The sequence below is a fragment of the Atractosteus spatula genome, chromosome 10 (genome assembly GCF_055471065.1).
Source record: "Atractosteus spatula isolate fAtrSpa1 chromosome 10, fAtrSpa1.hap1, whole genome shotgun sequence".
NCBI classification, from domain to species: domain Eukaryota; kingdom Metazoa; phylum Chordata; class Actinopteri; order Semionotiformes; family Lepisosteidae; genus Atractosteus; species Atractosteus spatula.
This window is the reverse complement of record NC_142715.1, coordinates 14466411-14538499: the sequence shown is the minus strand read 5'-3', so window position 1 is coordinate 14538499 and position 72089 is coordinate 14466411. Positions and strand designations below refer to the sequence as shown.

Sequence of the window (72089 nt, the reverse complement as noted above, 5' to 3'; positions counted from 1 at the left end):
ACTAACCTTTGCTTCTTTCGAGGACGAATGGATTATTGAGCTGCGAACATCGGTTCAAATCAAATCTCTCCAACTGCAGTTGCTTCTTTGAGAGTTTCTCCAAATCTTTCAACTGAACGTCAATATCGAGGGATATTGACGGTAAAATCTTACGGATTTTGGTTTTCTTTTGATCGAAATTGTATTAAAATTCGAGCCTCTTTCACAGTTGTATAATACTTTCCCCTGCATCCTCAGATAAAAATTCTAAATACCACAAAGTTACAATATATGGAATAGCATTAATTTTTAACTGTTTTTTAAAATTTGCATTTATTTAGAGCTACATTTAGTGCCAGGTAAAGATAACATTGTTTATATTGATGGGATATAAATGTACGATGAATTTATGAGCTAAAAGGTGTACGCAGGTGCCTTTTGCGTACTTTAATCAAAGACAATAAATAACTTTCACTCAGACGTTGATCAGAAGCTCAATAAATGACGAAGCAGAGGCTCCTGTTCCGAATTCCCCTCACGTCTGATGGTCGTGTTCTGATCAAGATCAATCTAAATTGGTACAAGGGATTTGAACAAATCTGGTCTTTAAGTTCAGGGACTGCTCTGTCTGCTTTGTAATTCAAAAATAGATACAAATGTCAAGTTTTTTATAGATAAAGTGTTGTCTGTTTTCAAAAGTTAGGTACTTAATTGACTTTATGATTTGGTTTTGATTTTGAATCGTTATATTATTAAGTTTGTGCTTTCTCTGTTTTTATCGTATTGTGAAGTTATTTTTTAAACAAACGCTTACAAAGGCAAACAGGGCACACAGTACAAGCTACTGTGCACTTTTGGGAGTATACCAGGTTCGATATAAAATCGCAAAAATGTAAAAGGAGAAAATACCCCAGACTGCGTGTAAAGCCCTCCTTGAGGTATGCTTTCAAAATAGCTGCACCAGGCACTTGGACACAAATAAACACAGGGATTTAAAATTCAGGAATATGAATGGTCAATTGCTTACAGTTGGTTTTTTTACGTTTCGTATTTAGCGATTTGTGTATAAATCTTTTAACAATTCATTAAAATGCTAACAATATGTAAAATAAAAACAACAGCACCGTTAAATGCCGGGGAGATGGGCAGTTTTTTTTTTTACAATCAGATTCCAATCTCTAATGCTGTGTGTGAGAGCTGTGTGTGAGAGCTTACTGTACATAACGTTCCTTTTCTCACATTTTCTGACAACTATTTTTTCTGACCAAAGGGGCACCCTGTCAAGATGTGAGTCGCTCTTGAATCAGAGCTGGGTGACACGGGCTTCTTTTCTGATATAGTTGTACGAGAAGCAGGAGGAATCGCTTCACTCGTATGAAGCATGAGCTGAATCAGGAGTGAGACATTTCGTGTGTTTGTGCATATGTCAACGCCTGACCTACATCGTAAAACTAAAACTAAATTAAAAACTAACATTAAGTTGTCAGAGACATTCATTTATATACAAACATTACTTGTTTCTTTGCAGATATGCATGCTGAAGTAGCTACCCACCTGAATATATTAAACGTTTCATCTATACAATCAACATAGTGTTCTCCTGAATAACTACTCGAAAGAAGCCGCAGCTCAGGTGTTAGAGAGATTTGAAATCAGATCGATGGATTTAGAGTCCAGACTGCTAACCGACAGCTGACACAGGTCTTTTACAGAACTGTTTTGATTTTTTCTACTTTGTCCCCGTGACGTCATTGTCCTGCTCGCAGCCGAGCCCGACACACGGTACCATCTGGTTTCTGTCGCTGGGCGCTCACCCTGCGGTCCATGTGGGTCCTCATGCCCCAGTATAATGACGGGGACACTAAACTGTAAACAGGTGCCGTCCGTCGGCTGAGAAGTAAAACTGAGGTCCTGACTCTCTCTGGCCTTTAAAAATCCCAGGTCGTCTCTTGAAAGAGTAGGGGTGTAACCCCGGCATCCTGGCCCAATTTTCCATTGGCCCTTACCAGTCATGGCCTCCTAATAATCCCCATCTATGAACTGGCTTCATTACTCTGCTCTCCTCCCCACTGATTGTTGATGTGTGGTGAGCATTTTGGCACAGTATGGCTGCCGTTGCATCATCCAGGTGGGGCTGCACATTGGTGGCGGTAGTGGGATTCCCCATTACCTGTAAAGCGCTTTGAGTGGAGTGTCCAGAAAAGCGCTATATAAGTGTAAGTGATAATAATAATTATTATTATTATGTAAATTGCAATAAAAATAGAATATTTGATTCAAAATCGATTAATGTAAAAACTGATAAAGCTAATGCTTTTTTCAGGGCTATATCTACTTTTTTTAAAAAAGAGAAGTCTGTCGCGATTGTGAAATTTGGAGAAGATGCACCAGCGGGTGCCTTCACATCTCCAGCTTCAGTCTCGCCTCTAGCTGCGAGAAGGTTAAAAGCACACAAGTGATCTGTAGACGATGTTTGGGGAAGAGATAATTCTGTTTTCAGCACAGAGAGTGAGAATGAGCTCAGTCCGGCTCCAAGCAGAATCCATTCTGGTTTGGTTACTGTTAGACTGTGCGTCTGAGGCTCTTTGGATCGCAATGTGAAAAAAAACAATTCCTCACATCGAGAGGAAGGGAAGATATCATGTTTAAAAAATCAGAACCGAAGACTTGGATCCGGGGCCTCATACTTATCAAATTATTAAAATAATAGTTATTAAAATATCAGATTGTGTTTCTGCAACATTTCGTGCACAGTACGCCATTTTATCTAAAAATAAAACAACAGCCACAACAAGGGCTTTACACGCAGTCTGGGGTATTTTCCCCTTTTATATTTTTGCCACTTTATAAAGAACCTGTTATACTCCCAAAAGTGCACAGTAGATTGTACTTAATAAAAATGTACAATTCACCGCTGGTATAAACAGATGTGTGCCGTGTCTGCCTTTGTAAGCATTTGTTTAAAAAATAAGTTCACAATACGATAAAAACACAGAAAGCACAAAGTTAATAATACAACGATACAAAATCAATACCAAATCATAAAGCCAATTAAGTAGCTATCCTTTGAAAACAGAGAACACCTTTATATCTACAAAAAACTTGACATTTGCATTACAAAATGTGTTTTTGAATTACAAAGCAGACAGAGTACTCCCTTAATTCATAGATCAGATCTTGGCCAAAACAAGACAATCAGACGGGAGCTGAATTCGGAACAGGAGCCTCTGCTTCGTCGTTTATTGAGCTTTTGATCAACGACTGAATTACACAGATTCACTATTTTAACTCTTTGATTAAAATACACAAAAGGAACTTTCCTTCAAGCCAGAGTCAAACCAACAACCTAAGGATTCCCAAGTGTTTCCACTAGAGTTCCCCACTCTACCAACTGAGCTATCAGGAGTTGCTCTCTGGCACATACTGCCCAATGTAGTGAAATGTTCCGGATGAGTAAAATCCCAGATCGGCATTGTTTCCAACTCGTTTCCTTAGTATTTTTTACCTTGAATTTAAGCCACAAACCAGGATTCTACTGTATAAACTTCTGGGGATATTAAAACATGTTTGATGGGGCATCAATCATTCCAGGCGGAAATGTACTCCTTTTTTTTTCTTGGGGGAAATGAGGAACAAAACTAAATGCCATTCTGTGTTTCTTAGAAGCATTATCACAGCTAATGCATGTAATGCCTTTAGTATGTGAAGGTGAGAGTTCAGTTATGCCAGGGAGTAAAGAGAACAGAAATTTAGAAAATTCATATTTAAATAGATTGCAAATCTTCAAAGTGTTCTGTCACTGCAAAATTATTACAGGGGTCTACCAGCTGCGATACGTGCTTGTTTTGGGACTATTTCCAATAAGTATCGCATTCGCAGTAATTGTGTGTCCTTACTGGTATCTTTTAAACTGTGAGGGACATTCGGTTATATAGTCATTATCCGATTTTAACGTGTCGTGCATTTTAATTTACTGAACATATAAATTGAAACGTTCTGAGTCAGAGCCCCTGCACTTCGTGCTAATTAGAACCACAACAATGCTCCCGTGTCCTGAGCACCACACTGAGCACACGTTCAGCTGGGCTCTGACTTTGTTCAGCACGACTTCTTGTTGCAGTTGAGCTCAGAGCTAGAGCTGATCTCCATATTCTACCGCACTAAGTACTTCGAAAGTTAGTCCACAGTACACACTTTTAAGTGGAGTCAGGTTTTTAAAAAATTAAACCAGCGCCCTGTCACAGAAAAGTACCCCGGTTTCCCGCGAAACAAGCGTAGGTACTCAGCACTATACTAACGAGGAGCGCTTATTCACAGCTGAGCGTGAGCTCTGTTTACTGTCAGCAGACATTTCCTCATTTCCAATGACGTTTTCGCCTGCTCTCAGCTTTTTAAAGACGGTCATAAACGCTCATGAAGTAATTCATGTCAGTTTGAAGTCTGTTTCTGTTGTCTCGGCTCTTGACGAAGAAAAGCCGTACCTGGGAGACTCCCTCTCTGAAGAAGTTTGCCGTCACCCTGCAAGGGAGAAGAGCCATCAATCACTGAGACAATTAACATTAAACACGTGAAATGCGAGATGTTTTGATTTTTTCCCACTTAAGGCTTCTATCGTTTCTACTCGAACGAGAAAAGCTTTTCATCAGAAGTGGGATTTGAACAAACGTCTCCAAGAGAAACTGCTAACTGAACACAACGCCTTTGACAACGAGCCTTCCTGCCTGTGGTTATTGTATTGAATTATATGTTTTATTTATTTCAAAGAGGAAACTTGTACGAGCAAATGTAAAGTTTAGAGAAACTTTAAATAAAAAAATAAAAACGATCAGAAACCAAAAGTGCTTATTTTGCGGATCAGTACTGTATATTCCGATACCGGTGGTTCTGCAGAAGAAATAAGCCGAACTCCAAACACTGTTGCCATTACGGCTACTCTGGCTGCAGCTGCTTTAAGATCTACTCAGCGGGCACAGAAAGTTGAAGGAGGTCAGACTGGTTTGCGCTGTCTAAATAACAGTGTGCGAATTTAAACCTATTTAAATAAGATTATTTACAATGTAATACATGCTCCAAAAGCGTTAATACTGCACTGGCTGCTATTTGAAACGCCTTCATAAATGACGCGTAATAGAGATTGATGCAGTTGGCTTTTATGCTTCACAATACATTGGAATCAGGAAAGTATACTGTATTGTAATCAGGAAAATAAATCAATTATTTATATCCAATACAACGTCTGTTCTTAAAAATGATAGCTGTTTTACACTGACGTCGCTCTTTATGAGATAATCCAGATTGTGAAGACGACTGCACCCTAGCAGATCAAAATATTACACGAAGGCTGTAAAGCACGCTCTGAATTGATCCGAATATTTAATTTCCGCGATCCCTTTAGGCTACAACAGGCAACTTGGCGCTTCTCCAGCAAACCATTTCTCAGTTTTGTGAATTACTTGTGCTTCCAGCACACTAACACCTGCAGCTTGTCAGGATGGCCGAGTGGTCTAATTCGCCAGATTTAAGGGCTCGTGTTTTTCCATTGCTTGGGTGTTTTGGTCTCTGAATAGAGGCGTGGGTTCAAATCCCACTCTGACAGCTACTGTCTTTTCCCTGCCTTGCGTTTTTCCTGTCTTCTTGTGCTCGCTGACAACGACAGGAAGAGGAAAACGGAGAAACCGGCTTGGGGGCACATGATGGGCAGGGAAATACTTCTTGAACACTTATGTGATCAGCAGAAAGTCAAATAGGCTTCGATGTCTGCCTTAAGAACTGTTTGGGCTGCCTGTAATCGAGGAAAGATTAACTGCAAAGTATGCATTCAAATGTGAAAGACCGAAATAGAAAACCAGAGAAAGACTTATTAAAAGAAACATTGTTTTCCTTGCGGTTTCTCCTGTATTTCACTGGCTGGAGACGCTGTGTCCGGGCTCAGCGGTTATATAAGAAAAGACACAGGCGCGGTTCAGGGTTCTGCGCTCCCCGTGCGGAATGCGCGTCTCTTCTCTCCTTTAATACCTTCATACACTCCTCTCAAACCATAGCAAATTCCCGGAATATTTCGGTTTTACCTATTTCACAGGTAGTGGGTCTTTCTTTCCGAGATCACAGGTAGAAACAATAAACACGCTGAAAACAGGAAGGTATTCCTGATCGTAGGCGAAGATGTGCAAAAATAAATTTCCTAAAATCCAATACGGTCTAGTCCCGTTCAGGTACTATTCTGATGTAGATGAATATTTTTGGCACAGCTGTTACAACAAACAGGCAAATAAACTTTTTTTATTATTTCATTCGAGCTGTAGTTTTGAAAATGTTTTTTTTTTCCATTCACTAAATAATACAAAACACAAACCCACCATAAACGTCTGACCATTGATATTCCTGAATTATAAGCTCGTACACACGTACCGCGAAATTCGTGCAAGAGTCACAGCTGGGAGGCAGTTCAACGAATATGATGCCTTTCAGGGGCCGAGTATTAGACACGCCTTATCGTGTAGAGATTATTCTTCCTCTACCGCAGTCTTTGCCTCGGACCACCCCTCTTGGCACATTAGCACTTTTAATTTTCGATTTTCTATATAGAACACCAAATATCTTGAGGAAGTCTGTCAAGCAAAGACTGCTGGATAATTGATGTGCAAACGTTGGTTCAAAATCAACATCCTCTGCTATTGCCGTTGATTCTTTGAGAGTTTCTTCAAGTTCTTCATCTGACCTTCAGTATCGAGGGATATTGAGCATAATACCGTACTATTTGTAGCTTTCTTTTGATCGCCCGTTTTATTAAAATGCCAGCCTCTTTTACAGTTATTTAGATGTTTGGCAAGGTGTAATAGCCCCCCTCGCATCCTCAGCTAAAATATTTTAAAAGTACAACAAAATTACATTATATTGAACAGCGTTTATGTTAACATTTATATTCAAATTAAAGTAAATATACGAAAATATTAAAATACAACTTCGGCGATCTGTCGTTTTTGCTTGTCAAGTTCTCAAACAATTTTGCTATGTATTTTAAATTACTTTAGCTGAAGATGCAACGGGAGCATTCCCGCCACCCACTGGAACCTATAATTCCATGGGTGAATACTAACTGCTTGGAAGTTGCCAATGTCCGTAATTATTGGAAATTCCCGGTAATGTTGTTCTACATGTTGTTTTACATGTTCTGTAAAACAAGACAGGAAAAAAAGGTACCGCTGCAATTCGGATCCAGCATCTCCTCTTTATGAAACAGGTGTTTTAACCAGCTTTACCACAGCGCCGGCAGAACACTATTCTTATACAGGTGGGTACCCACCCTCAAACCTTTGTTCTCCCGCTACTTTACCTTTGCCTACTGCCCTGTCTCTCTCACACCTGAAGAAGGCTCCACGGCCGAAACGTTGTTGTCTCTTTCTTCTTTTTTTCAGCATGGAATAAACCTATTACCTATTCTTATACAGCCGCTTGGACACACCGCTCTGAGACATCTGAGGCCGATGTGCGCTGAGCCTGGTCGCCGACCAAAATCATGCCCAAGTGTAGATGGCTTTCGTGACGAGGTGGCCGAGTGGTTAAGGCGATGGATTGCTAATCCCTTGTGCTCTGCACGCGTGTCCCATCCTTGTCGGTTTATGTCTTCGACTTGTGATCCGTTTCTAAGTCGGACTTGCTTTCTTTAGCTACTGTAGTAGAGCAGTAATATTTCTAGCGTTGGCTGAACATGGCTTACAGCAGTAGCTGACAGATATAGTCTCTTAATAGGTTAAATTTATGCTTTGTACTGCTTTCACCTGATATTAATAGTAGTCCTGATGAACGATTTAGGGACATGGCGCATCTTGAAAATGTTCTTGTTAATTTCAGTTTGGAAAAAATGCACTCACCAGAAGCAGAAACTGGTCGTATCTGCAAAATGCGCAATGCAATAGCAATGTCTTGCTATGAGTCCTTACCTGTTACAGGAGGCGTTGTAGGACTTTTTAGCTCAGAAAAAGCTATCAATTCATCTTACATTTCTACTCCATCAATATTAGCAATGTTATCTTTACTAAGCTCTAAATATAGCTCTAATTAAATGCAAATTTTAAAATACATTTTAAAATAAATGCTATTCCATATATTGTAACTTTGTGGTATTTAGAATTTTTATCTGAGGATGCAAGGGAAAGTATTATACAAATGTGAAAGAGGCTTGTATTTTAATACAATTTTCGATCAAAAGAAAACCAAAATCCGTATGATATTACCGTCAATATCCCTTGATATCAACGTTCAGTTGAAAGATTTGAAGAAACTCTCAAACAAGCAACTGCAGTAGCAGAGAGTTTTGATTTGAACCGATGCTTGCAGCTCAATACTCCATTCGTCCTTTAAAGAAGCAAAGACAGGGATCTTTTGAGTGTCTCCATGATCCTCTTCTCAATCCAAAAGAAAGGTTTTATATGATCCTGATACCACTAGAAAAAGGGTCAATTTCCGCCTGCACTGATGTCCCTTCAAACGTTTTACGTTAAGAACTCTGGACGTTTATACAGTGGAAGCCTGGTCCATTTCTTCTTCTGAACGAGACTATGGGAGTGAGTATTTTGATGTCGAACTGGGATTTAAATAAAGAGGAACACTAAACTACATTGGGCTACACGTGTGACAAAGCGTTTACTTTTCGACCTCTCGATAGCTCAGTTACTAGATCTTAAGACTGTAAACAAAAACAGCGGGTATTTCTTATGTCCCTGGTTTGAATCCAGCTCGAAGGATGGTGTTTTCTTGTTCCTTAATCAAAAAGGGAAAATTGCGAATTTGTCTTTCACTTTGACGTTCACCCGAAAGCTCAGTATACAAAGAAGTAGAGGCTCCTGTTCTGAATAATCCTCACGTCTGACTGTTTTGCTTAGACCTTTAAAATGTACACTGTGGACTGTTTGCTCTTCCTAACACAATTAAAAAGCCGCCGACAAACTTACCGATCGGGAGTTTAGTTCAGTGATAGCGCGCACTTAAGACGCTCCGTTTTCTATCGCCGGCATCTCTGTATTCTTTTTAAACGCGATATCTTTTATTCTTCGTGTGTGAATTTCAGGGAGACTCATAAACTCTTTGTCTGTTTTAAAGATATATTATTTTAAACCAGACATAATGAAAGACGTAGTAACTAGACACGTACAAAACACATGAATAGTAGCGGCTCTGAACTGAATGTGGTGCTGTATGGGAACGCGATGCAAACGCCAATGGCACAATGGATAACGTGTCTGATTACGGATCAGAAGACTTTAGGTTTCTACTCCTTCCTGGTTCGTGAAGAAGCTTTTAAACCACGCTACTCAACACTGACATCGTAGTGTGTGCGGTCCTACACAACCTTACTATCGACTGGATGAGTCTTCTGTTCAATCTCCGATTCTTTCCGCACATTCCTGCTATTTCACCACCGTTATTGTAGGATAACAGCCACAGACACGAGAAGATATACTATTCCGAACAAATGTCTTAAAAAATCACGTTAAAAAGGGTGACAATAAGTTTTTGTTTCTTTAACGTAACCTTACTTTTGCCTGTAAAGTTCACATTATTTTCTGTAGCCGCAAATCCCCAATATTTCTGCTGTCTCCCGAGAAACACAAGCGTGGAGTCAAATCATATTAAATAACACAACACATCTATTAATTTAACACCCAGATGTGACAGAACACATGTAAGACTTACACACAGCTTTTAATATGCTATAGTGAATTTGCAAGTGTCCTGGGGAGGGAAGAGAACTGATATTAAGGAAATACATATTTAAAGGGGATGTAAGTCTTAAATGTGTTTTGTCACATCTGGGTGTTAACTGAATAATTTTTTAGCATTATTTATTGTGTTTTGACTCTATACTTGTGTTTCTCAGGAGACAGCAGAAATATTGATGTTTACATTTATTTTCACATTCCCGGTGATATTGACTTAGGTACTCAACTATTTACTCGTAGTTTGACTCGTGTCAAAAGTTGAAAATCTCTGCAAACATCAAGATGGCTAAGGACGTGGAAAGAAACTCAATCACATTTAGAGAAGGTAATGTTTAGATCGGATTAATTCGAAGTGTGTCTCTGCGTGCGTTTGATCTACCAACGTTGTGTTTAACTGAAGGACACCCTGAGTGTGGCATAGAAACTAACACATGTCGTATTTTTTCTACATTCACAGATTTTTGGCTAAAGTAAAAACAAATCGTTGTCATTTTCTTGCCAGCTGGCAGTAATTCTTTTGCATTGATAAGAAAGATGAGCACTTTATCTTCCGCAATGTGTGGATTTCTTGAAAAATAAGCTGTGCCAAAAATGAAATGAACACTTCTTTTAAACATAATGCAGAAGCATGTTGTCTATACCAATAAACGGTGCGAGAAGACAGGAAGAAAAGCACCGCTGGGATTTGAACCCAGGATTTCCTGTTTATTAGACAGGAGCTTTAATCAACTAAGCCACAACGACGGCGAAGCAATATCCTTTTACAGCCAATTGCACACACCGCTCTGTCACATCTTCGTTCGGTGTGCGGTGAGCCTGCTCGCTGAGCATGTTGAGAAAGGATGTGCAATGGCTTTTATCCGGCAATTTCATTACCAAGGAGCTCAATATGCTTTTGATGATCTACAGGGTGTCCAGTGCAACACAGGCGATGGACTGCTAGGATTTGGAGCCAGGATTTCCCGTTAACTAGACAGGTACTTTAACCAACTAAGCCACGGCGCCGGCAGAATTCTCCTCTTTTACTGCCACTTGGACACACCGCTCTGAGACACCTGCGTTCAGTAAGCGCTGAGTCGGCTGGCTGAGCACGTTCCCTCCTTTACATTCAATAGGAGCCCCGACACGAAGAGAAATGGCTTTTATTGTGCACTTTTCATGTCCAATGCGCTTGACATCTCCCAAGGGCGACAGAGTTCATTTACGACACTTTTCCTTTCTTTCTTTCTTCTTTCTGTACTCTTTGATGAAACAAAACGAGAAATCATGTAAGGGAAAATGTCTTTTTTCATGGAGAAAACATGCACCAGGAAATGTTGTGTTTAGAAGAAGTGAGTTAACATGAAAAGTGACCTAATTTACCGGAGCAAATGCTCACCTAGCAAGATCTGCTTTACTACTAGAGAGAAGTAGAGTGAAAGACGTGATCATTTCACGCCGTTGTGGAACAAAACGCTTTTTTCTTTGAATTCTAAATCAATTAGAAATTCAGAGCGACACATAAAGGCTTTGTCTGCTTAAAAGTGATGATTTTTAAAAACTGATAAAAATGTAGAAAACACGTTTCTCACGTAGAAATTTAAGATGGGGGTGGGGTATTACTAGTAGCGGCGCTGAACTCACCATGGTGCAATTCAGTTACGTGGCGGGCTAGTGGTTTAATGGATAACGTGTCTGATTTCGGTTTATAAGATTGTCGATTTGACTTCTACCGGGGTTGTGTGATTTAAATCAGGCTCCTCAGAAATAGATGTCCGTTATGTAAATGAACCGCACCTGAAAGCAAACGTTGGGTCTGGGTTCCTTTCTTTCCTGCATGAAATAGCAATCGTTACAAAAAAAACACCAACTAATGTCCAATAGTCCAATAGTTAGTTATTTAAGTAAACATGAATATACTGTAAGGTCTTGGTACACGGGAGTGGATTTCAACCACAATTAAAAAAGGGCAAATTATAATTACAGGCTTCAAACACTTTTTCATACAAAAGTGACCAAACACTCCCTAACTTTCAGGTTTGCTTGAACCTGTAACAAAAAAGCGGTCTGAAACTTCCATTCTCTGATGTCACTTTCTCTAAAGTCAGACGTGATGTTTCGCGGACGTGCAGTGTGCCTTTTCTCTTGTCGTGTTCAAGATGAAACGCTGCATAAGCTCCTGACTGCGTGTTCTGTACTGTTCTGTTATTTCGTTCAGATTACCTATGTGGTGTACAGATAAAACTGAACAGCGTGGTGTAATTCCCGGGTTTGGCACCAGCAACACCTGCAAACCCATCAGCTGACCTCGACGTGATTTGAACACGCAACCTTCTGATCTGGAGTCAGACGCGCTACCGTTGCGCCACGAGATCACTCGCTACACGTGCTTTTAATTCCCCCAAAGAGAAAAATCAGCGTCCCTGAAAATTTTTTTTTTCATTCTCTCCTGTGAGGAACACCGCAACGAGGGTCTCTTCTTCCCAGACCACAGATTATTCTTCCTGCTCGGCTCTCACACAGGGAGCAGACAAACCGTCTCCACTAATGTGTTTACTACATCTATAGATCTGACCCCCTACAGCCCCGATATTGCTGGACAGGATATTTACCACCAGCCTCGTGAACTTCTCATCTTGACCTCTCCCAGGAGGAGCACAATTAACACAGAATCCCCTCTCCATTTAGCATTTATCAAATTGCGTGGATGCAGACATCACTCAGAATCACCTGTATGATTCTCCCAAATTCAGACTGGCTGTGCTTTCAAAAATGTATAGGTGACTAGCTTCCTAACAGTTTTAACAACATTTGAAAAAGGCTGTTGATGCATTGGGCTTGAACTGACCCCGGGTCAACTGCTTGGAAGACAGCTATGCCCGACACTACACCATCAACGCGCACACCACAGAGCCCCTCAGAACATCATACGATAATGCCACTGATATCGGAAGCTTTCTCCAGCATTTGTGATGATTCCACATATTGCGAAGGAATCATGATATTGTTCAATACTGTCGCTAGACGTTCGAATGGGTTTCAGGGCCAGGTGGACTGTTTCCTAGAGAGTCACGAACCGCAGTGGTATTGTATTGCAGTGAGACAACACAATGCCTGCTAGACTATTCATGCTAAATGCCACAGATTGTGTTTGTCCAGTCGTGTCAGTCATCCTGAAGCTACGGAAAGTCAGACGGAAATGTGCTGTAATACTTTCAGGAAGTTAGGATTTGTTTGTGCAAAATCCGAGAACATTGCTCTGTTATCTTATATCTTTGCGCTGTCATCGTCATCAAGGCTCTGTCATCTACTGCTGAAAATGAGCAGTGATTTCTCAGAATGCCCTATGTATCCAAAGGATGTGAACTATGTAATAGTTAAACCTATGTAAACCTAAAGCTATAAGGGGAAGACAAACGTGAAGCGTTACAGCAATGGCATATCATGAGATGATTAATCGCAATTTCCGTAGGAGCCCCATGGTTGCCTGGCAACCGTCAGCTTTGCACAGTGGCAGTATCGTCGCCTATGAGGTTTAGCAGAGGTGCAGTTATTGCGCCTCCGACTTGAAATACACGCGATTTGAAATACAATCAGTGGGAGCAATTTTTGACAGTCTCGTGAGAGGCTGAGCAAGGTGTTTAAAGACAAATTTTGTCATCGTATCATCAAGCACAAAGAAGCGTGTTTTTGTCTTCTCAACAGAAATGTTCTTTAGCTCTTTCAGCGTTATGCAGGGAACAACGTCCGTCGAGATCACCTTTGAGTCAGTGCAAATGTTTGTGAGCCGTCAATTAAATTTTATATTGGTTGTACTGGCGTGCTGCTTGTCTGTGAAACATTAATCTTCTGCTTCTTCATGCCGAGTCATCTGCAAGGGTCGAGTTTATTCAATGTTTGCGCACAGCGCTCCATCAGGAATATTTTGTCCTAGTTCAATAAGGACTTACTGCACGCATTCACAAACCTCACAAACCGATAAAACTGGTTCGCTGGTTAAAATATTTTATTAAATGTGAAAAAAGGTCTGATTGTGAAAAGCTCAAAATGTTAGTGAAAAAATCAGTAACATTAGGAAAAATGAACTGTGGGAGCCCCATGACTCCCCATGTCATGCTGTATTTCTCGCTCATTCTACTGGGAGTGGTGCTGTCACTTCTGGATAAAGACTCTCAGTGGTCATTCCAGACAGGTCAGGTATGACTGTGCTTTGCCACAAGAACCTCGGAGATTGTAAGCTGGGTAGTTTCAGATCAGTATTTTATTAAAGGTTCAAGCAAACCCGAATACCTTTGCAAGAGACATTTCAGAATCCTAGTCAAATCCAGTACGATTGCTGGATCCCTCGAATTCGGCTGAACTATACCACAGATCTGCAGTCCACCATTAGAATACTGTAGGTGTGTTGTATAAGCCATACCGCCCAAAATAGTTCTAAAACAGGAGATGCATCCTCGTTTAGGAATGTGGTATAAAGTGAAATGGTCTGGGAAGAGTCCTACGTTTGAACAGTTCAAAATAGACGTAAAGGGGTATTTACGGACTCTTTCGAAATGTAAGAACAAGCTGTGCGGACCTTATCTTTATTTACCTTGTGTAATCGTTTTTCATGAAGTGTAATTGTATTTTAGCATGTGCCCCTGCTGATGTTATTGATAGATTATATGTGCTCTTGTTTGTATTGTATGTATTTTTGTTGTTCAAATAAAAAGTAAAAAACACATCTTTCCGGATGTGGCTGCTGTAAAAATCAAATGACATCGAGGGTGCTGTAGGCAGAGGTCTGAAGCCTGCTCCACAGAAGATCTTTATCCAGAGGTGTTAAAGAAGTCGAGATCTCGCCATGAGAGGGGAAGCATCTCAGAAAAAAGCAGGTGTAGTCATTTCCACGGTCATAACGCCACTAAGTCGGGTGACAAGAGCAAAAGCCACCCGGCTTTCTCCGAGCAAGTAATGAGGCAAAGAGGCCTAGTATGGCAGGTAGCATGGCTGAGTGGTCTAAGGCACTGGGTCAAGGCGTAAGTCTGTTTGGAGGCGTGGGTTCAAATCCCACTGCTGCTAGCTGCTTTCGTTGGGACTCCTCTTCATCTGACTTCAAATGAAAGAGAAGGAATTGCTTTTTGACAATCTTAGGGCAATGGATGTTAAGTTTCTGCAGCTGAAAACACAGGCAAAACTGCTCCATGTGAGGCTTGAACTCACAAGCTCGGCATTACTCTGCCGTGTACTGCTGTATAAGTACCGCGCTTACTGGAAGGTTGCAGAAACTTTGAGAGAACTGTGCTGGAAACGTAAATTACAGATTTCATTATCTGCACATTTAATAACTAGGAGAGATAACTCCTTCGGGTTCTAAAGCTCATAAGTGCACTTTAAGAAGTCTTTGCTTTTGTGAGATGGATCTCCGAGGTGCACCTATTTTCTTATTACTAATGATACCTCTACATTGTGAATTATTTGAAGGAACGTGGCGTTAGTTGAAATAAGCACTGAATGGGTTAAAACCTGCACTCTTTGAATTGCTAAAGCAATACCTTGAGGAGAATAATTCAACATACTTGCACAGGTCACTCGGCCACGGACAAGAACGATCAGCTACCACCACTATTATTATTGTTATTATTATTCAACCAGTTGGGGAACAATACAGTCGAACAATCCCACTGTTCTTATTGCAAGAAAAATAACATGAGACCACTGTAAGAGGAAGAGTGTTGTAATTGTTTGAATAATTGATGTCTATTTTTCACTCTTATGGGCAACCCTGTGAGTAGTATAAAGCGACACCTTTCGTCAAACTTTTGACAGGTACCACGCCCCATTTTCCAGCCAATGGGAGTCAGCGGTGGTTGGCTGTCCCGCCCCCTCAGGAGCCAATGGTGTGTCGTTAAGGATCGGAACTCCCGCCTTCCCCCCCCCGGCCGGTCGGTCGGTCGGTCCGGAGCCTCAGGGTCCCAAAGCCCCAAGGCGGCGCATCCCTCGCTTTAGGTGTGTGAAAGTGTGTATTGGAAGGGGACCATGTCTGCAGCGGGGTTGAGTGCGCTCTATTATAACCCTAGGAAATCAGGTAGTTACAGCGGCGCGGGGAGTCTGGTGCGGGCCGCGAGATCCTGGGGTGTGAGCGGCGCCAGCTGGGCCGGGTGGCCGAGTGGTTGTCTGGCCAGGCTGCTTATACGCTGCACAAGCCGTGTCTCAAAAGCAGCAGGGTTTTAAGCACACACACACACTGACTGCGTAAAGTCTCACGGAAAGAACTCGCAGGACAAACACCATGTGAAATGTGAACCGCTTTATTTCAACAGTGGGTTTTCAAACACAGAAACAGCGCAGCATCACTTTTTACACAAGTTACAGACTCCAGTTTGCAAGTATGTGAAATGTGAACCGCTTTATTCAACAGGGGGTTTTCAAACACAGAAACAGCGCAGCAGCACTTTTTACACAAGTTACAGACTCCAGTTTGCAAGTATGTGAAATGTGAACCGCTTTATTGCAACAGTGGGTGTTTCAAACACTGAAACAACGCAGCACACACGCGTTACTGGCTCCTGTTTGCAATCAATAATTAAATGTTGGTGCGGAAAATTAGTTCGGGACGCGTAACCACCACCCCAACATTGCTGAGAAACTTTGAGGCATCTGAAAAAGCATTCATAACCCCCTTCCGCTCCTCATGTCTAAAGCCATGTGAACCACACTGGGCGATCCGATCTAGCAGAGCAAAAAAAATTGCCTGCGTAATCAGCGGGATGGTGTTACCACAGGTTCTGTACAAAACACGCTGTATTTTGGAATACACACTGTAGAACCCCCCAGGCTTCTGTTTCTGATCTGAAAACATCAGATCTGCAATAATTTCACTCAAGTTCTTGACATACACATCTACCTCTTTAACAAATTTAAGGACATTAGCATTCGACTCTTTGTTTTGCATATCAAGCTTTGTAGAGAGAAGTGTGTAAAGCACTCTTAGTAAGAATTCAGACGTATACATTCGAAATTCTTCATTCTTCGGACGATGGCACACCCGGGTCTGTAAAACAGAGTGAAATCTGTATTCACACTTTACATAGATCTTTTTTTCTTTTGCAACGCATCGAAAGTCACGTCTACTAATTTTTCATCCAGCTGTTCAAGTGTGGCGTGTACATGCTCGTATGGGGAGCGGTCCTCAATTATATTTTTTAGCAACTGTTTTATGCACCGCTCAGTGTCATTTGTAATGGTGTACGAACCCAGACACCGGGCGGTGTACAGAACAGCCGATAAAATTCGGGCTAAACTGAGAGACTTATAAATTTCTAAAGCGGCAAACGTCACGTCTTCAGACCCATCTGTGTAGCCGCCAGACAGGCATGTGTGACCCCGCTGTATTCACATATCAGTTTATACGTTTTAAAGTATTAACACACAACGCAAACACAAATGTTGTGTTTCACCAGAAAAGAAATTTTAAACATGTGGGGTTGGTCTTAAAGTTTTTAAAATAATGTAATAAGACACAGTTTATTTTTAATAACACATTCGCGACAGCTTTTTCGAAAGTTTGAGATAAATTTCCACACAGCGCAAGCATAAAAGTCTTTAAGGTATTAACAGGCAACAAATGATGGGGTGTTGTTCTTCATACTTTAACGGATTGGTCCTAAAGTTCTAAAATTGTTTCCCAGTAGAGATAATTTGTGATGTTATTGGACACGGGCGGTGTGTGGGGGTTAGTTAAAGGCTCTGGAATGCAGAGTGGGGGGGAAACCCCCAGGGAAAGTTTACAAACATTTTAAATTCATGTAAAGTTTTCTAATTTACAAGCACCACATGTATTTCACTCAAAAATGTTCTTAACATCGCATCGCGAAAAACTAAAACCTCAAAACGTCAAGCTTGGTTTGTGAACACGTCCCTATAAAGAACAGATACATTTTCTTATAGCGTTAATAAAAAACATTTTGCTTGATAATATTCTTAGCGGTCTGTTGGTGAATCAAACACAGACACCGCGGCACATTTTCACCACGTTTTAACAGCTATGAAATTTACACACCGTTGTATGTCTTAAAATAATATAGATTTTAACATTATAACGGTCTATATTCACTTATCAGTTTATAAGTTTTAAACTTTAAAAGTATTAACACACAACGCAAACACAAATGATGTGTTTGCCCAGAAAAGAAATTTTAAACACACGGGGTTGGTCTTAAAGCTTTTTAAAATAATGTAATAAGACACAGTTTATTTTTAATAACACATTCGCGACAGCTTTTTCGAAAGTTTGAGATAAATTTCCACACAGCGCAAGCGTAAAAGCCTTTAAGGTATTAACAGGCAACAAATGATGGGGTGTTGTTCTTCATACTTTAACGGATTGGTCTTAAAGTTTTAAAATCACAAAGTAGAGATAATTTGAGATGTTTTGGGGTGTGGCGTTTAGTTAAAGGCTCTGGAATGCAGAGTGGGGGAGGGGGGCTAAAATTGACCCCAGGGAAAGTTTACAAACATTTTAAATGCATGTAAAGTTTTCTAATTTACAAGCACCACATGTATTTCACGCAAAAATGTTCTTAACATCGCAGTGCGAAAAAATAAAACTTCAAAACGTCAAGCTTGATTTGTGAACACGTCCCTATAAAGAACAGATACATTTTCTTATAGCGTTAATAAAAAACATTTTGCTTGATAATATTCTTAGCGGTCTGTTGGTGAATCAAACAAAGACACCGCGGCACATTTTCGCCACATGAAATTTAGACACCATTGTATGCCTTAAAATAATATAGATTTTAACATTATAACGGTCTAAAACGTTTTCTAAAATGATTCTTAAAATAATTTATACAGACCAGTACGTGCACCCCCAATGATACCTAAGATTAATGGTTTTATGGGGGGCCATGTGTGTTTCTTAGAAGAGAATGTTTATCGGTTTGGGTATAAGTACCAGCGGTTTAACAGGCGAAGTTTTGGCTGGATTCCAATTCTTACAGTCTCACGTTATCGCCTAACTCGTCAGAATGGATCACGCCGATCAATTACAACAGTCTGAAGATAGTCTATTTACAGATTAAAACACTGTTCGACTTGATAGACGAAGACAAGGACTCCACGAATTTCAGTGGTATGTATATCTGGCTTATTGTGAGACAATTACAACGTCACGGTGCATGTCTCATGTTAGCTATAGTTACAAAACGTTGTATAATATTTGTATACTAGGCAATATTGAATTATTATAATGGAATTACCAGGGAGTTGTTCCGTAATGTGGTCGTGACTGTGTGTATCCATTCATTTCCATAAGCCCCGAAAACCACAGCTGTAAATAGACCAGTTATGGCGCAACCCAACACTGGTGAGTAATTACGACAATGTTTTGAATAACGCTTTACGACCATGTGACTCTTAAAGACACAGGGGTATATACTCCACACCAAAACTCGTATGTGTCTATTCCGCAGACGCGGGCGAAGGGACAAGTCGCTACACATTTAAAAAACCTTGTTTGGGGTTTACAATACCACCGCAAAAACTTGTGGAGACACATGCAGATGTTCACGTCATACCAGAGGGTGCGGGGCATATTATCAGATCGCCTGAGAGAAGAGGTCGGTATTATATAAAACAATCTTTTACCATGGCCTTTTAAACGTGTCTATAATAAAAATCCCACCGTTTTTCTATTTTTTGGTAATTTGCGGTGTTGAGTTCTTTCACTAATGGTATTTTCCCACTCCGTGCAGACCCCGGACCTTCAAAAAATAAACTGCGACGAGCCAACACATTAACTGGGTCAACGAGCTCAAAACGTCTGAAATCAACAAGCAAAGGTTAATATAATTTAAGCATGGTCAAGATGTGTTATGATCCACTTACAGTAAACGTTACTTCTTTTGTTAGGATGTTAATTCGCTGAAAGATCCTACTTCGCGTAGTTTTCTGTTTGGGAGTGTTAAAAAACCTTATTTTAAAACTGCTTAGCTTTTAAAGTTAAAAGCGACTGGTCTGTGCCAGGGTCTATAGGCTGTTAACCACGCCGCTTGACCCAGGAGCGCCACCACAGCCGTAAAGGAAACCGGTGTAACAACATGTCCAGGTAACTTGTTCCATTCACCCGCAGCCCTTTGTGTAAGGATGCGCCACATGTGTGGCGTTTTTATCATAGTTATCGTAGTTTTCTGATTTTGACCGTTTAGATTGCATTGATTGGTGTGTTGAAAAGTCTTTTATTTTTATCACAGTGTAGTTTTCTGATTTTGAGATGTGGAGCATTGGCGTGGTAATAAAAAGTCTTTTATTTTTTCACACAGCAGCTGTATCGACGCGCGGCGAAACAAGTGTGGCGGAAACGTCGGACCCTAAGGTGGTGACTGCATCGGAGACGGCTGTTAAGACGCTGACCAAAGCCAGACGTGTCAAGCCTGCGGAGAGAAATCATAACGCGCCTAAAGACTTGGTGTTGGGTGATGTGCTAGATTCAGTGCGCTGTATTACACAGTCACTATCAACGGCGATCACTAATAAGGTGTCCAAAAAACGAGCTTTAGAGCGTTTAAGAGCGGTTTTAGCCGGTGTACAGACCTTGTTTCCAAAACAGATCCAGGTTTTCACCGCTAACCTCTTAGATATAATTTCTACAGAAGATGCCGCTCTAAACTCAGGATTTCAGACCATGATGATGATATTTCATGCTTCATTGGTGCAAATCCCCGGTGATTAATGACTAAGCATGCGGTCTAAAAAGTGTTTAAAAGACCGACCGCTTGCCACCATCAAGCGTTTGTACATAAATAAAAGAATTAAACTGGCAAAAGCATGTTTGTTGCGTCGTCAAAGAGAGAGGCATTCAGAGAGAGGCATCAGATTTCCCAAGGGTCGCCCGAACCACGCAATGAAAATGCAGTGGTAGAAAATAACTTAATGCCCGAGGGTGTTGTAGCAGAACAGGATGGCAGTAACCGAGAACCGGTTGTACTGAACGATCTGAATCAGGTTGGTGGCGGTGCAGGGGCGAATAGAGACCCCTTAGTTTTCCTGGAGCGTATACGTAGTTATAACAGGTCTTATAATAATTTTAGAGCAACAGAGCACCATGAAGAATTTCGTTTTGTTAATCTCGACAGAATAACCTCGTATGTACAGGCTATAGACGCTGTGCATGGTGCAGTCCAGAGAATATTGGATGAACTTTCTCCAAACATCGGGGCGAATGATTTTCTACAGCTGCGTTTGACTGCGGGTGGTTTTAACAAACCCTTGTTCTCATGCAGGAGACACCCTGGAGAATTAAATGCTGCCGATTTTTTGAGCCACACAGAGGTTCTCACCGATGACAGCCTCCGATTAGTGGTGACGATAGTTAGGATTATGCCCGCCGAAGATTTAAATCCGTTCTGTACAGCCGGGTAATTGCTCAGAAAAAAGCGCACCTTATCGACTTACATTACACGGGCGGTAATCTGTATTTCGCCGGGAGTGTGTACGGTTTGTTGAATGAAGGTTGTACCGATGGGGAAATGTTACAGGGCGCTAAACGAATGCACTAAGAGTTGGGTTTTCCAGAGAATCGGAAAATGAGTTTGTCAGACATTACCGCTTTTGAAAAACATTTCAGGGTGGTCATTAAAATTTTGTACCACGACCAGGGTGATTGGAAATATTTTACAACGGGGCCCACACCACCAAATTCTAAAATACTTTTTGTTCTACTGCATGAAGAGCATTTTTATGGGGTTTTAAATATTAAAGCTTTTGTGGGGGCGGCGTATTTTTGCACTAACTGCCATGCGGCGTATAGCCACAAGAACGCACACACCTGTGTTAAAGCTTGTAAAACCTGTTTAGATCCCCAGTGTTGCGAAATTGATGCTGAAATTCAGAATTGCCCGGCCTGTAAGGTCTTTTGTCGTAGCTCTCAGCGTTTGGCGAGACACCTGCGGAATGCGGCGACGGGTGTTAGTAAGTGTGAGCGCAGGGTCTTTTGTGAGAAATGTGGGGTTTATAACCTCGCAAGTCACAAATGTAAAGAGAAACTGTGCTCGCATTGTAACAACGTGATCGACACCCCTGACACACATTTGTGCTACATACCGCCTTTGGACAACCCCAAAATTTCAAACAAGTACATTTTTTTCGACTTTGAATGCATGCAAGAAACGGGGACACACATACCAAATTACGTCCACGCCCTTCATATTGACAATAAACGAAGCTGGGAATTTTATGGTGAAACTTGTCAAAGGATTTTGTGTGTAAATTTAACGATAGACGTTTCAAAAACCATACGTTCATATCGCACAATGGCAAGGGATATGACAATAACCTAGTGATCAGACAGTTGTTAGCTGAAAAGATGGACGTTGAACTAATTAATCAGGGTGGTAAGATAATGTGTATGACCGTAAAAGCTCTGAACATCAGATTTATCGATTCTTTAAACTTTCTACTTATGAAATTAAGCAAACTGCCGGCCGCCATGGGGTTCCCCGGGGGTAAGGGTCATTTTCCACACTTGATGAACACTTCAGAAAACCAAAATTAAGTCGGCCCGATGCCGCCGCCAGAACTTTACGGCGTTAACTACATGCTGCCGAGCGAGAAAGCCTAGTTTTTGGTTTGGTATGAAGAATGCAAGGGAAGTGTGTTTAACTTACAGAGAGAGTTGAAACGTTACTGCCAGTTGGATGTGGCAATTCTAAGAGAAGGCTGTGTCAGGTTTCGGGACGAGGTCAAGAATATGACCAGACAGACACGTGTGACTGAGTCAGGGGCCGCCTGCGTTGTGTGCATCGACCCCTTTCAGTTTGTGACCATCGCTAGTGTCTGCATGGCCATGTTCAGACTTACGTTTTTACAGGAAGAGACGATAGCGTTGCTACCCCATGACAATTACCACCGCCAGCAAAAACGATTTTCTACACCCAGCATTCAGTGGCTTATGTACATCGAACACACAGAGCCCGTTAAAATCCAACACGCGTTAACCACGGCAGGTGAGTTCAAGGTTGGTCCATATTTTCTGGATGGTTATGCTGTAATTGACGGAGTGCAGACAGCCTTTGAGTTCAATGGTTGCTTTTTTCACGGTTGTAGCGTTTGTTATTGTGAAAACGATTTTAATCCGCTGACAAACACTACTTTTGGTTGGTTGTACAGAAAGACGATGGTGAAAATTAATTTTCTCAAAATGAGAGGTTTTAACGTGCGTGTTTTGTGGGAGTACGAGTTCAGAGACATGCTAGTTGAAAATGGTGACTTGGGTAAATTTTTAACAGCTGCGCAGTTACCAGAGCCTCTACAACCGCGCGATTCGCATTTTGGGGTGAGAACAAATGCTATTTGTTTGCATTACACAGTGCAGCCCGGTGAAAAAATTCATTACTATGATTTCACCAGTCTGTATCCGTTTGTGAACTAAAAACTAAACCCACTGGGGCACCCCCGAATAATTTATTACAACTTTGGAGATTTAAGGCAACCTCTATACGCTGAGTTGCTTGTGAAATTTCCATACATTCAGTTTATAGAAGGGCTACCGACGTTTTCCGACGACCAGCTACTGCCACCGGATAGAGTAAATTTGATTATAGTTGATGATTTGATGGAGTCTGCGTGTGAAAATAATGAGATAGAAAAAACTTTTACCAAATACATACAACACCGAAACCTCAGCATCATGTATATCGTCCAAAATGTGTTTTGTCAAGGCCGGAAAAGTAGAACCATCGCGTTTGTTACGTCCCAGTGTGTGTTCTGTGTGTGTTTTTTCTATGTTCCATACTGCGGACCCTTGATTGTTCTCCCTTCCCCATTGGCCCACCATTACACCACACTCTCAGTATGACATCATCATCAATCAGCCTCTCAGCCAATCAGAGTGCATCGTATTCAGTATATAACCTGGAGGTTTTCAGCAAGGAGAGGCCTTTCGTTTGACTTCGGTCCCGTTTGGTTATCGCTTCGCTTCTGGTTATTGCTTCGGCTTCGTTTGTTGGTTTGTTTTGCTTTGTGTGTGTGTATTTTCATATAGCTTCGGCTTTGTTGTTTTGTTGTTTTTTTTGTTTGTTTCTTTGTATTTTCGTTTGTTTGTGTGTTCATCCTTGTTTTGTCATAACCTTGCCCCGGTGTTACATGTTCAACTTTTGTGTTCTTTTGTACCCTGCTCCTGTTTATTACTCTTGTTTTCCCTTATTTGTCTTCCTGGTTCACTTGTGTTTTTCTGTGAACTTTTGTATATAAGGTTAGTTTAGGTTGTTGGGTACACTTTACTTTTGTATTAGTACACTAGACTAGTACGGGTGAGTGCCATTTGTCTTGTATGGTTTTGGTTAGTCAGTGCAGGTTAGCTAGGGTGTTGAAGACGCCGAAGACCGTGTGTTTCGGGTTTTCTTTTGTAGTCAGATTAGCTTTCCCTCACTGTCCTAGCCAGCTCCATTTTGTTTGTTATTTTCTTTCCTTTGGCACCACTCTAGTTCCTTACCCTTCTTATCACGCTTCCTAGTCCCTCACCAAAACCCCCCTGCTTCCAAAAGAATTATCCTAAATGTTACACCCCTTTTCCCCTAGACACTTGGGGTCGTAACAGCGTTAAATACAAAGTACATGGTGCTGTTTAAAAACCCTAAAGATAAACTACAGATTACAACCCTGTCCCGGCAGATGTACTCCGGTAAAGAGTTCGATGACGCTACTAAAAAATCTTTCGGTTACTTGTTGGTGGATTTAAATGCCGACACCCCAGATGACTATCGCTTGTGAACAGGTCTTTTCCCCCCAGATGTACCCACGGCTTATGTATTTAAAGAATCTTAAAGTCGGTGATCTCGCAACCATAGACTCAGTAGAAAAAACACGTTCGGGCCGTCGTCATGTCTTCACGCGTTCGGAGAAACCTGACACTTACATTTTCTGGTAAAAGCCAGCCCCAGTCAGCTGAAAGCTATTCTCTGTGGGGCTTCAGATGATCTTGTACAGGCAATAGCTAAGCCTGTTAAGCAGTTTGGGACCCTGAAGAGAACGCATAAGCTTTTAAAGACTTTTAGTCAAAAGGGTCTTTCTCTTAAAAGAAAGAGACTCTTGGTGAACCAGTCCGGCAGTTTTATCGGGACACTGTTGAGTATTGCAGTACCATTGATTACGGAGCTTCTACAACACCGATAATGGACCACACTGAAAAAAAAAGTACCTTGTACCTCAGAAACAGCTCGATCGAGACCGGTCCGGCAACGAAAGCAACGTGAGAAGAATAACAACCCGCAGGTTGGATGACGAAATGAGAGACAGTTTTCAGAACTCGCATCTGCCTGAATATGAAAAAGTGAAATTGTATAGTCAGGTGTTACAACGGTATTTGACATTAGTACGCCAGGAGGTTTCTGAAGAGGGGACTTTAACTGTTGTACTACCCGAAAATGCACCCGCCGATCTATTACACGCGTTACCACAACAGCCGTCATCGACCGACACTGACTTTGGGTATATTTTAGGCAGCGCGTCTCAGTGGTTCCAGAGAAATGCCGAGATATTGTTAAAGACTATGGCACGCAATAAACCATTAATAGCCTGGAATTAAAAAGGAAAATTTGTGTACAAGGGGGCACCCGTTGAGGGCTCTCACATGATTGATCTTGTCAGAGCTCTCACACAACAGCAATCAGTTGTGGCCGGTAAGAAGCTAAAAGGTTGGGATGTGTTCACAGGGGTTGGGATATGTTCACAATCAATGTACCAGGCACCTTGCTAGCCAACGCTGGTAACCGAGAGCTACTTGAAAAACTCAAGTCTGCCCCACTGTGGTGTGCAGCGTCTGTCAAAACTTTAAAACCCCATGTCCCGCCCCCTTTTCAACCAATGGTGTGTTGTTCTAGGGCGGATGTCCCACCTTCCCCCACCGAGCAGTAGTGTGATAGAGAGGTTTAACAGAACTATTAAAACAAAAATGTGGAGGTACCTGACACACAAAAACACTTTGATATATTGCCGATCTGTCTGATCTTATTTACTTTTATTATCATAGTTACCACACGACTATTAAACGAACCCCGGCTTCTGTTACGACTGACAACTCCCTCGAGATGTGGAGAACTGTCTATGGCGAACACTTTAAGCGAAAACCGTCAAAGTTTTCATTTAATGTAGGTGATCATGTGCGGGTGTCCAAAATAAAAGGGAGTGTTTGAGAAGGGGTATGAACAGACCTTCACAGATGAAATTTTCATTGTCAAAGAGCGGACCCCGGCTCTGAAACCCTATTACAAACTGCAGGACTACGCAGGCGATGACATTAAGGGCTCCTTCTATGCAGGAGAGCTACAGAAGATAAACACCACTGCTGAGAGCGTCTATCGCATCCAAAAGATTAAAGCAGCCAGGGGGCGTGGTAAAAACAAACAGATTTTGGTAAAGTGGCGCAGATAGAGCGATAAATTCAATAGTTGGGTAAAGGCATCCGAGGTCAGAGAAATATAGAGGTGCTGAAAAATGAACCCCAATGTCTTCTATGTTACGCTGGCCAGTAATTCATCCTCAAAGATGTTTCCAAAGAACACCAGCGCATGCTTCACAGAGCATCTGGCAAAGGCGATTGACCTGGACAGGAGCTGGGAAGTGGGTCTGGTCGAGCTGCACTATCCGCATACGCTAAACACATTTGATCAAGATGAAGATTTTCTGTTCATCAGTGATGAGACTATATGGACATGTACCTTACCTAGAGGGTACTACTGCAACATCGATCAGCTCATGCATGAAATGAAACATGCTGTGGAAAAATCCAAGTTTTAATAGTTCTGTTAAACCTCTCTATCACTCTAACCTTCACATTGCTGGCCATAATGAAGTGTTCAATATTCTCACATTTGAGAAAATTTTGGAAGGTCCTGTTAAGAAATTATTTTCCCTCGTCCGTTTGTAGCTTTTTAGGAGTAGGACCCTCTTGAAATATATTTCAGAAAGCGCTTGTCACACCCCCTCCAGACTTTTCAGTGGCACGGCCCAGGCATATTTAGACAACATGTCTATACATGATAAGATGTAACAGAAACCATCGTTGAACTCACTGTAGTCTCTCATGTTCACCAAGTCAGCCTGCCACTGCCGGTCCATTTCAGGTACCAGCGTTCTGTTTCTCTTAAAGCTCACACGTGCCGGCTTGTGCAGCATATAAGCCAGCTGGCCGGACAACCAGTCTGACACCCGGCCGCGGCTGGCGCTCACACCCCAGGAAGTCGCGGCCCTCACCAGACTCCCCACGCTGCCGTAACTCCCCACTTCCTTAGGGTTATAATAGAGCGCGCTCAACCCCGCAGCAGACATGATTGCCTTCCAACTCTCGTCGCTAATACGTGCTTTCAAACACTTATTTATAAATCGAGGGGAATGCGGTGGGGGGTATTTGGACCTTGAGGCTCAGGACTGCTCAGTGGGGGAAGGCGGGATATCCCCTCCACAATGACACACCATTGGCTCGGGTGGAGGGCGGGACAGCCGACCATAACAACACACCATTGGTTGAAAAGGGGGCTGGACATCCGCCCACCACGGCCTCCCATTGGCTGAAAAAGGGGGCATGGTACCTGTCAAAAAGTTTGACGAAAGGTGTCGCTTTATACTACTTACAGGTCTTACTTAATATTATTTTGATTAAAAATAGTATTTTTATAAGCAATAAATGGCACATCAAATAGTTTGAAGGTGAAGATCACGTAAAATCAACTACAAATGTGGGAACTTAAAATTTATAAGATTATAAATTGCATGTAGCACATTAGCAACACTACAGTAATGCTAATATAACAATAGTGTAAGAAAATCCTGATCCAATTCCTTTCAAATGTTAAAACAAAATGTGAATGACTTCAGAGTTTCAGAAGTGGGTATTGGGTCTCCTGATCAGAGATGAACTGAGGTGTGTGGGAAGGTGTACAGAACCGTTGGACTCCCAGTTCCAAGAGGCTGAGCACAATTGATGAGTTCTGTACACACGAGCGAGTCCTTGCTGCTGGTATATTACTGTATATTCTCTCTGAGGTGTAGAAAATATTCACTAGTATTCTAGGTTACAGATGGGTCAAAATTTGACAGCCTACATCTGATTAATAGGATCCATCTCTGGCATACTTTCTTATTTTTAGTTTATAATGTATAATATTACTTATCTTTTAATGCCAAAATAAAGTGTTTTACATAATGTTCTATGTTCTAAAACGTTACTATAATTTAACTTTGAAATATGGTCACTTTGTATTCTAAGACTGAGCAAATACTGCAGAAAAGTGCAGTTAATATGTAAAAATGTGTTCTTTCCATTGAGTAGTCATGGGTAATGTGTATGTCTGATTAGTTGATTAATGAAGATCCAGTAGTAAAAAAGCTTCTAATATTATTTCAAATATATTATTTCCAAATAAACCAACTTTGGAGAGTAGGTGGCAGTGATGTCAGAGGGAGTGTGTTCACAGTGTTGTCAAGGTATTGCTTATTGATTTTTAAGATGTTTTTACATTACATTTTTACTTTGATCAAGTTAAAATATCCACAAAATTTAGTTTATAGATACCTATGTGCTAACCACTGAATTTGCAAGGTGTAAAGCTGCAAAACTGTCTTTTAAAATATAAGGATTACAGTAGTACATTTGATCCTAAATATATGAGTAAAAAAGCATTGACTGGAACTCACTTGAAAAACATCTAAGTTAGAATTTGGTTTTCAGACTTATGACAAATGAACTGATGATGGAATTCAACTTCGCTGGCATAAACTGGAAAGATCAATGACAAAAGAGGGGCCTGGGAGAGACAAATCTTTTTAGAGCAATTAAAGGTACTCTTATTCTATGTTGTACTTTCAAACTTTGGGTACTCTTTAATTAGGACAGACTATTGGTCCATTATTATGATGCAAGCTAAACTTAATACATTGATTAAGCTTTGAGCTTAGTAAACCTTAATGGTTCTTTCTTGAGATTATATTCAAAAAGAGACTAATCATCATTTATTTGAGTACTAATATTATAAAATTTTCTCCTAGCTGCAGTGCTGAAGTCCCACCCAACAACAACAGAAAAAGAAATAAAGGAGCACACAATGCTTTGTTTGAAGATTGAGTTCGCAAGGCAGGGGGCCTGGAAGTCTGGACACTGAAAATGATAAGTTGCTGGTACTAACTTTTAGGACAATTAGAGAGGGCTTTGCAAATGGTGAACAGTAAAAATTGGTCTTAACTTCACATTATAATCATATTTTCTTGGAAATATAGAAGTTATACGTTTCAAAATTTACATTTGAATTGAAATGTGTTTTTGACTTAAATATTAGCATGTTCAGGTAATTAGTTTGTGTTTCTCTTTACTATATATAGCCATGTTACAAGAATTTGTAGCTAAAGTTTACTAGTTGTGTCTTTTTATAATTAGCCTTTGTTGATTACAATATTGTATATCATGTATAATTTGAACTACATGTTTTTCAGGTGTGTTTGATTATTCTGAAAAATAACAAATTCCTAAACTAAATCATTGGCTTGATTTACTAGCTTTTATGGCTATAAAATCTCTTTGATGTATAATAGACCTCTAAAGTTATCTGTATAATAGAACTCCAACCATTTATATATAATGAACATATAATCATATATGTATAATTGACGTATAACAATATACGTATATTAGAATTTCATTCTAGACAAATTACGGACCACATTTATACGTCTCAGGTATGCATTTAATAGACTTATATTCTACATCTTTTGCCCTCTGGGCCAATTGCTGTTCATGAGCTCCTAGCTCCACTTGTTCCCAGTGGAACCAGCCTGGAGCAGCAGAACAGAGGTTTTGTTTCATTATATTGTCTGCCATTGTAAAACAAGTTATCCCTTAGGGATAAAAACTCTCCCTCGAGTCATGTGTATCTCCTGTATTTGCCCCATATTCCCAGGGCAAAGCAGCTGAGTGATCAAAAGCTGAACTCCAAGATACTGAATTTCACATTGGGGTACAACAGAGCCTGCTATGAAATTGGGCAGGGGAGGGCCAGTTGTGCTCCTGAACTAGTCCCTCCTCTCTTAGTTGTTCCTGTATTTGCATCACAGTCTATAAACTCCAGCAGTGCCCTATTGTTTTTATTTATTTTGTTTAAAAAACAGCTCTGGTGAGTTATGTATTTAACAATAACATTTCACAAATCTATCCAAAACAATTCTGGTACAATTATTTTTTTACTCGAAGGTCTTTAGCTTAGTGGGCAAAACCTGGGTTCGAGCCTATACAGTGAGGCACGAACTAGGGTGGGAGTGGCGGGGGTACAAGCCCTAGAACCCAAATCCCTTACAATAAGAAAAGGACAGACAGTTAAATGGGGATAATTTTGAAGTTGCAAATATGAGATACCATAGCGCGGTTTTTTTCACTCCCTGGCGAGACGGGCTTCCATAGTTATGTGTATTCTTGATATATCAGAAGGGGGCACTCTTCTCTTTATCGCACGTAGTCCCGAATACCGCGTATGGAGTTTGCGTGAGTGAGGTCAGTAACGAGCTTGATCAGACCCAATCTACTGCTTTCATCCAAAACAGCCCTTCATTTGGGCTTTAACCACTTAACAACATTGTCTAAATATGTCAATGTCCGCCTGCAATTTCCTCCCCCTTAAACATTTGTTATATCTCTGCAGCAGAACATAGCAGGAGCCTGGTTCAGGTCTTAAATTGAAGCCAACCCCCTTGGCTTTGAGTGTGAAAAGTCAAATTTCTTAATGTGTCCACTCAGCCGACAAACATATGAAAAAAAAAACAGCTGGTGAACATGTTTTTTTGGTCTTCAGAGGTCAGATTTTTCAACTATATGCATGTCAAGGGCCTGGGAATGATTTGAAAACCTTGTTCTAGGTAACTACTAGCTTGGATAAAAATCTGGGACAAATTGATCAATTAGAAAAAATTCTACATCATGTTTTGTGAAGACTGGACCTGGAATGACATTAATAAATTAATAAAAAATCATGAAAATATTGAAAATAAGAATAAAAACCATTGCAATTGCTATAAAAACCTTTAGACACTGCTAGAGAGCCTTTATCTGCTGTTATGCAATGAAAACAAAACCTCAGAGTTGCCTTCTGGTGTGGAAAAAAAGGAGCACTGATAAGAAACTGATAAAAAAAACTGATTGATTACCCCTTCTGAGTCAATGATTGACAGCTAAAAATGCAGCTTGAAGCTTCTAGAGGATGTCTCACCCACTAAGGGCTCTGAAGGGCTGAAAATACAATGAATGACAGCGCTTTTTACCAATCAAATCGCCTTATTTCTAGTGGTCGTTCTTCAAACATTTACTACGTAATCAATAACGTTCACTAGTCTCTAGCTCTTGAGATAAACTAGTCTGGGTTATTTTGGATATATATCATGCTCCAGAATAAGGTAAAAACATGGGATATATATATATGCTGGTTTTTGCTTTTGCGGTTTTGTTGGTAAAAATGTATGATATTGACATGCTGGGCTGGCCAGGTGGCTGGGTGTTTTTATTGGGATTCTGCTAGTTCATTAATTTATTGGTTTATTGCATAATAGTGTCATGTCTGTGGAAACAAACTTTATGGTTTTGTTGGAGAATACGTGCATGTGAGAAAATTTGTGGAGCGGTTTCAAACAAACGTTGTTTATCTCGCGTTTATCTAAAAAATAAAAAGTGTCATCTGGGGAGACAGGAGTACCCCCTCGGTGACCTCGATACAGACTATCTCCACCTGTTACCCCTCACACTCAATGTTTCAGAAAAAGGGTTTTAATTTAAGCTTTGCCCAGCAGTGTTTGAGCAGAGAAAAGAAATAGAAGCGCTATTCGCGCCGCCTAGCACAGTAACCACTAACTCAAATAATCCAATAGTCTAATAATAATAATAATAATAATAATAATAATAATAATAATAGCGAAAGAACCCCGGCTTCTGCTAAAAAAAAAATATTGACATAGTGCGTCTCCAACACTGGCTGGAGACTCTGTGTGTCCGGGCTCAGCGGTTATATAGAACAGGACTCGGCGAGCTGCAGGTGAAACTCATTGCTCTGCGCTCCCCGTGCGGAATGCGCGTCTCCTCCCTCCAGACTCGTCACACCGCCTTCATACTCTACAGTGGGGGGAAAAAAACAACAAACTCCCCTTTACTGTCTTCATACATCTCTCTTAAATCCCAGAAACACAGAAACTCTGGGGCGTTTCTGTGAGTCAGTACTGGGTTTCTCTGTTCGAGGTTACAAGCAGAAACAATAAAAGCGCTGAAAGCAGGAAGTTATTTCTGCTCGTAGGCATAAACGTGTAAAAATACATTTTCTGATTCCTAAAACCTAATAAAATCCACGTACAGTAAGTCTCCCTTTTGTTCCCAACGCACATAACTGAATATAAACCAGTCAAGTTCAGGTACTTTTCTGCTGAATATGAATACACTAGTTCTGGCGCAGCTGTTACAACAAAGATACTTACGAACTATTTTTTTCATACGAGCTATTGCCGTTTTTAAATTTAATATTTTTTCAATTCGCTAAATCACACGAAACACCAACAACACTCATCGTAAGCTTCTGACCAATCACATTCCTGAATTTTAAAAGTATTTAGTATTTATTTTTAACTTGTTTTATTTAAAAAAAAAATTATACACCTGTTTTACATATTCTTGCCATTTTTGGCATATTGTAAGTGGATTGTAACTTCAATTTGATAATTCCTGATCTTTATAACTGTGTATCATTTCTTTTTACCTTGTTTTAATATGTTTTAATTATTTTTGCATTTTATGGAACTTTTTTAATATATTGTGAGCATTTTAGCAAAATTTTTAAATAGGACTATCAATGCTCCTGACTTTTAAACCTGTATTTATTCTGACATTATTCTCTCCAACTGCAGATGAGGAGGGATGCATTTGATTTTTAAATTGGTTGATTTTGGGGGAAAATGTACATTAATTTCTTTGTACGTATCAACAGTGGGAAACTTGGCATTTTGGGATGAATTGCAATCTTTACTGGAAGGCCTTCAGACTGATATAGAAATGACGGGAGATTTAAATGACACGTTTGATAAATCAGACAGGCACAGTACAACATCTAAAATGGCAGAACCCTCTAAAGTACTGAAATATTTTAGGCACATTCATAATCTACAAGATGTTTGGTGTTTACTGTGTCCTGCTACCCTTTCGTATTTTTTAGTGTGCATGAATGTGTCCCACTTCTTTTACTAGTTTTTAAGGAAGATTCTGAAATATCTGATTACGAGATCAAGCCAGAAAAAAAATGATGACAATTAGTAGGAAGAAAGATACAATGTATTGACAGTGTAATATGCTTTAAAGGATTAAAAGGAAAATAAATACTTTATCTATGCAAACTAATTTAACTGAACTCCTCTAAACACTATACAGTAGCCTGAAGAATTACCAAAGCACAATGTATCACTTTGGGTGACACTAAGGGAAGAGGAACACAACACTCACAATTTGCTTTAAAAGAAAACCAAAATTTGTATGATATCATCCCTCAATATCGACGTTCAGTTGAAGGATTTGAAGAAGCAACAGCGATAGGTGAGTACATTGATTTTGGACCCATGCTTGCATCTGAATAATCTTTCCTCCTGGAAAGAATTAAAAACAGGTCTGTTTTGAGTCTCATGATGATACTATTCTGGATCTGAAAAAAACACGCAAATTTGTTTCCCATGTATTTTTCAATTTTATCAGATTTTATCAGGTGAATGCAGTCGATACGTTCAAGTTTTTATATGATGACAGGACCTACACTTAGGGCTCAGTACCGATAACACTGCTGCTATTGATGGAGTAGAAATAAGTGATGTATTGGCAGCTTTATCTGAGGCGAGAAGTCCTAGAACACCTACAAAAATGTTAGGATTCAGAGGAAGAAATATTTTTCTACCTCACCCAATCCTATTGCATTAACGAGGCTGAAGTTGGCTGCTTATTCGCCAGCTTCTTATTCGCGTTTTTTGTTCCACCTTAAATACTGCTGCTGTGATGTTATGCCGCCTTTCGCCTGTAGATGGCTCTCTATAGTCATTTTTAAATATACTAATCCGAGTGGATTACTGCACATATCCTCAGTAAAGGGGAATATGTAAGTAATGATTATCCAAATTGCATTTTTGTATGAAACACATTTCAGAAAATCGAAAACCAATTTTCAAAACTCACAATAACACAAACTGGCATGTTAGACAACAAGTAAATAAGACAAAGGCAAAACGTGAATTCTCAAAGTCTCAAAATCTTGCATTATACAAGAAACGTTATTATAGCAGTTTACAATGGGACATTTAGAACATGGCATATGAGAATATATGGTTAACGGAGGATGAGCAAAGGGTGATGACACTTTCTGCTTATTGCTATGACCCTCCCTCCTGATTATAAAATCGTCTCACAATTCTGCCACTGAGGTGTGAGACACAATGTAACAGACTCTCAAAATCCTGAACTTCAGGAAATGTTGCTGTACCATTTTTAAAATATGACCCTCTGAATATGGCATGAGAGAATTCATTGGGAAAAGCTAATTGCTCTTTCTGTTGTATTGCGATGGCCCCAGTTTAGAAAAAAAAATCTCAGAATTCTGACAAAAGGTCTGAGACACAATGTAACAAATTATGAAAATCATGAAGTATAAGAAAATTTACTGTACCATTTTTTAAAATATGACCCTCTGAACATGGCATGTGAGGATTTATAGTCAACAAAATAGCACCCCTTCTGCTGATTTACTTTTTCCCTCCTTCCTCGTTACCAAAACATCTTAGTATTCCGACACTAAGGTAAGAGAGACAAAATCACTCATCACGAACATTTGTAATTATGACACTTCACTGTTGCATTTCTGCGTTGTGACATTCTGAACATGGCATGTTAAAGTATATAGAAAACCTAGATCAGAACAGGCTAAATGCAATTCAAAGTGATTTATATTTTTTTAATTCTTTCTAAATGATAAAATATATTTTTCAGTGATTATGACACTTCGGTATTACATAAAATATGCTTCAATGCCAAAATAAATAATAATGGAAAAAATACCCACAGTGGACATTCATAGTTGTGATTATAGGAATGTTATATATCAGGTGGGTAGCTGTGTCAGCATGCGTAGGCTACAAAGGAAAAAGTAAAGGATTATTCCATGCTGAAAAGAGAAGAAAGGAAACATAACATGTTGGCCGTGGAGCCTTCTTCAGGTGTGAGAAAGACAGGGCAGTAAGCAAAGATAATTTTCTTTATCTTTACTTACTGCAGTTTATCTTTGATGACAACATCAAAGACGTTAGGAAGTTTTACTGCTAACAGCTCCACATCAACTTCCTTTTATAACTAACCTCATCAGATCCCTCAACTCCTAACTCTTCCAATTTCTCACTTCAGAGAAGGATAAAAACTCAATCATCCTCTACAGAGAAAAACCATCAACACCCCTACCACCTCCACCAATCCTAACCTTGTTGTTACTATACCCTCTGACCTTTCCCTTTCACCCCTTTGCATCCTCAGCTAACATATTTTAAAATTACAATAGACTGTATAGTATTTATGTTTAAAATTAAGGTAAATATGTCAAAATATCAAAATCCAACTGCACAGTGCTATCGTAACAATGCTTGTCAAGTTCTCAAACAAACCTGCATTGTATTTTTAAAATATTTCAGCAGAGGATTCAACTGGAGTATAAATGACGATTCGACGATAATTTTTCTTGGGTGAATATGGTTTTCTGGGGAGTTGCGATGTTGGGCATTATTGGACATTTCCCGGTTACCCTGACACGTGTTAAACACTCGCAGTTCCTGCAAATATTAAAATGGTTATGGTTTCGCTGAGAAATCCAATCGACTGAAGACAACGTTTACATCGCAAAAGAACCCCGTCCCTGGGTGGACTCGAACCACCAACCTTTCGGTTAACAGCCGAACGCGCTAACCGATTGCGCCACAGAGACTGACTGACAGGTTCTTCTCTCGAATCACACGTTTTCGGTTAAAAAAAATCTCTTACCGTTTATTTTGCCAGCCGGTAATATTTCTTCTGCACTGATAACCAAGAATTGAATTTCATTTTTCGCAAGCTGTGTGAATTTCATCAAAAACAAGTTTTCCAGAAAGGAGATGAACACATGCATTTAACGAAATCAAGCCCTTTGTGAGTGCCCAAAATGGTACGTTCTGTACTACAAGATAGGAAGAAAGACACGGCTGGGATTTGAATCTCGGTTCTTTTGTTTAACAGAGAAGCGCTTTAACCAACTAAGCTACGGTGACAGGACAGCTATCACCTTTTACAGCCACTTGGACACACCGCTCTGAGACATCTGCATTCAGTAAGCGCTGAACCTGCGCTCAGAGCAAATTGCCTCTTTTACATAGCAGCCCCGACACTGAGAAACGAAGAGAACTGGCTTTTGTCTGGCATTTTTCATGTCCAATGCGTTTGACATCTCCCAAGGGCAACAGAGTTCTTTTGCGACACTATTTCTTCTTTTTTATTTCTGTACGCTTTGATAAAAAACGAGAAATCGTGCAAGGGAAAAATGTCTTTTTTTCATAGAGAAAACGTGCACCAGGAAATGTTGTGTTGAGAAGAAGTGATTTAACATGATACGTGACCTAATTAATCGGAGCAATTGCTCACCCACCGAGGTTGGAGAGTCTGTTGGATGTGATAATTATACGGTGCTGTGGAAGAAAACAGTCTTTCTTTGAATTCTCAATCAATCGGAATTTCAATGCGAAATATAAACCCCTTGTCTGATTTAAAGAGGTTATATTTTAAAACTCATAAAAAATCAGAAAACACATGTTTCTCACTTTGAAATTTTAGACGGAGCGGTGCGTTACTAGTAGCGGCGCTGAGCACACTATGGGGGAATTCAGGTCATGTAAAATGCCAGCGGTTTAATAAACAACGCGTCTGATTTCGGATCATAAGATTGTAGGTTCGACTTCTACCTGGCTCGTGTAAATTTTATTCAAACTCCTCAGTAATACATGTATATTATGTGATGAACCGCACCTGAAAGCAAACGTTGGGTCTGTTTCCTTTGTTTTCCAGCATGAAGTAGCAAATCGTTACGAAAAGCACCTGCTAATGTCCAATAGCGGGTTTTTTTTCCAAATTACATTTTCAGGCTTCAGACACTTTTTAATAAAACAAAAGTGTCCGGAAACTCATTAACTTTCAGGTTTGCTTGAACCTGTACTAAAAAAAGTTATCTGAAACTTCCGGGATTCCGTTTTCTGATGTAGCTGTCTCTAAAGTTGGACGTGATGTTAAGCAGATGTGAACTGTGCCTTTTCTCTTAAAAAAAAAAACAAAGTTCTTTTTTTCCCCTCCACTCCAATGCTGGAGACTGTAAGCCTGTGTGAGCTCCACACTGCGTGTCCTGTACTGCTCTATTTTGTTTAGATTATCTATGTGGTGTACAGATAGAACTCAACTGCATGGTGTGAATTCCGTGTTCAGGACCAGCAGAACCTGAAAAATTAACAGCTGACCTCGACGTGATTTGAACACGCAGCCCTCTGATCTGGAGTCAGACGCGCTACCGTTGCGCCACGAGGTCACAACAATCAGTGCCTTTGAATTCCCCAAAGGACACAAATCAGCTTCACAAAAAAAAAAATCTCCTGTGAAGAGCGCCGCTCTTCCGAAGAGAGTCTCTTCATCCCAGACCACATTTTATTCTTCCTGCGCAGCTCTTGTGCAGATGTTGTTCTCAATTACAGATCCAGGAACACTGATTTTTTTTCCTATTTTTTTTAAATTAAGTACCCCATGGTGCAACGGTAGCACGTCTGTCTCTAAATCCCCAAGTTCATTTTCAAAGTATATCGGAGTCAACTGATACTGATCAGGTTCTGCTGCTACTGAACCTGCAGTCTTCACCTTAAAGTTCAATTCCCCAAGCCTTTTGACATTATATGTCCATCCCTTCTCGTCAAAACTTGTATTTTCACAGGGTACCCTTCAGAAATCGCAGTATAGAATGAAAAAACTCCAGTAGATCTCGGCCGCTGTTGGTGATTTTCCTTTAAAAATAAATGAATCTCTGGAAATTTTACGGAGTCCCACAGGCCTTTTTTAGTGAGGGACAGCAGCGGCCACATCAGGAACTGCGTCCCCTTGTCCAATCCGGTAGGTGCCAGCCCCAGCAGAATGTACTGGCAACTGAGCACCGCACCCGTCCCCAGGAGTTGCATGGTGTTGTCCATTCTGCCTCACACCGCCTTGGCGAAGGGGCAGCTCCAGAACACGTGCTTCTGAGTCTCCTCGATGAAACACGTGTCCCGGGGGCAATGCGGGTTCCTGGTAAGCGAGTGTCTGTAGAGGACCTCTCTGGTGGCCAGTCTCTTGTGTACGGCCATCCAGTTGAGGTCCTTCAGTTGATTGTCCAGTTCTTTAGGCATATATATTGCATATATAGCTCACTGTGTATATAATGAAGAAGCAGAGGTTAGTTTCTCATCTGCGCGTTACAGAGCCTTACGCAACTTGTACTGTACCAACAGCTAGGGTTTGATCCCTGCACGTGCTATTAGTTGAAAGGCCATTGTAAATGACGTGTAAGAGATTTATAGATACTGTATATACTTTATTGATCCCGTGAGGGAAATTAATAAAGCTTATCCAGCTGGCTTTTATGTTTCACACTAAATTGCGATCTTGAAACCAAAATAATTAGAAATATGGAACACAACCGTTGTTCCCCAAGAAGGAAAGCTGTTTAACACTGACGTCACTCCTTTTTATTTAACCCAGATTGTGAAGACAACTCCGCCCTATCAAAGGAAAATGTTGCACAAAAGTTGGAAAGCACACTCTGAATCCATCTGTACTGTATATTTGATTTCTGCGATCCGTTCAAGGCTGCTTGGTGCTTCACAAGCAAGTCATTTCAGGGAAGAAACTGAGTTTAGAGAACTACTGGTGCATTTTCACTCATTGAATTTGATCTTTGTACTCTCTTTTCATTCTCAGCTATAATATTTCAAAATTACAGTTCAGATTTGTTGGAAAACTTCACAGGCATTATTAAGTTAGGACTGTACAATTGTATTTTAATATCTTGGTATATTTACCTTCATTTTAATATGGATGTAACCATAAATGTTGTACTTTTGCCGTACATTTTAACTGAGGACGCACGGCGACTATTATACCTTGTGATACATGCAAGACATCTGTAAACGAAGATGTAATTACAGTCAAATTGGCAATTAACAGAAAACCACAATTTGTATAATATTATTTCTCTATGTCGATGATCAGTTGAAGGATTTGAAGAAACTATATATTATTCCTCGATATCGATGATCAGTTGAAGGATTTGAAGAAACAGCAGCCATAGCAGGTGATTTTGGTTTTGAACCCATCTTTACACCTCAATAATCCATTTGTCCTCGAAAAAAGAAAAGACAGGCATGTTTTGAATCTCATAATGATCATATTCTCGATCCAAAGAAACATATAAATTTGATTCCTTCCGTAGTATTTTGGATTTTCTTACGAAGATCTCACAAAGTATTGCCAGGATCTATATTTAGCGTTCGGTAGCGAAAACACTGCTGATATTGATTGAGTAGAAATCTATGATGTATTGACAACTTTATCTGAAGCGAGAAGTCCTAGAACGCTGCCTATGAAGTGTTAGGATTCATACCAAGATATACTTTTTGTTTTCAACCCAAAATGCTGCTATTGCATTACACATTATATGAACATTACCAGTTTTGGTAGCTTCTCTGCACCATTTTTCAAAACTGAAACTAATTACAAAATTACTTAAGATCAACCATGACAAAAAATTATAAATCAGGACTAATATTAATATCAACTGATGTTACTACAGAAAAAAAGATTTAACTGAAATATTAATAAAACTATGCAAGCCTAAAAAGTAGAACAATTCAATTTATATAACTTTTTTTTTAGAAATGGGCTCACACACCGGAAGACACTAACATTTCTCTTTGTTAGAGTATGTGGATAACAGTTTAACCCAAAATGTTTGGAGTCCAGAGGGAGGACTTGCTCGCTGAATGATCTCTCAAGAAATCCCTGGTGAGATTCAACAGGTGTTTTCTTCAACAGCCACTAAAAGTCTGATGACCTTCTCTGGATTTCCTGAATATGACGTAAAATTAGTTCAAATCATTTGGTAGTTAACAGAACGAAATGCTTTGGAGGTACATTTAAAACAGCAGAGCAACACTGTAGCACTTTGTGTGTGACTGAATTTAATTGTGTAAACCTGGCTCTCTATGAACACGGGCAAAGAGTTCTCACTCAATAGAAGTTTGCGATGTGAGCACAACAATATAAGATATCTCAAGATGCCAGGGATTTCATACATGAAAAGCATGCACTCTACCACTGAGCTACACAAGACGGAATGTGATATTAGAATTTCAGAGTTCTTGACGGATTCAGGCTCCTTCTCAGAGGTCCTTGCTCGCCAAATAACTTTGCATCTGAGGAAGAGTACCACGGAAAAAAAACAACTCAACAAGAGAGCACGTTGGTTGCTCTTGCTCTTAATGCAAGGAGCTGTTTTTTTTTTCCTCGCAATAATCATTATTAACCAGAAACAGCAGCACAGGTAGGTCGCATTTGTGATTATGTCACTTCTCTGCTTCAGCAAGGTCAATGAAAGACTCTGAAAGTAGTAAAGCAAAACTGAACTCAAAATCATATTAGGAATTCTGAGCGATATCTCCATACAGGTAATCCAATAAGAACGTTGAAATATTTGAATATCATCTCTCTGTATATTGCGCTGCTTTTTACCCAGAGTAAAACTATTGGATTGAAGGAATGCTAACCGCTGGGTTAAAATGTATAGTTGTTATTTTGAGAAATCTGTAAACTCGTGATCTTATATGTTTTAAAAGACAGCACAGGAAAAAACGACAGTGCTGATTATTTTCCGGAGACGGAGCACTGATGACCTATCCGAGCTAATTGATAAAGCCCACCCAGTGGATACTCTAGCAGAACGTCAAAGAACATTCACCTTTGTATCCAAAGAAACCACAGGAACAACATCAGGAAGCACAATCAATTCCCCTTTTAAATCTTTCCTGTAAGGTATGCTATGTGAATTCATGAAGTTAATCCTCTGATCTCTTTTGATCACGAACAAAGTATTTCTGATGGAGCGCTATGTTCAAAGATTTAATAAGCTTTACCCCTGCCAACGATTCGGCGTGAAGAATTAAAAGTTTCACAGACAAAAGCAGCTCACCACCACAGCCAATATTAAATGTACTTGCCGGAACACTATCATGTGCACTGCCTCAAAAGTGATCTCGGCAGATGTTGTTCCCTACATAAAGCTGAACGTGCCAAAGAGAATTTCTGTTGAGAAAACAAAATATTTTTTCTGCCTTGATGTTAAGCTGACAGCCTGTCTTTTAGAAAGTCTATCTCTAAACACTTCCCGCAGCCTAACAAAAAGCGCTTTTACTGATCGTATTGCAGGTCTTAAAATACTAACATTTGGCAGCAGTGGGACTTGAACCCACACCCCCAGAGAAACTGGAGCCTAAATCCAGCACCTTAGACTGCTCGGCCACACTACCTTCCTCCATACCCCTCTTCCTCACATTGCTGGCTTGGACTGGGGGGCTTCAGCTCTTGTCGTCGGATCTAATGATATCATGACATGTGGAAGTGACTGCACCTTCATCTTCCGAGATGCTTTCAATAGCACAAACGCTACTTTCACCGGCACAAACATAGCAATAATGAAGATGGTGGGATTCATCCTTTGTGCTATTTGTAGGGGTGCAACTCTATGGCGATCTACTGACTTGAAGAGCAAAAATCAAAATCCTCTGCTACTACTGTTGCTTTTTTCATAGTTTCTTCAAATCCTTCATTTGAACGTCGATTTTGAAGGATATTGATGATAATACCACATAAATTGTGGTTTTCTTGTGATCGCCAATCTTATTCAAATACCAGCCTTTTTTACAGTTCCTTGCGTGTTTCACAAGGTATAATAGCCCCCCTCGCATCCACAGCTAACATATTTTAAAATGACAATAGATTATACAGCATGCATGTTAACATTTATATTAAAAATATATAAATAAAATAAGGTAAAGATACCAAATAACATACAGTGCTAACCCAATAATTCTTGTCAGGTTCTCCAACAAATCTGCGTTGTTATTTTAACATGTTTCAGCTGAGGGTGCAACAGGAGTATAAATGAATTTTCTCGCCAGCCATTCAAAGACCAAATTCCATGAGTGAACATTATTTTCTCAGACGTTGCCGGCATTGGACTTTGCCGGTGGTATTGAATTATGTCCACAACTGTTGTAGTAGTTCCTTCTTGAAGTTCAACACGTGCAAAGCACTCTTAATATCATAGGTGTTAATGTTCGCTGAGTCTATTCGAGTCATGGTGTGTATCCTTGCCTATCATTGGGAGACGGGTAGCTTTTTTACACTCAGATTCCAATCTTCAATGCTTTGTGTGAGAGCTTACATAACTTTCATTTTCTCACATTTTCTGACGACTGTTCCAAAGGGGCACCCTGTCAATTCCGAATACTTTTCAAAAATCTGCCTGCATGTTTGATTATTGTCATTTCATTTAGAAAAAGTTCAATATTGATCATAACTAAAGAAAATAATGATCACGAACAAAAAAGGGATAAAGATGCGAGTCGATCTTGAATCACAGCTGGGTGACACGGGCTTCTGTTCTGATATGGTTGTATGAGAAACAGGAGGAATCGCCAATCTCCTATAGAACATGAGTTGAATCAGGAGTGAGACATTTTGTATACTCGTGCATATGTCAACGCCTGACCTACATCATAAAACTAACATTAAGTTGTCAGAGACATTCATTTATATACAAACGAGACAGACCAAGTAATAATTTTACATTAGTTCAGGTGGGTAAACCTGAACTAACTAACTAATAAACCTATTAATAATTCTACATTAACGTGTCCTACAATGATCAGACTAATTGAAATAGTCTGATTCAGAGCCTGTGCAGTTCGTGCTAATTACAACAAGGACAGTTCTGATAATTTTCTGACGCGAGGCCTGACGCGTTATTCATTACGCCACTATTGTAGTGCTAAAAAAACACGTTTTCTACATTTATGTCTGTTTAAAAATCACTCTCTAAAAAAGACAAAGGGTTTGTGTGTCGCGCTAAAATTCCGCTTCATTTCGAATGCAAATAAAAACCGTTTTGTTCCAAGAAATCATAAATTTGTCACATCCTTCATACTATACTTCTCTCTTGTATTAGTAAAGCATTTTGGTTTAAACTGAACAATATATGAAAGGTTTCATCTATACACTTACACATAATAAGTATACGAATAAATACTCGGAAGAAGCCGCAGCTCAGGTATTAGAGAGATTTAAAATCGGATCGGAGGATTTAGAGTCCAGACTGCAAACCAACAGCTGACACAGGTCTTTTATAGAACCGTTTTGATTTCCTCTACTTTGTCCCCGTGACGTCATTGTCCTGCTCGCAGCCGAGCCCGAAACACGTCTGGTTTCTGTCGCTGGGCGCACACCCTGCGGTCCATGCGGGTCCTAATACCCCAGTACAATGACGGGGACACTAAACTGTAAACAGGTGCCGTCCTTCGGCTGAGACGTAAAATCGAGGTCCTGACTCTCTGTGATCATTCAGGAGAATGGTGGTGGTGGAGGGGAGTCCCCATTACCTGTAAAGCGCATTGAGTGGAATATCCAGAACAGCGCTATATAAGTGAAAGCAATAATGATTATTATTATAATGTAAAATGCAATAAAAAATAAAAAAAATCAAACTTTGATTCAAAATAGATTAATGTAAAGACTGAAAAAGCTAATGCTTTTTTCAGGGCTATATCTACTTTTTTTTAAAAGCGAAGTCTGTCGCGATTGTGAAAGTTAGAGAATGTGTACCAGCGGGTGCTTTCATATCGCGAGCGTCAGTCTCGCCCGTAGCTGCGAGAAGGTTAAAAGCGCACAAGTGATCTGTCTTTCGTCAAAGTAATTGCCGGAGCAGTAAGACGCAGAGTACCATCCAGCAGCTGTAGATGATGTTCGGGGAAGAGCTAATTCTGTTTATAGCACAGGGAGTGAGAATGAGCTCAGTCCGGCTCCCAGCACAATCCATCCTGGTTTGGTTACAGTGCGTCTGAGGCTCTTTGGATCGTAACGTAAAAAAAAACAATTGCTCACATCGTGTGACTTCCACGCCAGGAAGGAAAGGTATCACTTAAAAAAATCAGAACTGAAGATTTGGATCCTGGGCCTCAATTTTCTAAAACAGTCACAACGAGGGCTTTACACGCAGTGTGGGGTATTTTCCCCTTTTATATTTTTGCCACTTTATATCGAACCTGTTATACTCCCAGAAGTGCACAGTAGCTTGTACTTAATAAAAATGTACAATTCACCACTGGTATAAACAGATGTGTGCCGTGTTTGCCTTTGTAAGCATTTGTTTAAAAAATAAGTTCACAATACGATAAAAACACAGAAAGCACAAACTTTATAATACAACGATACAAAATCAATACCAAATCATTATGCCAATTAAGTACCTATCCTTTGAAAACAGAGAACACCTTTATATCTACAAAAAAACTTGACATTTGTATGTATTTTTGACTTACAAAGCAGACAGTGTAGTCCCTTAATTCAAAGATCAGATCTTGGCCAAAACAAGACAATCAGACGTGGGCTGAATTCGGAACAGGAACCTCTACTTCGTCGTTTATTGAGCTTTTGATCAATGTCTGATTGAAACAGATTCGCTTTTTTAACTCTTTGATTAAAGTACACAGAAAGTACCTTCCTTCGAGCCGGAATCGAACCAGCACCCTAAGGATTCCCCGTTGATTTCTCTACAGTCCTCCGCTCTACCAACTGAGCTATCGAAGGAATGTCAAACATTGCTTTCTGGCACATACTGCCCAATGTTGTGAAATGTTCCGGGTGATTTAAATCCCACTTCGACATCAAGTTTCCAACTTGTTTCCTTAGTATTGTTTACCTTGAATTTAAGCCACGAACCAGGATTCTACTGTATAAACTTCCAGGGATATTACAAAATGTTTGATGGGGCATCAATCATTCCAGGCGGAAATTGACTCCTTTTTTTTTTCTCGAGGGATCATATTAAACATTTCATTAGTATCGAGAGGAGGATCACCATGAGACACAAAACAGTTTCTTTCTGTCTTTATTAGAAAGTACCGTTTGTGCTACATTAATAATATTTTCGTGGAAATAAAGAAGTTGTAAATTTTAAAATTTATATTTGAATCGAAATGTGGTTTTGAGTTAAATATTAGCGTGTTCATGTAATTAGTTCGTGTTTGTCATTACTATATATATTGCCATGTTACTAGAATTTGTAACTGAAGTTTACTAGTTGTGTTTTTTATGATGATTAGACATTTGTTGATTACAATATTGTATATAATCTATAATTTAAACTACATATTTTTCAGGTGTGAATAATTGTATATTTTAAGAATACATTTCTAAAACAAATCATTGGCTTTATTTACTAGTTTCTACACCTATAAAAATCTTTCTTTGATGTATAATAGACCTTTAACTATATATGTATAATAGTCCTCTAAATTCAGCCGTATAATAGAACTCCAACCATTTATGTATAATAAACATATAATCATAGATGTCTAATTGACGTATAACGATATACGTATATTAGAATTTCATTCTAGACCAGTTACGGAGCACATTTACACGTCTAAGGTATGCGTTTGATAGTCGTATATTCTACATCTTTTGCCCACTGGGATGTCCCGATTTTAATTGAACAAAGCTAGATACACATTTTCTAAAGCAGCCTTCATTACAAGACAGTTTATTTCTCGAAAGCGTGTTATGTAAAAAAATTTGTTATGTAAAAAAGAGCAAAACGAAAATATATGGATGACAATCTTTCAAAGCTAAAGATTTTACTTTTGAAAAATTGACATCTTATGTATGCAGATGCATTTGCTGGTTTTAGAATTTTGCTGTGCTTCCTGGTTCATTTTCAGTGTTATAAACTGGGTGTGGAGGTAGCGATCACTTTGTAAAGCAGTTGATAGGCTGGAGCTGTTCAGACTACTCTTGTTATTTCTTGCTTCCATAATTTTTCTTTCACGCTAGGACGCGAGTGTGTACATGTGTTTGATTTTCGTTTCACTGATTCTCATTGAAGATTTGGGAATTAACGACGAAAGAATCAGTTGCGTCGGAAAGCAGAAGGTTTGGTTCTCAACGATATTGAAGACACGCCCATGTAGAGCAGCGTGTGATGATTTGTACTATAAAAGACCAAGTGCTTAAAGTGAAGTCTGCGATTACCGTTCAGACTTTTCATCTCGGGCGCACGTTTAGAAAGCAAAGATAGAGCAGTTTTGTTCAATCACTCTACAACCACTGTCAGCAGAGTGGCGCAGCAGAAGCGTGCTGGGCCCATAACCCAGAGATCGATGGATCGAAACCATCCTCTGCTATGTACATTTAATGCACAATTGATAAGCACACCATCAGTTTAATGAAGTGCATTAAAACCGATTTTTTCTCTCGTGTGTATGCAAGCTTCACACTTACGGTGCTCTTTCATCTTTACCAATAGCAGATGCCCAAATGTATCTTTGGTTGTTCTGCGATCCTTCATAGTTTCCTCAATTCCTTCAAATGAACATCCATATCAAAGCAATTATGTACATATATATATTACAATTAAGGTACATATTAAAAATATCAACGCACATTTGTATAATGCTCATTTAATAATGATTGTCAAGGATTGTCAAGTTCTCCAACAAATCTGTGTTCTAATTTTAAAATCTTTTTGCTAAGGATACAACGGGTGTATAAATGAATTCTCCCAACAGCCAGTTAAAGAAAAATTCCACACGTGAAGATGGTTTTCTTGGACATTGACTTAGGTACTTAATTGTTTACTTGTTGTAGTTCCACACGAGTAAAACATGAAGATTTCCTGCAACATTCAAGAGGGTTTGCGAAGAAATCCCTTCAATTTTTAGCGGAGATGATGTTTACATCATCACAATCTGAAGCGCGTCCCTGAGTGCGTTTGACCCACCAGCACTTTGTTTAACAGCTGCACAGGGACACATTCACGTTGCTTTTCACAACTCACATGTTTGTAGTTAAAGAAAATAAAATCCTGTCATTTTCCTGCCAACTGGCAGTATTCTGCAGTCACCAAGAGTAACCAAGAACTTCATTTAATCTTTCGCAGGCTGTAATCTACAGAAAAGGGAGTGAATACATGCATTAAGCTAAATCAAGCCGACGGAGATGCACTGCTGTCGTTTTTCTCCACTTTTCGTTAAAAGGAGAAAAAATCACTGGCATTTTTTTGCAGCATTTCTTCTGTCCTGATAAGCAAGATTTGTATTTTATCTTTTAGAAGTTGTATGAATTTCTTGAAGTTTCCAGAAAGGAAATGAACACTTGCTTCAAAGTAAATCAAGACGTCTCTCTTGCTGTGTGTGCTCTTATCTGTCCATCTCTCTCTCCTCTTCTCTCATTCTGGCAGTCTGTGCAGAGTATCTGAAGGGGATGTAACACCACTTGGCAAAGAAGAAAATTTCTCAGAGGCAGAATTAAAAATCATTATTCTCTTCTCAGTCAGATTCACAGCTCAGACAGAAGCTCAACTCCGTACTGTTCTCTGTCCTCATAATCCAGAACCAGAACATATTCAGACAATCAGTGCTGCTACATGAACAATATCAGACAGAACAACCTGGACTCAAGTCACATCTCCATCTTTTCTCCTTTCTCCCAGCCCTCTTAGAGACTGTGAGGAGCTCCTTGTTCTCCTCTCTGTGAACTGGGCTCAGGGGTCACTGATCTGGCAGCTGTGGGCTCTGTTCCAGGGAAGAAGCAAGAAGCTTCTATTAACTCTTTCCAGGACTTCCAGCCCTTCAGTATTACTTTCTTTACTGTATATCAGCTTCCAAACATGTTTTTTAAGTGTTTTATAACACAAGTGAGTGTGGAATCATCTTAGTATTTATGTAATAAACACAAGTATTGACACTCTGATCAGTATATTGATTATTAGTAGCCGATGGTCTGATGGTCGTGACTACAACAGTGACCAGTTGACCAGTCTGTAGCTCTGAGCAGTGCTCTGGTGATTCTACACCAGCCCTGGATTCAGCTGCTCTCACAAGTGTCTCACAGACAGCCTTATAAATGTACAATTAGATGAAGTCTTGTAACAGTTATACAGTTAATTTAAATCATCAGACTACCTATAGAGCTGAGAGCTGGGTGGAAATAAAACCAGGACACACATTTTAACCTCCAGGAACATGAGTCTGATCCTCCTGGCTTCTATACTCTGATGATTCGTGTAAAATCATTAAAAGCGCTTATTTCAGGGACTCGTGCTCGTTCTCTACTGCTCCACATGGGTACGCTTTGTAACACATTAATCTGTGAAGTAAACTATTTTTTTTTTCTGTTTAATGAATTTCAGTCCTCGGTTTGTCGCTCTCCTCCTCCAACTGTTATAAATCGCCTCTCTTCACAGCCCGGTTTGTTTTTTTTGGAGATGTTATATTTGTATGAAAAGCCCTCCGGGCTCCGGACAGGAGTCTCCTCCAGCAGAGACGCGCTCTTTTTTATTTATTTTTTTATTAAACGTATAGAATTTACAAATATAACTACAACCAGAGGATCAGAAACAGGTACAAGAGAAAAAAACACAACAGAAAAAAAACATTTAACCACCAGAGGTAATGAAGTAAATTATGTGATCAAATTTTATTTTTACATATGTTTTCCTGGCTTTATTATTTCTCAATTATTTATAGAATTTAGTGTTTCAACATGCATGCGTTTCCTGTATAAAATAAAAATCAGCACTCACTTTTTTACAAAACAAAAAAAACACTTTTCTTTTTGCAACATTTCGAGTACCTCTGGCATTCATGAAAAAGACACACAAATGCAGCAGAGACGCGCTCTGTTCTGTCAGAATAAGCGCTGTGGCATCACAGACACCAGCCAGAGTGCCGGGATCAGAGAGAGAGAGCGCGGGAGGCGCACGGAGTGCACGGAGAAGAGTTATTGATCACTTATCTATCGACAACCAATTATTTCAACTGAAGAACCATAGAAAAATCGATTAACTTCACCAATTGGTGAGTACTGATTCTTTTCTTGATCCTGTTTAAATATCTAGAAAACAGTTAATAAATAATAATAATAATAATAATAATAATAATTGCTTACACTTATATAGCGCTTTTCTGGACACTCAACGCAAAGCGCTTTACAGGTAATGGGGACTCCCCTCCACCACCAACAATGTGCAGCATCCACCTGGATGATCCGACGGCAGCCATAGTGCACCAGAACACTCACCACACATCAGCTATCAGTGGGGAGGAGAGCAGAGTAATGTAGCCAGTTCATAGAAAGGGGATTATTAGGAGGCCATGATTGGTAAGGGCCAAAGGGAAATTTGGCCAGGACGATAATGACTGTATCGACCAATTACTATAGTGCGTTTAGGGTTAATAATAATAATAATTGCTTACACTTATATAGCGCTTTTCTGGATACTCCATTCAAAGGGCTTTACAGTAATGGGGACTCCCCTCCACCACCAGCAATGTGCAGCATCCACCTGGATGATGCGACGGCAGCCATAGTGCGCTAGAGCGCTCACCACACATTAGCTATCAGTGGGGAGGAGAGCTGAGTAATGAAGCCAATTCATAGATAGATAGGGTTAATAATGTTCAATCCGAAATTACACAATGATTATTCATATTATTATTTAGGTAACTGTATCCTAGAGCTAGAAAATGATATTTCAAGTTCATAAATGTATGTAAGTAACAGTTTAAATGCATTTTTCCAGTGTTTATAAATCATAAGAATGGTAACCGCGGCAACAGGCGCCCCGTCACTGCACGCGTTTAAGTGTCTTGCATTTGTCACAGAGAGCGGTGTGACGTCACGGGCAGCAACTAATACTAATATCAGTGTCTTTATGTTAATATTAGTGAGAGTACAACTGGTAGTTTTAATGCTAGTGTTCATTTGAGTATTAATGACAGTGGCACTACTGATTGTTTTAGTTTTAATGTTCATATTCATGTTAATATTAATTATAATTATAGTGTTACTGTTAGAGTATTAACACTAGTAGTAATGTTAGTTTTAGTAACAGCATTACTGTTATTATTAGTAGTTTGTGTCAGTGTTAGTGATAGTGTTACTGTTGTAGTATTAGTAGTATTTATATTTGTGTTAGTTATTGTGTATCTGTGGATAAGTGTGTTTGTGGTATCTGTGCGTGTGTGGGTGCATGTCTGGAAGTGTGTGGTGTCTGTGCGTGTGTGGGCTGTTAGTGTGTGAGCGTGTGGGGTCTCTGAGTGTTTGGTGTCCATAAGTGTGTGTCTGTGAGTATGCGTAGTATCTGTTTCTGTGAATGCATGCCTGTGAATGTGTGTGTATGGTGTGTGTCTGTGAGTGTGTGGTGTCTGTCAGTGTGTAGTTTTATATTCGTAAGTGTATGTGTTGGTATGTCTGTCAGTGTGTGTAGTGTCTGCGTCTATGTGAGTATTAATGATGATAGCATGTGTGAGTGTATATACAGTGCCTTGCGAAAGTATTCGGCCCCCTTGAACTTTTCAACCTTTTGCCACATTTCAGGCTTCAAACATAAAGATATAAATTTTTTATTTTATGTGAAGAATCACCAACAAGTGGGACACAATTGTGAAGTGGAACGAAATCTATTGGATTTTTGAAACTTTTTTAACTAATAAAAAAATGAAAAGTGGGGCGTGCAAAATTATTCGGCCCCCTTGCGTTAATACTTTGTAGAGCCACCTTTTGCTGCGATTACAGCTGCAAGTCGCTTGGGGTATGTCTCTATCAGTTTTGCACATCGAGAGACTGAAATTCTTGCCCATTCTTCCTTGCAAAACAGCTCGAGCTCAGTGAGGTTGGATGGAGAGCGTTTGTGAACAGCAGTTTTCAGCTCTTTCCACAGATTCTCGATTGGATTCAGATCTGGACTTTGACTTGGCCATTCAAACACCTGGATACGTTTATTTGTGAACCATTCCTTTGTAGATTTTGCTGTATGTTTGGGATCATTGTCTTGTTGGAAGATAAATCTCCGTCCCAGTTTCAGGTCTTTTGCAGACTCCAACAGGTTTTCATCCAGAATGGTCTTGTATTTGGCTGCATCCATCTTCCCCTCAATTTTAACCATCTTCCCTGTCCCTGCTGAAGAAAAGCAGGCCCAAACCATGATGCTGCCACCACCATGTTTGACAGTGGGGATGGTGTGTTGAGGGTGATGAGCTGTGTTGCTTTTACGCCAAACATATCGTTTTGCATTGTGGCCAAAAAGTTCGATTTTGGTTTCATCTGACCAGAGCACCTTCTTCCACATGTTTGGGGTGTCTCCCAGGTGGCTTGTGGCAAACTTTAGACGAGACTTTTTATGGATATCTTTGAGAAATGGCTTTCTTCTTGCCACTCTTCCATAAAGGCCAGATTTGTGCAGTGTAAGACTGATTGTTGTCCTATGGACAGACTCTCCCACCTCAGCTGTAGTTCTCTGCAGTTCATCCAGAGTGATCATGGGCCTCTTGGCTGCATCTCTGATCAGTCTTCTCCTTGTCTGAGCTGAAAGTTTAGAGGGACGGCCAGGTCTTGGTAGATTTGCAGTGGTCTGATACTCCTTCCATTTCAAGATGATCGCTTGCACAGTGCTCCTTGGGATGTTTGAAGCTTGGGAAATCTTTTTGTATCCAAATCCGGCTTTAAACTTCTCCACAACAGTATTACGGACCTGCCTGGTGTGTTCCTTGGTCTTCATGATGCTCTCTGCGCTTTCAACAGAACCTTGAGACTATCACAGAGCAGGTGCATTTATACAGAGACTTGATTACACACAGGTGGATTCTATTTATCACCATCAGTCATTTAGGACAACATTGGATCATTCAGAGATCCTCGCTGAACTTCTGGAGTGAGTTTGCTGCACTGAAAGTAAAGGGGCTGAATAATTTTGCACGCCCCACTTTTCATTTTTTTATTAGTTAAAAAAGTTTCAAAAATCCAATAGATTTCGTTCCACTTCACAATTGTGTCCCACTTGTTGGTGATTCTTCACATAAAATAAAAAATTTATATCTTTATGTTTGAAGCCTGAAATGTGGCAAAAGGTTGAAAAGTTCAAGGGGGCCGAATACTTTCGCAAGGCACTGTATGTGAGTGTGTAAGTGTCTGATTGTGTGTATAAATGTGTGATGTGTCTGTGAGTGTAAATGTGTGTGAGAGTGTAGGTGTACAGTATATCTATCAGTGTGTGTGAATGTGTGTGTAGGTGGGCTTGGGTTCCACTGATGTGTCTGACAGAAGTGACCCATCAACAGGTGTTGAGTTCCAGAGCCGCTTGCAAATAAAAACACTTTCTAGAGTCCAGACCAACGTCCAGAGAGCTGTGAGTTCTCTGTTTTTATCAGTATTAGTAATAATGACAGAAGTAATTCCCACGCAAATGATTATTAACCAAGACAGACATCAGAAAATATCACCTTTGCAATGATGTCACTCCTCTTCTTCATAAATTTTCTTTAATGACAGGACATTTCTGTGTCTGAGTGTCTGCTGCAAATAGTGCGACAAGCCATTTCTCTCCAATATTTTCTGGTGCGGTTATTTATCGCATACAAAATATTATTCTCATTAAGAATATTTTACCTGCAAAGTCACAGTGAAACTGCTACGGCGAATGAACTTTTTATGAGTGGAAAACATTCAGAAGACTTAATGGCTCCAGGGGAGGCTTGAACTTATAACCTCAGCATGACTCCACTGTGCACAGCTGTATAAATAACATAGACTGACTGATTGTACCACTAGACCTGTGTAAGGCAGGCTTTTACACAGATTGTAAAACTGGCACAAATGCAGGGTGAAACATGGGGTTTTGGATGTGGATACATCTCCACATGGGGGAAAGGGATAGTAAAATATCAAGGAAAATATAAGAGAAGAAAATGAAATATATGTGCTCACTGCAAAGTAGGGAGAGGTGGTTAGACAAGCAAAACAGCTTTGCAAATAATGTGAAGCAACATTGTTTTGTGTCTATCTGCTCACGAATTTTGCTTCATGTGCCTTACGCTGTGCAATTTGTATGGTTGTTGAATGAGATTGGTTTCTTCAAAAGCTCGGTCAATTGCCAGTGGAGAGCTTGCCACGCACACCTTCATGAAGACTCTCTTTAAGATGATTACACCATTAATTGTCAAAGCGCCTCCTTTGCATAGAATAGTAGCACCAACATTAAGAGAAAGGATGAGAAGTGGCTTTTATCAAGCTATTGCAGTGTTTGTTTGACTGAGGATCCTTGTGTGCTGAACTGGCCTCTGGAGAAGTGTAGTGCAATAAAAGAAAACGTGTCACTCAAGACTGTCACAGAACAGAACAATACAATTACAATACTTTTATGAGAGTAAATATAACTGGTGAAACAGAGTTTTTATAATGGTGAAAACAGGAGCACCTTCTCTACATTTTTGACTGAAATATTTAAATGACAAGAAATACTATCACTATGCAATTCATTAATGCAATTGAGCTCCTCTAAATGTTCTAGTCTGATGAAACAATGCATAGAATTAAGTGACAATATCGGAATTAATTCAAATGCACAAGATAAAGTTTCAGCAACAAAAATGCGCTCGAAAATATTTTACAAGAAAGAAACCTTACATTCACCTTAAACAACATTCACCCTCTACGTTAGCAGAGAACAGTAGGACAGAAGGTTAGTGTCACCGGACACTGCGTCACAGAGGCCAATCTCTTCTCCCTCATTATGCAGGCTTACCCACTCATGATGAACTGTCCTCCAGTCATAGTCAGCTGCCATCACCGACTCAGACTTCAGACTCAGTTCATGTACATATTATACCTTAATTGTACCTGCCACTGCATTACAATAATTTGATTAAAACAACTGCTAAACAAACAATTATCAAATATTTATTTCCTTCTTTTAGCAGATAAAAAAAGTATTTATTCCTTTCCTCTCCTACCAGTCTTTGCAAGCCACCCAGTTTTCTCTGAGCCAGTGTGAGGTATGAGGCAGTCAAGGCTAACGCAGCCGAGCACTCTAAAGAGCTGGATTAAAGCTCCAGACTCTTTGGGGATGTAAGTTGGAATTCCACTGCTGCCAAATATCTCCAACTATCTCTGTGTTAAAAAGCACTTAATTTTTTGTTGTTACATCCCTTTGATTTAAACCAATTTCAGACCAATACATATAAATAACCACACTGTTCTTACGGCATGGCATTGTCTGGCAAAAAAATAACATGACACCTCCTTTAAAACAAACATTTTCTACGGAGGGAAAAGAGAACTCGTGCCATTCAACCTTATAGCGTGATGTCATTTTCTCACGCTCATTTTTAGATGCTTGTGATCGAATCTATGATCTTTATGAGTGCGCTCACCCTCCATAAAGGTACCACAGATATAATGTGCCACTTTTTTAGAGAATCGCTTTAAATACAGGTCAGAAGAAGGCGACAAAATGTCCGCTAGGCAGTTCAGCGATGTCAACGGTGTTCTCTGTTGTTTAGGTGTAGAGTGCCAGCCGTTACAACCAGGAACCACACAGTTTCATGCATCAAAAAGACTTCCCCAAAACCCTGATCCTCTCCTTACTCCGATGATGGCATTCAGACATTTCCTGCAACAAAGCCATGATATGGTCTTCAACAACACACGTGAAAAGCTTGTTCCCTACCCCTGCAATCCTTCTCAAAGGACCAAGTGTGCTCAGTGTTAAATGCACTGTTCATTATTAATAATAATAATAAACTTTACTTTATATAGCGCCTTTAAAGGTGGCTTCTCAAAGCACTTAGCAGAATGACAACAATACAATGAAAAAATACACAAGATAAGCAGGATGAGAATACACAGTTAAAGGAGACAGTAGATGGTGGTACTAAATACAGTAGGAGCAAAGGGGTAAAGAATAGTTAATTAAAGGCTCTTCTAAAGAAGGAGGCTCTGAGTCTGGATTTGAAGGAATTTAGACAAGGTGACTCTCTGATATCCTTGGGGATAGAGACCCAGAGGTTGGGGGAATAATCGGAGAAGGCCCTGTCACCCGTAGAGTGTAGACGGGCTTGGGGGACAGATAGGAGACCAGAATTAGAAGAGCCAAGGTTGCGATTAGGGGAGTAGGGCAATAAGAGCTCAGACAGGTACTGAGGTGCCAAGCCATGGAGAGGCTCATAGGTGAGCATGAGGATTTTGAAGTCGACATGAAACTTGACAGGAAACCAGTGCAAGGACTACAGGATAGGAATAATGTGATGACTGACCAGGTCCAGTGCTAATTTCTCTCTTGTGGCCGCTGGTTCATTTTCGACTGTCGACTCAGAAGAAGTCCTCTATTTGACTTGATCAACACCAATCCCTAGAGGATTTCGAAAGGCTGAATCAAAATAACATTTGACTCTGGGTGGACTCCAACCCACAACCTTTGAATGACTTCATTCTGTTAACATCTAGAAGTCCAACACGCCCTCCATTGCGCCACAGAGCCAACACTTGTGCTAAAACATAAAACACCTGCAGAAAGCTGTAACACATGGATATCCTTTCATCCTTAAATTGAGCTCCATAAATATTGGCAGTGATTGGCCTGCTGTTTATGAATAGATACCACTGGGATTCACACCCAGGATCTCTTGTTTTTTAGTCAGGCACACTAACCAGCTAAGCCATGGCACCAAACATGCGAAATGTTATCTACAGCTTCAAACATCTGTGAGAAACAGGCAGCTTTGCAGTGTTACACCTGCTGGCTCAAAAGGTTAACCTTTTCAAAGATGAAGATCGGGCGAGGATTTCTTTGTCAATTCAATCAAACGTTTCAGAAATGCTGAAAGATTGGTGTGATTCATGCGCAGCGCGGGTTCTCGTTTGCTTACAAATAGAATTAATCTCTTACTCCAATCTACTCAACTTCAATTTTTGCTAATCATTTTGTTTAATTGCTTCCTACTGTATACTGTGCTGATTACTGCACTGTTCAATTTACCAGTTGATTTTCATTTCTTGTTTTGTAAGACAAAGAGGCTGTTCAAAATGTTACCTCACACTTCAGCCACTCTTTTATTTCCAAAGGCGCAGAGAGAGATACTACAACAGGTAACACCCCGTGAGAAATATCATGAGCATCTGTAAAACCTCTCTACCTGCCCACTCCCCACACCGACGTGTGTGAGGAGGGTTTTAAAGGGACATTTTGAAGTGTAGAAACATTTTATCGTTCCGTAATTTTCTGTGCAGTTTGTTCCCCTTCAACTCTGCCCAACAACAGAGGTAATGTTTAAAACGACAAGAGTAAAGGCACACTGCACATCTGCAAAAGACCACATCCGAGTTTAGTTACAGCAACATCAGAGATTGGAAGGTACAGTACGTAGTTTTAGATCACTTTTTTATTCAAGTTTCAAGCAACCCTGAATACCTTCTCAAGAAAAATTTGAGAATCCCAGCTAAATCCAGTACGATAGCTGCACTGATCTACAGTATACAGTTAGAACACTGTTTGTGCGTTAAAAGAAGACACACAGCTCAGAGCATTTCTAAAACAGGAATTACACATTTCGGAATGCATCCTCCTTTATAAATTAAATAAAAGGTCTGAAGTCTGCTCCAAAGAAGAACTGTATTCAGAGCTGCCAAAGAAGTTGAGATTTCACCAAGTGACAGGAAATATCTCAGAAAACGAAGGTACAGTCGTTTCCATGTCGGACAAGAGCTAAAGCCCAGTGTTCTTTGATCGAGTAATGTGAGGAAGGAATGTGCCGTAGAAGGTAGTGTGGCTGAGCGGTCTGAGGTGTTGGGTTTTAGGCTCCAGTCTTTTCGGAGGCATGGGTTCAAATTCCGCTGCTGCCAGGTTCTTCTATGTTAAGACCTTGCTTCCGATGAGAATTTAATCAGTTAAGAATTTATTCGACAGTCTGTCGAGAGATTGAGATATCTTTCAAGATAGTCTTTGTCAGCTCAACATCAAGGCAGAAAAAAGCTTTAATTTGTCTTCTCAACAGAAATGCTCATTGACCCTTTCAGCTTCATGCGGGGAACAACTTTTCAGTCAGTGCGAATCGTAGTGTGCTGTCAATTCCATTTAATATTGCTTTTGGCTTGCATTCAGCTTTTGTCAGTGAAACTCGAATGTTCTGCTTTTTCACACCAAATTGTCAGCAGGAGTACAGTTTATGAAATTTTTGCACACAGCGCTCCATCAGAAATACTTTGTCCAAGTTTAGAAGAAATTGTGTGATTCTCTGCATGCGTTCACAACGCATACCTCAAACAACAACACCATTCAATGGGAAATTGATTCTGCTTCTTGCTGTTGTTCCTGTGGTTGCGGTAGTTATAAAGTTGAACGCTCTTCCACCTTCTGCTATAGTATTCACTGGGTCGGCTTCATCAATTGGCTCACAAAGGTCAACTGTGATTCGGCTCCGGAAAAAATCAGCAGCAGTGTCGTTATTTTGTCAGTGGGTATGGCTGTCTTTTAAAACATGAAAAACACGAGTTTGTGGATTTCTCCAAATAGCAACGGCAAGTTTTAAACCTGCGATAAACATTCTTCCAGTAGATTAGTTTTCCTTCAAGGAAAAGGCAGCACAACAGGGAGAGTCAATATTTAAAGACTTCAGCATCTGTATTGGATTGCTTGTATGCAGACATCGCTCAGAATCCCTAATATTATTCTCCCGAATTCAGTTGTGCAGTGCTTTAGTGGTTTCAGAGTTTCTTTTATCGACACTGCTGTAGTAGAGAAGTGACATAATCACAAATGCAACCATTTGTGCTGTCTGTTTCACTATTAAGCTTTTTTAACTATCACATGATTTTAACTAATTTAACGTCATCTTCAGGAAGGCAAGAGAGCGCTGCGCACTGAGCTGAAAGCTGTGTGAGCTCCTAACTGGGTGTCCTGTGCTGTTACATGCGCTCTCATGTAGATTATCTACCTGCAGCCCAGTGACAATAACACCTTGAACTTGTTTCGCATTTGAAAGAAAATGCTAAAGAGCCTGAAAAGATTGAACATTTAAAATATCCATGGCACAAATTGAAAAATTGAAGGACAATACATCAACTGTTTTGGGCGTTCACAAAAGCCTCAGAAACACAGCTACCCAAACAGGTACTTAAAACCTGGACCCCCATATTGAAAGTCTGATGCTTTACCGACTAAGATAAAGACACGACCTGCTAAGCGCTCTTCATAGTTCATAGTTTCTAAAATATTTTTCTTACTTTCTTACTATTGATAGACGATGTATTTAATTTGATAAAAATAACGATTACAAACATTTTAAAATAAGCTGTTTATATGCATGCTCTAATGAAGAAAAAGTTAAGTGTCTTGTGATGTATGTGCACATTTCTCAAAAATTAAAAGACATTATCTGAACTGATTTTTTCTACTTTAAATGCTTTCCTACTCTTGAAATATTTCAGTTAAAACTTTTATTTTGAAGTACTTTCCATTGATATTAACACTAGTCCTGATGAATGATCGCTGGGATTTAGAACCAGGACCTCCTGTTAACTAGACAGGTGTTTTAACTTACTAAGCCACGGCACCAGCAGAAGGCTCCTCTTTTACAGCCATTTGGACACACCGCTCTGAGACATCTGCGTTCAGTAAGCGCTGAGTCTGCTGGCTGAGCAAGTTGGCTCCTTTACACACAATAGCAGACCCGACACTAAGAGAAACAAAGAGAAATGGCTTTTATTGGGCACTTTTCATGTCCAATGTGCTTGACATATCCTAAGGGCGACAGAGTTCTTTTACGACACTACCTTTTCTTTTTTTCTTCTTTCTGTTCTCTTTGATAAAAAAGAGATCACGTAAGGGAAAAACGTCTTTTTTTCATGGAGAAAACGTGCACCAGTGTTTAGAAGAAGTGATTAAACATGATACGTGACCCAATACAACTACAAGAGAGAAGTAGAGTGAAAGATTTGATCATTTCACGGCGTTGTGAAACAGTCTTTTCTTTTAATTCTAAATCAATCAGAATTTCAGAGCGACACATAAACCCTTTGTCTGTTTTAAAGAGATGATATTTTAAAACTGATAAGAATTTAGAAAACACATGTTTCTCACTTAGAATTTCATTTTAGATGGGGTGATGTATTAAGCCTGTAAAACAAAAGTGGTGTGAAACTTCTTAACTTCCATTCTCGGATGAAACTCTCTTTAAAGTCAGACGTGATGTTTCCCAGATGTGCAGAGTGACTTTATTGTTTTCAAGAGTATTCGCTGCATGAGCTCCTCACCGCATGTCCTGCACTGCTCTGTTATTTCATTAAGATTATCTATGTGGTGTACAGATAGAACTCAACTGCATGGTGAGAATTCCAGGTTCAGCACCAGCAGAACCTGAAAGATTATTGCCTGACCTCGACATGATTTGAACACAAAACCTTCTGATTGGGAGTCAGACATGGTACCGTTGCACCACAAGGTCACAAACTGCACTCCTTTTAATTCCCCAAAAAAGAAAAATCAGCATCCCTAAAAAGATTTTTTTAATGTATATTCTCTCCTGTGAATAGTGCCGCTCTTCCGAAGAGAGTCCTTTCTTCCCAGACCACAGACTATACTTCCTGCACAGCACTCACACAGAGAGTAGATACACCATCTCCACTAATGTCCTCATGAAATTCACATCTTTACCTCTTCCAGGAGGAGCACAATTAACAGAGAATCATCTCTCCATTAAGCAAATAACACAAAACACTGTTTACCTGTCAAGACAGAAAACCAAGCTGCTCCAGGTGAGACTTAAACTCACAACCTCGGCATGACTCCATTGATTATGTCAGTTTACATGGCATGAACCAAGAAGTTAAGGTGGTGTTTTTGATAACAGATCCAGGGACACTGTTTGTTCTTCTTTTCAACTTGATGAAAATAGGTGGAAATTCACCAAGTTTATCATTTTCAATGTTTGGTGTATGGATGTATGGAGGACATCGGAGGTAAGTGATACTGATCAGGTTCTGCTGCTGCTGCTGTCGAACCCGCAACCTGCAGCCCTCACCATACTGTCCAAGGCTGCAGACCTTATATGTCCATCCCTTCTCGTCAAAACTTGTGTTTTTACAGGGTTCCCTTCAGAAATCACAGAATGGAATGAAATAAACCTGCAAATCTCAGCCACTCTTGGTTCTTTTCCTTGAATCTCCAGAAATTCATCGAGTGTATCAATTTCACTGAGACCGAGAAGTGTAAAGCTCTACTTGAGTCTTTGTGGCTCAGCTGTTAACTGAAGGGGTGGTGGTTTGAGCCCTCCCAGGGACTCTGTGAGCCTTTTAATGAACACACCCTCCTCACTTCATTTCCCCAAGACCAGTCCTGTACCACAATCAAATACAGAGTCCACGGGGGGCAATAGGTTCGCAAATATTGCTCACTGTGTATATAATGAAGAAGCAGAGGTAAATTTCTCATCTGAATGTGGCAGAGCCTAATGCAGCTCATAACAACAGCTGGGGTTTGATCCCTCATCGGGCTATTAGTTGAAAGGCCATTATAAATTATGTATAAGAGATTTATCCAGCTGGCTTTTATGTTTCACACTAAATTGAGATCTTGAAACCAAAATCATTATAAATATGGAAAACAACCATGGTACATCGAGAAGGAAAGCTGTTTTACACTGACGTTACTCCTTTCACTTTAATCCACATTGTGAGGACAACTGCGCCCTATCAAGGGAAAATGTTGCACAAAAGTTGGAAAGCACACTCTGAATCCATCCATATATTTGATTTCTGCGATCCGTTCAAGGCAGCTTGGCGCTTCACAAGCAAAGCAGTTCAGGGAAGAAACGTAGTTTTGTGAACTACTGGTGCATTCAGCACACCATTTGTTTTCACTTGTCAGGATGTCTGAGTGGTCCTGACCAGGTCTAGTGCAAGTGTTCACATTACTCCTATCCTGGAGTCCTTGCACTGGCTACCGGTCAAATTCCGTGTAGACTTTAAAATCCTCATACTCACCTATAAGGCTCTGTATGGCTGGGCACCTCAGTACCTGTCTGAGCTTTTATCACCCTACTCCCCACCTCACAACCTTCGCTCTTCTAATTCTGTTCTACTTACTGTCCCCCAACCACGTCTACATTGTATGGGTGACAGGGTCTTCTCCTGTTATGTCCCCAAGCTCTGGAACTCTCTCCCCAAGGATATCAGTGAGTCACCTTCTCTAAACTCCTTCAAATCCAGACTCAAAACCCTCTTCTTCAGAAAAGCTTTTACTTAACTGGTTCCATTCTTCACCCCTCTGCTTTTCTTAGTACCACCTTCCACTGTCTCCTCTATATATTCTAATTGTGTTTTATCTTGTGTATTCTTCTTATTTATTGTTGTTGTCATCCTGTAAAGCGCTTTGAGAAGCCACCTTTAAAGGCGCTATATAAAATAAAGTTATTTATTTATTATTATTATTATTATTATTATTATTATTATTATTATATAACAAGCTCAACCCCTGCCAACGATTCGGTGTGAAGAAGCAGAACATTCAAGTTTCACAGACAGAAGCAGCACGCAAGCACAACCAACATTAAAGTGGAGGGCAATAAAACTGAGTTTCTCGAGAGACTGTGAAAAAGCAATTAATTCCCTTTCATTTGAAGTCAGTTGAAAACAACAAAACTACATACAATACAAACAAGAGCACATATACCATATCAATAACATCGGCAGGGGCACATGCTATAATACAATTACACTTTATGAAAAAGGATTACACAAGGTAAATAAAGATAAGGTCCGCACAGCTTGTTCTTACATTTCGAAAGAGTCCGTAAATAAACCTTTACGTCTATTTTGAACTGTTCAAATGTAGGACTCTTCCCAGACCATTTCACTTTATCTCACATTCCTAAACGAGAATGCATCTCCTGTTTTAGAACTATTTTGGGCGGTGTGGCTTATACAACGCACCCACAGTATTCTAATCGTGGACTGCAGATCTGTGAATTCGAGGGATCCAGCAATCGTACTGGGTTTGACTGCGATTCTGAAATTTCTCTTGCAAAGGTATTCGGGTTTGCTTGAACCTTTAATAAAAAAGTGATCTGATCTAAAATTACCCAGCTTACAATCTCTGAGGTAGTTGTCACTAAACTCGGACGTGATGTGGCACACGTGTGCCGTGTGCTTTTACTTTTGTAAAAAACTGGTATCGGGAAAAGTTTCTTAATATTTCTTTTGATTAGCATTTCCCGCCAGCGTGGAGCTTGAATTCACAATCTTGAGATTCAGTGTTCAAGAGTCACAGAAGAGGTCGGCCTGGTCTTCAGTTTGCCAACGATAAGCTCCGGCAGTGCTCCTCTGTAAAGCAGATTGTTCGGCTCGGTTATGTGGGATAGCACATCGATACTAAGATCGTTTGCAGCACACGCATGGTTTCCCCCCTTCACGCAAAAAACATAGACGAAGGAAGCTCTCTTGTCTTGGACTGCTGTCTCCCAGATTTAAAGCGCTCTGGGTGCCAGCTTAGTCTCTAACAAGCACACTATAAAGACAGGAATTACACTTTGCTCACGTCACGCATGGAATGGCGAGGCTACTTGTTCCAATATTATCTAGTCTCACCTCATATGGTGCCGATTCCTGGTTTTCATTTAAGAAAGAGCACTGCAAACACCGTAAACAGTGCAAAACGTGTGATGAAAGAAGTCTTTTCCCCCCTTTGTTTAAAGCAGAACACAGCGGAGTCATGCCGAGGGTTGTGAGATCAAGATTTCAGTGGAGCACTGTCGTCTACCTCTTTAGCTACATGAGTTGGACATCCTCTTGTACACGGAAAGCAGATTGAGATCCTCTGACATGAAAAGTGCCAGATAAAAGCCATTTCTCATCCTTTCTCTTAGTTGTGGAGCTATCGCCTGTAATGAGGCAACTTGCAAGGCGAGCAGGCTTGGTGCACACCGAACGCAGATGTCTCAGAGCAGTTGAGACGTGTCCAAGTGGGTGTCAAAGGACAGCTCTTTGCCGGTGCCATGGCTTAGTTGGCTAAAGTGCCTATCTAATAAACAAGAGATCCTGGGTCCGATTCCCAGCGGTGCCTTTCTTCCTGTCTTACTGTACAGAATTTATCCTTACGGGCAAATCCCATGCCTTTTAATTCAGGTGAATGCAAGTGTTCGTTTCCTTTCTGGAACAACTTGTTTTGAAAGAAATCTATACAGCTTGCGAAAGATGAAACACAAATCTTGCTTATCACTGAAGAAGAGGTACTCCCAGCAGGCCACCTAATACCAGCAGTGTTTTTTTTTCACCCTAACCCAGAGAATGGAGAAAAGCGAGGCGCCTGTGGCTCTGCAGTGTAATCAGTTCGCGAGTTCGGCGGTTAGCTGAAAGAGTGGTAAATGGAGCTCGCCCCAGCCCGTCCTTATTCTTTTAAAGAGGATAAAAAATTAACTTCGCCGCCATTACTACCAGCTTTAAAAGACTGCCATGGGCACGGAAAAAAACACACTACAGATGACTTTTCTGGAACCGAAGCAGAGATTCCTTTACGAACCAACTGATAAAGCTCAGCAAGTGAATACTGTTAACAGAATGTGAAAGCACGATCAACTTTGTAACTGCAACCACAGGAAAAACAGCAAGAAGCAGGCTCCATTCCCCATTTAAATCTGTCGTGCGAGGCATGCTTTTTGAACGCATGAAGTAAATCCCACGATTGCTTTTGAACTTGGACAAAGTACTTCCAAAGGAGCGCTATGCGCAAAGATTTAACAAGCTCAACCCCCGCCAACGATTCGGTGTGAAGAAGCAGAACATTCAAGTTTCACAGACAGAAGCAGCACGCCAGCACAGCCAACATTAAAACGGAGGGCACACTACGATTTGCATTGACACAAAAGTGATCTGGGCAGACGTCGTTCCCTGCATAACGCAAAAGTGGCAAAGTGCTTTTGGGTTGAGAGGACGCAAGAAGGTTTTTGTTTTGTGTCTTGATGTCAAGCTGAGAAAGTACCTATCTGAAGTCAACTGAAAGGGGGTCTTGACAGAAGCACCTGGCAACGGTGGGATTCGAACCCACGCCCCCGAAGAGACTGGAGCCTTAATCCAGCGCCTTAGACGCTCGGCCACGCTACCCGCTGCGCACTGTCTCTTTGTCTCATTACTTGCTCAGAAGAAGCCGGGTGGGTTTTGCTCTTGTCGCCCGACTTAGTGGCGTTATGACCGTGGAACCGACTGCACCTGCTTTTTCTGAGATGCTTCCCCTCTCATGGCGAGATCTCGACTTCTTTAACACCTCTGGATAAAGATCTTCTGTGGAGCAGGTTTCAGACCTCTGCGTACAGCACCCTTGATTTTATTTTATTTTTACAGCAGCCGCATCCGGAAAGTTGTGTCTTTTACGTTTTATTTGAACAACAAAACTACATACAATACAAACAAGAGCACATATAACGTATCAAGAAAATCGTCAGGGGCACATGCTATAATTCAATTACACTTTATGAAAAACGATTACACAAGGTAAATAAAGATAAAGTCCGCACAGCTTGTTCTTACATTTCGAAAGAGTCCGTAAATACCCCTTTACGTCTATTTTGAACTGTTCAAACGTAGGACTCTTCCCAGACCATTTCACTTTATACCACCTTCCTAAACGAGGATGCATCTCCTGTTTTAGAACTATTTTGGGCGGTATGGCTTATACAACACACCCACAGTATTCTAGTGGTAGACTGCAGATCTGTGCTATAGTTCAGTCGAATTCGAAGGATCCAGCAATCGTACTGGATTTGACTGGGATTCTGAAATGTCTCTTGCAAAGGCAATCGGGTTTGCTTGAACCTTTAAAAAAAAGTGATCTGAAACTACCCAGCATAGAATCTCTGAGTTAGTTGTCACTAAACTCGGACGTGATGTGCCACACATGTGCCGTGTGCCTTTACTTTTGTAAAAAGCTGGTATCGGGAAAATTAAAGTCGAAACCCAAAACAGTAACATATTTAAGAGTAAATGCCTCCTAATAGCTAGCAAGCGCTCCTAGTTAGTAAAGTTGTTTGTGTCCCTGCCTGTCACGCGGGAAACCGGGGTTTGATTACCGACAGGGAGACAGCTAGTTTTTTTACGATCAGATTCCAATCTTTAATGCAGTGTGTGAGAGCTTACGTAACTTTCCTTTTCTCACATTTTCTGACGACTATTCCGAAGGAGCGCCCTGTCAACTCCTAATACTTTTCAAAAATCTGCCTGCATGTTTGATTATTTTTGTTTTATTTAGAAAAAGTTCAATATTGATCATAACTAAAGAAAATTATGATCAGAAACAAAAACAAAATGTTGAAGATGCAACTCGATCTTGAATCATAGCTGGGTGACATGGGCTTCTGTTCTGATATGGTTGTACGAGAAACAGGAGGAATCTCTTCTCTCCTGTGGAGCATGAGCTGAATCAGGAATGAGACATGTCATATATCAACGCATGACCTACATCGTAAAACTAAAACTAACATTAAGTTATCAGAGACATTCATTTATATACAAACAAGAGACAGACAAAGCAATAATTCTACATTAACTTGTCCTGCACTGATCAGACTAATTGAAATGGTCTGATTCAGAGCCTGTGCAGCTCGTGCTAATACAACAATGCCAGTATTGAACCCTCAGCACCATACTGACTACTGAGCACAAGTTCAGCTGCTCTCCAGCTTTGTTACGCACGTTTTTTTTATTGAAAATGGAGCTGATCTCCAGACAGTACAGTGTTAATTAGTCAGCAGCCTCAGTAATACATCGCCCCTGTCCAAAATCTCTAGGTAAAAAAATCACATGTTATACATTTGTCTGTTTAAAGATATAATCTCTTTAAAAAAGACAAAGGGTTTGTGTGTCAATTGTTTCGATTAATTTTGAACGCAAAGAAAAGTAGTTTTCTTCCAAGAAATCACACATTTGTCGCATCCTCCATACTATACTTCTCTCTTGTAGTAGTAAAGCATTTTGATTTAAACTGAACAATATATTAAATGTTTCATCTATACACTTACGATTAACATAGGCAGCCTTGAACGGATTGCGGAAATCAAATATAAAGATGGATTCAGAGTGTGCTTTCCAACTTTTGTGTAACATTTTCCTTTGATAGGGCGAAGTTGTTTTTAAAATCTGGATTAAATAAAAAGGAGTGACGTCAGTGTAAAACAGCTTTCCTTCATGGGGAACAACAGTTGTGTTCCATATTTCTAATTATTTTGGTTTCAAGATAGCAATTTAGTATGAAACATAAAAGCCAGCTGGATAAATCTGTTACACGTCATTTACAATGGTCTTTCAACTAATAGCCCGTGCAGGGATCAAACCCCAACTGTTGGTACGAGTTGCATAAGGCTCTGCAACATGCAGATGAGAAACTAACCTCCGCTTCTTCATTATATACACAGTGAGCTATATATGCGGGCTTACTGCCCCCTACGGGCTCTGTATTTGATTGCGGTACAAGACCGGCCGTGGAGAAATGAAGTGAAGAGGGTGTGTTCATTAAAAGGCTCATATCGTCCCTGGGAGGTCTCAAACCACCACCCTTTTGGTTAACAACCGAGCCACAAAGACTCATGTACAGCTTAACACTTCTCGGTCTCAGTGAAAGTGATACACTCCGTAAAATTTCTGGAGAATCATTTGTCAATTTCCCTACGGGATTAATAAAGTATTATCTATCTTAAAGGAAAATCGCCAACAGTGGCCGATATCTATTGGAGTTTTTTTCATTCTATACTGCAATTTCTGAAGGGTACCCTGTGAAAATACGAATTTTGACGAGAAGGGATGGACATATAAGGTCAGCAGGCTTGGGGAATTGGACCTTATGGTGAAGGCTGCGGGCTCAGCATCAGCAGAACCTGATCAGTATCGGTTGACTCCGATATACTTTGACAACTTAACTTCTGGATTTAGAGACATTTACCTTAGTGTCGGTATACTAAGATGTTTTGGTAACGAGGAAGGAGGGACAAAGCAAATTGGCAGAATGTGTGCTATTTTGTTGACTACAAGTCCTCACATGCCAGAGGGTCAATATTAAAAAAAACGTAACAGTATAATCTCTTGTACTTCACGATTTAATGATGTCTGTCACATTGTATCTCACACCTCAGTGTCAGAATTGTGAGACGAGTTTGTAATCAGGAGGGAGGTCCATAGCAATTCAGCAGAAATTGCATTCACCTTTTCCCAATGCATTCTCACATGCCATTTTCTCACATGCCATGCTCAGAGGGTCATATTTTTAAAATGGTATCATAAAATGTCCTGAAGTTCAGGATTTTGACAGTCTGTTATATTGTGTCTCACACCTTGATGTCAGAAATATGAGACGATTTTAAAATCAGGAGCGAGGGCCCTAGCAATATAGCAAACATTGCATTTACCATTTGACAATGTATTCTCTCATGCCATGTTCAGAGGGTCGTATTTAAAAAACGGTACAGTACAGTGTCCTGAAGTTCAAGATTTTGATAGTCTTTTCCATTGTCTCTCACACATCTGTGTCAGAATTTTTAGACATTTTTATAACCAGAGCACCCTCTGCTCATCCTCAGTTAACCATATAGTCTCATATGCCATGTTCTAAATGTCCCATTTAAAACTGCTATATTAAAATTTCTTGTAAAATGCAAGAGTTTGAGACTTTTTATGATCAGAAGGCAAGGTCGTGGAAAATGTGCAGAAAGTGCCAGTGAATTTACGTTTTGCCTTTGTCTTATTTACTCGTGGTATAACATGCCAGTTTGTTTTATTGTGAGTTGTGTTTCTGAAATGTGTTTCATACAAAAATGCAATTTGGACAGTCTCTACTTACATATTCCCCTTTACTGAGGAAATGTACACTAATACATCCAGATAAGTATTTTTAAAAATGACTGTAGAGAGCCATCTACAGGCAAAAGATGACATAACATCACAGCAGCAGCATTTAAGATGGAACGAAAAACGCAAAGCAGCAGATGGCGAATAAGAAGTCAACTTCAGCCTCGTTAATGCAATAGCATTAGGTGAGGTGGAAAAATATTTCTTGCTCTGAATCTTAACATTTTTATAGGAGGTGTTCTAGGACTTCTTGCCTCAGAAAAAAAAACTGCCAGTACATCAGTTATTTCTACTCCATCAATAGCAGCAGTGTTATCAGTACTGAGCCCTAAATGTACTGTAGGTCCTATCATCATATAAAAAGTCGAAAGTATCGACTGCATTCAACTGATAAAATGTATCTTCTATGAGAGTTATATCTTTATCTAAAATACATCGGAAACAAATTTGCACGTTTTTTGGGGGGGATCCTGAAGACTGAGACTCAAAACTTTTTTTTTCCTTCTTTCCAGGAGGAAGGATTATTCAGATGCAAACGTTGTCCCAAAATCAATGTACTCTCCATTGATATTCAAATCCTCAAATTATTCATCTGAACATCGATATTGAAATATGATATCGTACAAATTGTGGTTTTCTTTTAAAAGCAAATTTTATGCTTTAAATTAAATAAATTTTATTGATTATGAATGTGCCGGAAATTTTTCAGTACTTTAGAGGGTTCTGCCATTTTAGATGTTATGCTGTTCCTGTCTGATTTATCAAATGTGTCATTTAAATCTCCAGTCATTTCTATATCAGTCTGAAGGCCTTGCAGTAAAGATTGCAATTCATCCAAAAATGCCAAGTTTCCCACTGGTGATACATACAAGGAAATTAATGTATATTTTCCCCCAAAATCAACAAATTTAAAATCAAATACCTCCCTCATCTGCAGGTGGAGAGAATAATGTCAGAATAAATACAGGTTTAAAAGTCAGGAGCATTGATAGTCCTATTTTAAAATGACACTAAAATGCTCACAATATATTAAAAAGCTCTGTAAAATGCAAAAATAATAAAAAAAATATTAAAACAAGGTAAAAAGAAATAATACACTGTTATAAAGCTCAGGAATTATCAATGTGAAGTTACAATGGGTTGATTGTGTTTCATGTGATTTAAAAAATAAAATGTTTGCAAAAAATCCACTTACAATATGCTAAAAATGGCAAGAATACTTAACCTTTTACTACCAGTGACATATTTAGCCAATGTCCGCCTGGAATTTCCTCCCCCTTAAACATTTGTTATATCTCTGCAGCAGAACATAGCAGGAGCCTGGTTCAGGTCTTAAATTGAAGCTAACCCCCTCGGCTTTGAGTGTGAATAGTCAAATTTCTTATATTTCTTAATGTGTCCACTCAGCAGACAAACATATGAAAAAAACAAAAAAAAAAACAGCTGGCGAACATTTTTTTTTGGTCTTCAGAGGTCAGATTTTTCAACTATATGTATGTCAAGGGCCTGGGAATGATTTGAAAACCTTGTTCTAGGTGGTTACTAGCTTGGATAAAAACTTGGGACAAATTGATCAATTAGAAAAAATTCTACATCATGTTTTGTGAAGACTGGACCTGGAATGAAATTTCATGCCTATAATAAAAAAATCATAAAAATATTGAAAATAATAAGAATAAAAATCATTGCAATTGCTATAAAAACCTTAAGACACTGCTAGAGAGCCTTTATCTGCTGTTATGCAATGAAAAAAAACCTCAGAGTTGCCTTCTGGTGTGAAAAAAAGGAGCACTGATAAGAAACTGATAAAAAACTGATTGATTATCCCTTCTGAGTCAATGATTGACAGCTAAAAATGCAGCCTGAAGCTTCTAGAGGAAGTCTCACCCCCTAAGGGCTCTGAATGGCTGAAAATACAAAGAATGACAGCGGTTTTTACCAATCAAATCGCCTTATTTCTGGCGCTCGTTCTTCAAACATTTATTACGTAATCAGTAACGTTTACTAGTCTCTAGCTCTTGAGATAAACTAGTCTGGGTTATTTTGGATATATATCATGCTCCAGAATAAGGTAAAAACATGGGATATATATATATATTTGCTGGTTTTTGCTTTTGCGGTTTTGTTGGTAAAAATGTATGATATTGACATGCTGTGCTTGCCGGGTTGCCGTGTGTTTTTATTGGGATTCTGCTAGTTCATTAATTTATTGGTTTATTGCATAATAGTGTCATGTCTGTGGAAACAAACTTTATGGTTTTGTTGTGGTGATATTTGAGAATACGTGCATGTGAGAAAATTTGTGGAGCGGTTTCAAACAAACGTTGTTTATCTCGCGTTTATCTTAAAAATAAAAAGTGTCACCTGGGGAGACAGGAGTGGTCCTCGGTGACCGCGATCCGGACTAAGTTAACAGGTGTGTAATTTTAAAAAAAATAAAACAAGTTAAAAATAAAGACTAAATGGGTTTAACATTCAGGAATGTAATTGGTCAGATGCTTACGATAAGTGATGCTGGTGTTTCGTGTGATTTAGCGAATTCAAAAAAATATTCATTTTAAAAACGGCAAGAGCTCGTATGAAAAAAAAGTTCGTAAGTATCTTTGTTACAACAGCCGCGCCAGATCTATTCAGATACTGTACATCAGAAAAGTACCTGAACTTGACTGGTTTATATTCAGTTATGTGCATTGGGAACGAAAGGGAGACTTAGATGGATTTTATTAGGGTTTTAGGAATCAGAAAATTTATTTTTACACGTTTATGCCTACGAGCAGAAATAACTTCCTGCTTTTTTTGTTTCTGCTTGTAACCTCGAACAGAGAAACTCAGTACTGACTCACAGAAACACCCCTGAGTTTCTGCGTTTCTGGGATTTAAGAGGGATGTATGCAGCGGTGTTACTAGTCTGGAAGGAGGAGACGCGCATTCCGCACGGGGAGCGTAGAGCAATGAGCCGCACCTGCTGCGCGCTGAGTCCAGTCCTATATAACCGCTGAGCACGGACACAGAGAGTCTCCAGCCAGTGTTGGAGAATTATGATTTCTGTTTTTTTCCCTTTTGAGCAGAAACTGGGTTTCTTCCTCTAGTTAAAGTTATTGGAGTTGTGGTTACTGTGCTAGACCGTCGGGAATAGCGCTTTTATTTATTTTTTATCAAGCAGTCTGCTGTATACTGTACGTGAAATAAAGATAAGAGTGCTTTCTTGATACTTCACAAGAGTATACATAATTTACGAGCTGTATTAAAAAAAATGAACTGGAAGAAAAGCAATAGGGCTGGAGTTTATAGACTGTGATGCAAATACGAGAGTAGGAGAGGAGGGGACTAGTTCAGGAGCACAACCGGCCCTCTCCTGCCCATTCTCCCACCAGGGTCTGTTGTAACCCAGTGTGAAATTCAGCTCCTTGCAGTTCAGCTTTTGATCACTCAGCTGCTTTGCCCTGGGAATATGGGGCAAATAAAGGAGATAGCAACCAGACTAGAGGGAGAGTTTTTATTCCTAAGGGATGACTTGTTTTTGAACAGCAGACAACTTAAACAAAAACCTCTGTTCTCCTGCTCCGGGTTGGTTCCACTGGGAACAAGTGTGGCCAGGAGCTCATGAACAGTAATTAGGGGTTGTTTCCACAAGGGGGGCTGAAGTAAGTTAGATGTCAAGGGCAATAAAACTCATTAGACCTAATTGACCAGTTAAAGTGAGTTGTTCTGCTTTCTGCACAGAAACCAGTGCTCTCTTCTCAATGTGTGGGTGAGTCTGTCAGTGATATAACAGCTAGGCAGGACTGCCACTGTGGTCTATTTCATCACCTGTGACCCCATCTTCCAAAGACAACAGTCCAATCTAGCATAGAGTGTCCCGGACTGCTCCGTCAGTGACAGTGAGAGGTTTATCTTGTCTCTTGTTCCGCCAGAATGTAACAAATAGTGACCCCTTAATGGAGGAAACTTTAGCTTTTGTAGGTAATTATACCACTTGACAATGTTACAGGTGTTGGGGGGGGGGGGGACCCCTAGTGATCCCACAGTCTCACAGACAATGGCCAGTCTAAACAAACGTCCAGTCAACACAGCCCTGACCCCTGTTATGTCACCCAGGTATACACTGTGAGACAATGATTATTTAGGAAAATTGTAAGGAATGCATTCCAAAGCAGTCAATGGAAGTATGGAATTAAAATAGTCAAGTCTTGATAAATAGAGTATATTATCTATTTATTATACCTTTACATTGTGACAAAAACAAATTTCAAGTCCATTATGAGTACACACAGCATATTAAAGATGGGTCTCTGCACTGTAAAGGAATCTCAGTTCACTTATAAAAACTTTAGCTAATAAACCTGAAATGTCATTTCTTTTACTGCTTGTTC

The 72089-nt window shown here is 39.9% G+C and overlaps 1 long non-coding RNA gene and 5 other non-coding genes across 6 annotated transcripts; 1 reads left to right on the top strand and 5 right to left on the bottom strand.

The window, feature by feature from the left end:
* Positions 1 to 11980: 11980 nt before the first annotated feature.
* trnaw-cca (transfer RNA tryptophan (anticodon CCA)) lies at positions 11981 to 12052 on the bottom strand. Its single transcript has one exon. It is a non-coding gene; the product is annotated as a tRNA-Trp (tRNA).
* A 7061-nt stretch (positions 12053 to 19113) lies between these two features.
* On the top strand, positions 19114 to 20474 carry LOC148825382 (uncharacterized). Its single transcript, XR_016091835.1, has 3 exons — positions 19114 to 19279; positions 19415 to 19501; positions 19982 to 20474. It is a non-coding gene; the product is annotated as an uncharacterized LOC148825382 (long non-coding RNA).
* Positions 20475 to 35600: 15126 nt separating this feature from the next.
* Positions 35601 to 35674, bottom strand: trnan-guu (transfer RNA asparagine (anticodon GUU)). Its single transcript has one exon. It is a non-coding gene; the product is annotated as a tRNA-Asn (tRNA).
* Positions 35675 to 37222: 1548 nt separating this feature from the next.
* trnaw-cca (transfer RNA tryptophan (anticodon CCA)) lies at positions 37223 to 37294 on the bottom strand. The gene has a single exon. It is a non-coding gene; the product is annotated as a tRNA-Trp (tRNA).
* Positions 37295 to 41230: 3936 nt separating this feature from the next.
* On the bottom strand, positions 41231 to 41312 carry trnal-uag (transfer RNA leucine (anticodon UAG)). The gene has a single exon. It is a non-coding gene; the product is annotated as a tRNA-Leu (tRNA).
* Positions 41313 to 44561: 3249 nt separating this feature from the next.
* trnay-gua (transfer RNA tyrosine (anticodon GUA)) lies at positions 44562 to 44649 on the bottom strand. The gene is given in 2 exon segments: positions 44562 to 44597; positions 44613 to 44649. It is a non-coding gene; the product is annotated as a tRNA-Tyr (tRNA).
* Positions 44650 to 72089: the final 27440 nt, after the last annotated feature.